The 70370-nt window shown below is 51.1% G+C and overlaps 2 protein-coding genes across 9 annotated transcripts; one reads left to right on the top strand and one right to left on the bottom strand.

Annotated features, from left to right (window-relative positions):
• Positions 1 to 950: 950 nt before the first annotated feature.
• Positions 951 to 4344, top strand: SVBP (small vasohibin binding protein). The gene is made up of 2 exons (XM_074975669.1): positions 951 to 1163; positions 3899 to 4344. The coding sequence occupies exons 1-2, from the start codon at positions 1047 to 1049 to the stop codon at positions 3983 to 3985; spliced, it is 204 nt and encodes a 67-aa protein (XP_074831770.1). The 5' UTR covers positions 951 to 1046; the 3' UTR covers positions 3986 to 4344.
• An 11050-nt stretch (positions 4345 to 15394) lies between these two features.
• Positions 15395 to 61425, bottom strand: TMEM269 (transmembrane protein 269). 8 transcript variants are annotated; one of them, XM_075017989.1, is made up of 8 exons: positions 61372 to 61413; positions 56363 to 56433; positions 36200 to 36309; positions 34625 to 34772; positions 31024 to 31121; positions 23555 to 23698; positions 20767 to 20967; positions 15395 to 19254 (listed from the first exon to the last, which is right to left on the bottom strand). In XM_075017989.1, exons 4-8 carry the CDS (start codon positions 34657 to 34659, stop codon positions 19145 to 19147), a joined length of 588 nt encoding a protein of 195 aa, XP_074874090.1. In that variant the 5' UTR covers positions 34660 to 34772; positions 36200 to 36309; positions 56363 to 56433; positions 61372 to 61413; the 3' UTR covers positions 15395 to 19144. The 8 variants fall into 8 exon arrangements, with proteins under 8 accessions (XP_074874090.1, XP_074874095.1, XP_074874092.1 ...); XM_075017994.1 differs by having other exon boundaries at positions 36245 to 36309; XM_075017991.1 differs by lacking the exon at positions 61372 to 61413 and adding an exon at positions 59861 to 59901.
• Between the last annotated feature and the right edge of the window lie 8945 nt (positions 61426 to 70370).

The following is a 70370-nucleotide window of genomic DNA, read 5'->3' as shown; positions in this document are numbered from 1 at the left end:
AGTGCAATGGGGGGAGGGAGCCCGGCTGGGTTGGGAAGGTTTAACAGCAGCAAACCCCTCCCCCTGCTGCATATTGGGAGCAGCTGAGCCATAGCTGAGTGACTGGTGCTGTGACCAGGCACACCGGGTCCAGTGCTGCTCAGATCTGCCCGTTTTGGTGGTGTCACTTCCACCCGCTAGATCTTGGCAAGTCTCCTGGTGCCCTGAGCTGTGCCTGAGCTGGGCCCCCCGGCCTCCCCACCCTAGGCACCCCCAACTGCCAGGGACAACCCCCACCACCAACCCCACCCCACCCCACCCCACGGGCACCCCCACCCAACTGCCCTGGGCACCCCCCCCCACCAACCCCACCCCATGGGCACGCCCCCAACTGCCAGGGACAACCCCCACCACCAACCCAACCCAACCCCACCCCATGGGCACCCCCACCACCCACCCAACTGCCCTGGGCACCCCCACCACCAACCCCACCCCATGGGCACCCCCCCAACTGCCAGGGACAACCCCCACCACCAACCCCACCCCACCCCATGGGCACCCCCACCACCCACTCAACTGCCCTGGGCACCCCCCAGCACCAACCCACCGGTGGGCTCCACCCCACTCTGCACTCCAATCCCGCCCCCTACGCCTCACGCCCAGGCAGCGCTTCTTTGCACTCGCCCCGCCCCGCGAGCCCAGCTCCGACGGGACTTCCCCCGCCAGGGGGCGCTGCGCAGGCGCTTCTCCGACATGCCGGGCTCTCTTGCCGTCCCGCCTCACCTCGGTCTCTATTCACGCGCCTGCGCGTTCTGCACGCCCAGCTCGAGCACTTCCTCTCGCCCCCGCCCCTATTGCTCCTGCACATTTGCCGGTAGTCACGCGACGTTGACGCGTGCGCAGCTTCGCGCCTGCGCGCTCACCCCTATTTGTCCCCGCCCTTGCGTGCGTCAGGTTGGACTAATCGAGTGTCGAGTCCTCGATGGGACTGGCTTCTCCCCCACCCCCTTTACAGGCGGGAGCCGGGGGCGGGTGACGCTGCCGTGTCCCTCGCGGGCCGGGGAGCCATGGAGGGCAGCGGCGGGCGGAAGGAGAAGGCCAAGGGCAAGGAGGCCGCCGCCCGCCAGGAGCGGGCCAAGCAGAAGTCGGCCCAGCAGGAGCTGAAGCAGAGGCAGAGAGCGGAGGTGGGGGGCGCTGGGGGGCGGGAGCCCGGGGGGGCGCTGGGAGGAGCTGGGGGGCGGGAGCCCGGGGGGGCGCTGGGGGGGCGGGAGCCCGGAGGGGAGCTGGGGGGGCGCGCTGGGATGAGCGGGGGGGCGCTGGGGGGGGTCTGCCGCCTGCCCTTGGCCCCCCCCGGGAATTGTGGGAGGCGCCTCGCGTGGGGCGGAGGGCTGGGCGCCCTGGCGCGGCGCGGGGTGGGGGTGGCGGGGCGCGGCCCGGCCCGTGCTCCCCTGCACTCCCCACCCCGGGTTGCAGCAGACCTTGTTGCGCGCCCAGGCGCGTGCGGCTGTGCGCCCCCCGTTGTGTCCCGCCGCCGCTGGCGGAGACCGGGCGCTCCGCTCGTCAGCGGGGGGCGTTGGACAGGGGCTCAGCTTACAGGAGACATTGTTCGGAGCGGGGGCGGGGGCGGGGTCCGGCGGCTCTGACCGGGGGGGTGTAGGCTCGGGGGTGCGGCTGGGGGTGAGGGGCTCAGGCTGGGACAGAGTTGGGGTGCAAAGGTGCTGGCTGGGGTTGCGGGTTCAGGGTGCAGCGATGGAGGTCTGGGGACAGGCTGCCGCTGTTGTCTTTGGGCTGGGGGGAGAGAGACCTGCTTCAGGCCCCCAGCCACTATCTAGGAAACTAGATTGGGGATGGTGTGGCCTGTCTCCCTGCCTTGCATGGGTGTTTTGAGCGGCAGTATAGCACCAACTAGATGGCCATGTGGCTGCACAGCTTACAGGGGACTTAAGTATTGATATCGGCTTGCAAGTGGTAGCCGTGTCCTTTGTGCAGACAGGGCCAGAAAAGTATGAATAGCAAAACCGAATGGGGACCATTTAAATACAACATGCTCAGGCATAGTCCTTCTCTTCTCCTTTCTTTTAAAAATTGCAAAACTAGTTTGAAGCACCATTCATGTTATAATTGAAACTAATTGGAAACTGTGAAAATTAGAGTTCATATAATAGTTTGCCTCCTGATTAAAATTTCAGTTAGCTTATTAGACTGTACAGTGTTTGCTATGCAGGACAGCTAGTTACCATCAGCAGTGTAATTCTTTCTTTCCTGACTGTTTGTTTTTTAAATTAGTTTCCTTATTCAACATAAAGACATAACTTGTGAAGAAATATGGGGTAGACAGGGTTTGGTGTGTAGTACCAGAACATGTTCTTGAAGGGTTGCTTCCCTGCCCCCACTTAATGTGTCCTCTCTTGTATACATCTCTTGCATTTACAGCTGCTCTCTAGCATCTGAGTTTGCTTTTGAAGTCCTTGGTGCCATTCTCGTGGGCCAACAGGGGCAGTGTTACGCTGTGCCTGGTTGCATGCTGCCTTTGCCAGCTAATGGAATGAGAATGGGCACATGACCCACTTCTGGCAAGTTTTTATCATGGGTGGACTTGTTTTATTATGGTGTGGGCAAATGACCACCCTATGGTGTGCACACATCATGGTTTTTAAATGTTGGCTCAAATGATTCCAGGGGAGGGAAAATGGAATGTGGGACTTGTAAGCCTGGTCTGCACCTAAAAGTTAGATGATCCACCTTGCTCCATTACCAAGGGCTGTGGTAAGGTCTAATGTTTAGCTGGATGTTTTTAGGTCCCCTTAACCTCTAGTGAGGACACAGCTAGATCAACGAAAGATTTCTTCAATAGACATAGAAAGTATCGGAGGAGTAGCCGTGTTAGTCTGTGACAGACCTAGAAAGGTGACTTTACTAGAGTGACAGAAAAAACACTTTCACCACTAGAGGAAGTGGCTACCCCAGGGTCCTAGGGTGGCACAGCTGAAGTGCAGTAGGAGAATGGCTTACCCTGCCTCTACTCTCTGTACCTTTTTTTCCTGATCTTTTCCTTCCCTCAATGTTTCTGCCTCCCCTGATCATGGCAGCAACCAAAGATGATTATTTAAAATCCGTTTCTGGCTCTGCCTGTAACCACTCCCTCCGTAGCCCTCTCCTTGTGTAAAGAGACTGCTCATTGCTGAGTGAGGGGACGTCCTGTACTTCACTTGTGTGTGAAGTGCATCTGTGGCAGGTGTCTGATTGGGAACTGTGACAAGGGCATCCGAATGATGGGTCACTGATATTAACGCTAGGAGATGGGGTGTTGGAGACGTGCTCCCTTGAAAACCTCAGGAAGGCAGCAGAGGGGAGGTATCAGTCTCCCTGAAAGTGCCTTTAAAACCCACTTTCGAGCCATTCATACTTGGAGTACTATCCCACCTCTAGCTGAGGGCAGTAGCCACAGTAGGTTTCGGATCTGTTCCTCCTTCCTAGGCTGCCAGCTTCTGAAGTGAGTTAAATGTGGTTTTGGGGGTAACCCTGCCCCAGTCTCCCAGACCCGTTGAGTTTACTTCACATTTCAACAAATGTGTCTTTCTCCTCTTGGGAATCAACAGGTGGTACTGGCTAGACAGCTGTATTGGCAGATCTGAGTAGAAGGCAGGTCAGAAGACAACAGATCACTTTTCCTCCTCTCTGTTATGTGAGCCTTTGGGTGTCACTTGTAGTAGCAGGTAAAAGCATTTGAGTGACTTTTAGACTGCGATGTTCTTTTTTCAGTTAGAAGTGAGATGCCTGCTGCTATGGATACAATTTCTTTAACACTTATAACTCCCAGCAGCAGAGTAGGGCTCCAGACTCCCAGCAATAGAACTACGGCCACTCATGGAATGTAGTGTAAGAAAGTATTCTTAAACAACTCCTCCTCTCTGTACAGATCTATGCCCTGAATAGAGTGATGACGGAGCTTGAACAGCAGCAGTTTGATGCCTTCTGCAAGCAAATGCAAGCTTCTGCAGAGTGAGACACTGCCATCCCAGGAGTGCCAGGAGCATTTCAGGCCAAGAAGGAATGTGGCTGAATGGTGTTCAGGGCTTGGTGTTCCTAGTATCTTTCTTCTGACCACGAGCAATAACAAAAGGAACTTACAGAGCTGCACACTTGCAAATATAGGGGGATGACACAACTTGTCCTACATGAGCCTTGTTCAGTCTGCCCTTCATTGTAACCATCTCTAACCCATTGTCTGGCATTTTCCCCACCAGCAGTGCAGAATTCTCTGGTTCCTCCTTTTTAAGGTGGCACATTTCATTTTTTTCATCATTGTCCTCCTTGAAGGTATTTATTACCTTGTTTTAACAAATAAACATTTTTAAAATAAAATTTATGGTTGCACTAATCTGGTTCTGACACAGCAGGGAAGTTTAAGAAGCTCTGGGGGGGGTCTCCTCTTCCCTGAGATCTTGGCTAGTGAGGAATGTGTGTTTGCATGTTGGAGCAAGCTGTTCAGACTGCTGGCTGTTACATGGGGGGGGGGGGGGCATGCGTGGCACCTGCAACACACACATTTCCAAGAAGGAATCTTCCATGGAAGGAGTCTCTTGCTGTCAAGGCAGTAGGATTGTGGTCTGTGTTTATGGGGATAGCAGAGAAGAGAGCCATGAAGCTTTAGAGGGCAGACTGCATCTCTGTGTGTTGGCATTCGTTTGTGCCATGCTGGTAGAGACAGCCAGGGTGCTCTTGCACAAGTCATGGACAATCAACATTCAAAGGAGTTTCTATTAGGTCACTTTTTCCATGTCAGAGTATAAAGTGTCAAATCAACATACACTGGGAAATGCATTTAGTGAGCTTTGTTATGGTAAAAACAGCGCTTCATTTTTGCTGGGGGGCTTGCGAGGTAGAGGCCCCAACACCTCTAGGCTTGGCAGCTTATAGTCCTGGCATTAATTATCTTCTAGCAGTGTTTGATAGTCACATCCAACATACTCTCTTTTGGAGGCTGCTGGAGTACTCAACTCTGCAGCACCCGTATCTTCCTGACAGCATACGCACTTTGGTCAGTTGAGGAATAAGTCATCTATTGATGGACCTGCTCCTGAACAAGCTTGTGTCAAAGATACGTTTGAAACGTGAGTAATAGCCAATAAAATTTAATGCCTTTCGCTACTGTGTGTGCAGTCAATACCACCCAATCACCTATCAGCTTTCAAACAACCAGTGCTGTGCCTGGAAGAAAAAGAAATGTGATTCAGTTCTGCAAGGACCAGACTGATACAAAATTAGTACAAAGTAAGTTGTTAGGCCAATGTCAAAGTCACATCAAAGCAAAGCCAAGAATACATCCCTTGTATATGTAGCTGTAAGCAATGTTTGCCAATTATGGGAATGTGGCTAAATCAATGGCTGCCAGAGCCAACACTGAGTTGGCAGTGTCCCCGTATCTGAAAATCATTAGTTGGTCATACCCTATGACTTTAGACAAGTTTCATGCTTTTACCCTGAAACCTACAATTTCTTTCTTTTAAAATCTGATTGGCTTTAAGATAGCCTCCAGCTAAGGAGGAGATGCTGTTTATAAAGTAAGCCATCACAGGATAAGAGGGAAGGTCCTCCCATGGATTGGTAACTAGCTAAAGGATAGGAATGATTGGTCAGTTCTGAGAATGGAAAGCAGTAACTAGTGATCTGTACTGGGACTAATCCTATTCACCATATCCATAAATGATCTGGAAAAAGGGATAATCAGTGAGGTGGCAAAATTTGCAGTTGACATAAAATTGCTCATGATAGTAAAGGCCACAGCAGACTGTTAGCCAGCTAAGGACTGAATAACACACTGCAAAGGCAATTTCCCCTTTCTTGGTATTTGCCGCTCCATAACAAACACTGATCAGACATGTCCAGGCTGCCTTGATTAGACTCTGAACACTGGTCCTACACTTGGCAAGTATTTCTTGGGGGGTTCTCTTGTATATACCCCCACCTTTGTCATTTCCCTTCCACCTCATCTGAAGTGGGGTTTACCCATGAAGCTTATGCTCTAATACAACTCTAAATTGCTGCACAGCTCTTCATTATTTCGGTCTACTTTATCTAGCTTCAGCTTTGCACTTGGGCTTGTGATACTTTTGTCTGCTAGACTGAGGACTGCTAGCACTTAATTCCAGTTCACATTTTTCTGCCCTCTGTGCTAGTTCCAACAAGTTCCTTCAGAGTTGGCCTATGATCCGTTCACAGGAAAGGCTGGGGGATCACCCTGGACTCTTGGCTTTATAACATACAAACAGTATGTTAATCCAGTTACTGTGCCTTGGTAACAGCAAACAATTTATTGTGGCTGGGGTCGGCTTTTCAAGACTGCCTCTTTTCTGCTGTTAGGCAGCACCAGGGCCGTACACTCAAGTAGCAGTTGTGTGTCAACTACTGACCAGGTCAAAATAAATGCATGACAAATGCTCCTCTGCTTTAACACAGGACCCCTTGCGATAACTGCTGTATAGCACTGGGGAACGCATGACAAATAAATACTGGGGTTTTAAAGCACATTAACAAAAGGAGGGATTGGGGAGCGTTGGGGTTTCTTTTTGACTGCACAGGATAAGTAGGGGTGAGCGTATTAATGTTTCCAAACTTGGAGCCATAAAGAAATAGGGCTTTAGGGGCCAAATGGTTGGCCCCTTGTGATGAAGTGGGGGATACCTGTGTGTGTGTGAGTGGCTCACAGAGGGTGTGGGGCTCCTGCTGAGGGTAACCTTGACGACCAGGTAACACCTTTGTACTGCAGACAAAGGAGGAGGTGGAGCCTGAGGGGTTTGAATTGGAACTGGGAGTTGGAAGCAGTTAGTCTGGGCTGAGGGAGAGAGAGACAAAGGAGGGGGCAAGGCCCCAGCTCTGGGGGCCCCTTGGGGCCTCCTCTCCCCAACATGGATGGAACTGGCTGTCTCTGCCTGCTGTACTGACTCCTCTGTAGGATGCTGTGTCCTGTCGGCTAATAAACCTGCTGTTTTCTTGCTGAGTAAGAGTCTCTCCTGCCTGCGGACAGGGTGCAGAGCTTGGGGGACCCCAGAACCCCATCACACTGGTGTCAGAAGTGGGATGTTCTGCACCCTGAGGATGGAGCATCCAGCAGTAAGTGACCGGGGCCCCGGAAGAAGTGGGGCCTGCGAGACCCAGGTGTGCTGAAGGGCAGTGAGGTGCAGTTCCCCAAGGCGGAGGGGCCTGCGGCCGAACCCAAGCAATTGCGGTCGTGGTCCTCGAGAGGGGGTGTCACACCCGAGGAGGGGTTACTCCTGGGAATCTGTTGGAGTCGGTCCCAGAAGGTGGAGGGGCCGAGAGCCCAACCCCCAGGAACAAGTGACCCCTGAGGAGGCTGACGCTGAATGAGTTCTTCCCAAGACAGTGTGCTCATGGTCCCTGAGAGCGGGTGTCGCACTGAAGAAGGGGTTCCGCTGGGAGTCTGTTGGAGTCGGTCCCAGAGGGCGGAGGGGCCTACAGCCTAACCCTGGGCAGCTTGTGACCCGCAAGCTGGCAGGCAGTTGGAAGCTGATTAGGTTTGAATTGAAACACCGTGTGCTGATTGGCTGAGCTGTAGGCAGAGGGAGGAGCTATCAGGGAGGCTGAGCACTTAAACCCTGCTAGTAAGCGACCAGGGAGCTTTGCGACCGGGTGCTGGCAAACAGGGTGCGTGCTAACAGGAGGGAGTTTGGAGAGGGGAGTTTAGAGGGGGAGCTTGGAGGGAGCCAGTGACTTACTTCTGTTGCCCTTAAACTAAATCCTTTATAACAACCTCTATCTGAAACATTTAATTAACCCTCGTATATAACTAGAGTAGGAAATGGAGGCAGAAGCCCAGCAGCAGAGTGGGGGCTATCCTGTTTATTGTGTCGAGTGCAGTATGTATGACTACCTACCCTGTGGGCGGGTGGCGTATGTGTGCGCTCGATGCAAGGAGCTCCTGGCCCTCAGAGACCGAGTGCGGGCTTTGGAGGCCAGGGTGGCTGAACTGGAGGAGCTAAGGAAGGCAGAGGTGTTTGTGGATGAGACTTTCCGGGACATAGTAGGGCTGTCCCACCTCCAATCTGACAGTCCTGAGGCTGTTACGGAGGATGAAAGGCTCAGGGAAGGAGAGCAGTCAAGGGGAGCAGAGGGAAACCATCCCGTAGTTGGGACCCTCCTTCCAGAGGGTGATGTTGTATCCTCTCGTGCCGAGGATACTTCTCCGGGGGAGGGAGCGCCAGCTGTTAGGAAGAAGCAGGTTTTAGTAGTGGGGGATTCCATCATTAGAAATATAGATAGTTGGGTTTGTGATGACCGGGAGAACCGTATGGTGACTTGCCTGCCTGGTGCGAAGGTTGCGGATCTCTCGAGGCATCTAGACAGACTTATGGGCAGTGCTGGGGAGGAGCCGGTCGTCGTGGTACATGTTGGTACCAATGACATAGGGAAGGGTAGAAGAGATGTTCTGGAGGCCAAATTTAGGTTACTAGGAAGGAGACTGAAATCCAGAACATCTTTGGTGGCATTCTCTGAAATGCTTCCAGTTCCACGCGCAGGGCCAGATAGACAGGCAGAACTTCAGAGTCTCAATGCGTGGATGAGACGATGGTGTAGGGAAGAGGGGTTTAGATTTATTAGGAACTGGGGACACTTTTGGGGTAGGGGGAGCCTATACAGGAAGGATGGGCTCCACCTAAATCAAGGTGGATCCAGACTGCTGGCATTAAACATTAAAAAGGACATAGAGCAGTTTTTAAACTAAGAGGTGGGGGAAAGCCGATTGGTGCGGGGGAGCACCTGGATCGGACGGAGACTTCTCTTACACGAGGCTCCATAGACAGGGATTCCCTAGAAGTTAGTCAGATAGGGAACGTGGGAAATAATATATGGGCAAGATCAGATGTGAAACAATCGTGCATAAAAAAATCCACCACGTCTGTGAAAGGCGGACATATAAATAGTGGTAGTTTTCTAACATGCTTTTACACTAATGCTAGGAGTCTGTCTAATAAGATGGGTGAACTGGAGTACCTCATATCAAAGGAGGAAGTTGACATAATAGGCATCTCAGAAACATGGTGGAATGAGGACAATCAGTGGGACACTATCATACCGGGATATAAATTATATCGGAAAGACAGAACAGGTCGTGCGGGTGGCGGAGTGGTACTATATGTGAAGGATAATATAGAATCAAATGAAGTAAAAATCCTAAAGGAATCAAAATGTTCCATAGAATCATTATGGATAACAATTCATTCCTCTAATATGAATATGGCATTAGGAATATATTACCGACCACCTAACCAGGACAGTGATAGTGATGCTGAAATGATGAGGGAGATTAGAGAGGCTATCAAAATAAAAAACACAGTAATAATAGGAGATTTCAATTATCCCCATATTGATTGGGTGCATGTCACCTCAGGACGGGATTCAGAGATTAAATTTCTTGATGCCTTAAATGACTGCTTCTTGGAGCCGCTAGTACAGGAACCCACAAGGGGAGAGTCGATTCTCGATCTAGTCTTGACTGGAACGCAGGATCTGGTCCAAGAGGTAACTGTTACTGGACCGCTTGGAAATAGTGACCACAATATAATAACTTTTAATATTCCTGTGTTGGGAAGAACACCGCAGCGGTCAAACACTCTGGCATTTAATTTCAAAAAGGGGAATTACACTAAAATGAGGAAGCTAGTTAAACAGAAACTAAAAGGTAGAGTAATTAAACTAAAATCCCTGGAAGCTGCATGGAAACTGTTTAAAGACACCATACTAGAGGCCCAACTTAAATGTATACCCCAAATAAAAAAACACAGTAAGAGACCTAACAAAGAACCACCATGGCTAAACAGCCATGTTAAAAAGGCAGTGAGAGAGAAAAGGGCAGCTTTTAAAAAGTGGAAGTCAAATCCTAGTGAGGAAAATAGAAAGGAACATAAACACTCCCAAATTAACTGTCATAATGTAGTAAGAAAAGCCAAAAAAGAGTTTGAGGAACAGCTAGCCAAAAATTCAAAAAACAATAGTAAAATGTTTTTTAAATACATTAGAAGCAGGAAGCCTGCTAAAAAAGCAGTGGGGCCCTTGGATGATAAAGATATAAAAGGAGCGATCAAGGAAGACAGTGCCATTGCGGAGCGATTAAATGATTTCTTTGCTTCAGTCTTCACGGCTGAAGATGTTACAGAGGTTCCTAAATCTGAGCCAGCCTTTTTAGGCGACAAATCTGAGGAACTCACTCAGATTGAAGTGACATTAGAGGAGGTTTTGGAATTAATTGATAAGCTGAATAGTAACAAGTCCCCAGGACCAGATGGCATTCACCCAAGGGTTCTGAAAGAACTCAAATGTGAAATTGCGGAGTTATTAACAGTGGTTTGTAACCTATCCTTTAAATCCACTTTGGTACCAAATGACTGGAAGACGGCCAATATAACACCAATATTTAAAAAAGGCTCTAGAGGAGATCCTGGCAATTATAGACCGATAAGTTTAACATCAGTACCAGGCAAATTAGTAGAAACACTAGTAAAGAGTAAAATTGCAAGGCACATAGAAGAGCACGAATTGTTGGGCAAAAGTCAGCATGGTTTCTGCAGAGGGAAGTCGTGTCTGTCTAATCTATTAGAATTCTTTGAAGGGGTTAATAAACATGCGGACAAGGGGCACCCAGTGGACATAATATACCTAGATTTCCAGAAAGCCTTTGACACGGTCCCACACCAAAGGCTTTTATGTAAATTAGGTGGTCATGGGATAGGAGGAAAGGTCCTTTCATGGATCGGGAATTGGTTAAAAGACAGAAAACAAAGGGTGGGAATAAATGGTAAATTTTCACAATGGAGGGGGGTAACTAGTGGTGTTCCCCAGGGCTCAGTCCTGGGACCGATCCTGTTCAACTTGTTCATCAATGATCTGGAAAATGAGGTAAGCAGTGAGGTGGCAAAGTTTGCAGATGACACCAAGTTGTTCAGGACAGTCAAAACCAAAAGGGATTGTGAAGAACTACAAAAAGATCTCAGCAAACTGAGTGATTGGGCAGCAAAATGGCAAATGAAATTTAATGTGGGTAAGTGTAAGGTAATGCATGTTGGAAAAAATAACCCAAATTACACGTACTACATGATGGGGTCAAATTTAGCTACGACAGATCAGGAAAGGGATCTTGGAGTTATAGTGGATAGTTCTCTGAAGACATCCACGCAGTGTGCAGCGGCAGTTAGTAAGGCAAATAGGATGTTAGGAATTATTAAAAAAGGGATCGATAATAAGACAAAAGATATCATACTTCCCCTATATAAAACTATGGTACGCCCACATCTCGAGTACTGCGTGCAGATGTGGTCTCCTCACCTCAAAAAAGATATATTGGCATTAGAAAAGGTTCAGAAAAGGGCGACTAAGATGATTAGGGGCTTGGAAAGGGTCCCATATGGGGAGAGGCTAGAGAGACTGGGACTTTTCAGTTTGGAAAAGAGGCGATTGAGGGGCGATATGATAGAGGTATATAAAATCATGAATGGTGTGGAGAAAGTGAATATAGAAAAATTATTTACCTTTTCCCATAATACAAGAACTAGGGGACACCAAATGAAATTGATGGGTAGTGGGTTCAAAACTAATAAAAGGAAATTTTTCTTCACACAGCGCACAGTCAACCTGTGGAACTCCTTGCCCGAGGCGGCTGTGAAGGCCAGGACTCTATTAGGGTTTAAAAAAGAGCTTGATAAATTTTTGCAGGTCAGGTCCATAAATGGCTATTAGCCAGGGATAAAGTATGGTGCCCTAGCCTTCATAACAAGGGCAGGAGATGGATGGCAGGAGATAAATCACTTGTCTTCTGTTCTCCTTCTCTGGGGCGCCTGGCATTGGCCACCGTCGGCAGATGGGATGCTGGGCTTGATGGACCTTTGGTCTGACCCAGTATGGCCATTCTTATGTTCTTATGTTCTTAAGAAGCCTGGCACACTGAAGGGATTCTTCCAGGAATCGTGGGGTGCAGAGGGCATCAGCCTGAGAGCCTGCAACCATGCTCAGCAACTCCGCTGTGAAGTGGCAGCACCTGGAAACCGAATCGAGATTAAAGAAGCTGGACAAGGCAGCGTGGATGTACAGTGGCGGAGCTGAGGGCTGGGGAGAATCCTGCAGAGGTGAGCCCGGATTGGGGCAGGGAACCCTGGACTGCCTGGAGCTCTGAACCGAGTGGCCTGCCGCAGCTCAAGGAGGGAAGGAGCGATTCCAACCCATTATCTACTAGTGGCCAAGACAGACCTGCGAAGAGTTTTCCAGGCCTGGGCCGAGGAAGGTGCCTGTGTGTCTGTGCAGGAAAGCAGCTGATCCACTGGGAATGGCAAGTTGTCTGTGAGAGAAGCTGCTTCACCTTCTGTGTGTGTGTGGAGACCAGCCGGGGGGCTGGGACAAAGGAGAGAGTGTCTCCCATTGTCTGTCTGTGTTGAACAGCAGCAGCAGCCTGGGGAGAGAGCAGAGCCTGCGTTTGGAAAAGATGCCAATGAGGAAACTAGCCCATTGTCTGAGGAAGATTCCCCAGCCTGGGGTGGCTGGAGAAGGAACCACCAGAAAAGAGCATTCCAGGTGTGTCTCTGAATCCAGCCATGGGGGCTGGAGCAGAGGGAATGGCTCTGGGATGGGCAGTGGTATCCCTGATAAGGACACTGGTCCTTGGTGCAAGAAAAGTGCTTCTGCTTCTGGGGAAGTGAATCCTTTGCCTGAGCCTGTGGGGGCTCAAGATGGAGCCAAGATCCCAGAGCTGGATCTGAGGGCAGCTGAAGCCCAGATGGGAAGTGGGCCTGCCTCTGTGTCTCTCAGGGGGGATGATGCTTTAACGTGGTCTAATCCAGTTAGTATCATCAGGGAATCCCAGAGACCAGACGATTCTGGTACTTGTTCTTTGCCTGATGCTGAGGTGTTACTGGGAGGGGGTGAGAGGACTCTGTCCTACCAGAGTCATCCTCTCGCCAGGACACAAGAACAGACGGGCAATGGAGTTACGCTAACTGATGAAGATAAAGGAGCTGGTAGCAGAAGGGAGGAAAGGGACCCTAACCTTCTGTCCGGTGGTACTGGCTGTCTGCCTGAAGGGGGATTACGTGGGAATCTGCCTGATGGGCCAGAAGTGATCCTGGGTTTAAGTGAAACCCAGGAGCTGGTTGTGGCTCAAGGGAGCAGTGCCCCTGTGGAGCCAGACAGGGGTAAGTTATTGTTTGGGGAAGCTCTTAAGGAAAAGAATTTCCCTGAAACTTTTCCTGACCCGTCTGTGGGGACTGCAGAAAATGGGAGTGAGGTGGAGGAGAGTGAACAGGAAAGGTGCTTGTCTGTAAGCACCAGAGCAGCCCTTTGCCTGGGGAGAAGTTTGTTTCAGCTCCTGATGGCCAGGACCTGCCTGAGTGTGAAACCACTGGCTGTGCTCTGGAAGGGTCCAAAGCAGGCAGTGTAAAAGTTTCTCAGGAATTGGAAGTTGGTGCAAGTAAAGTGAAAACTATCAGGGAATGTGAGCAGCCCTGCGAGAACCAAATAAAACAGCTGCACAGTCAGTCTCTGTAGGATGCAGGAGAGCGCCAGCAATTCCCCATCTCCAGATGGTGGAAACACTTATATTCTTATACTGGACTCCACTTCTGATTCCATGGGGAGGCAGTAGTTGGAAGTGGAAGGACAAAGGAGCTTTGGGCCTGGTGGGCCAGTAAGGGATAAACAGGGATTCCTTCATGTGAATTCTGCGTCTGGGACTCACAAAACAACTCTCAGAAAGCAGTTTGGTTTGCAAATTTCCAGACTGGTGGGGGGGGCCATCTCCCTGAGATCATCAATGGCCCAGCTCTTGTTAGAAGAGAGGGCACAGCCAGAGAGATCAAATTTCCACCCCAGGGGGCAAGAGAGAAGATTAAAACTTGATGGTGCTAAGAAAGGCCTCAGCCATTTATCCCCAAAATACCAGATTCTCAAGGAGGTTACACAAAAGTTGTGGTCTACCAAAGAGCAACGTAAATGTGCAGTTGCAATGGGTTTGTTCTGTTACTCACGCTAACTGCTGTAACCAAGGGGTGCTGCTACCAAAAGCTGTAGAATTGTACCATGCACTGAATGTTTAAAAAGAGCCATGTGACATGATGACATTGATGTAGAAGCATAAATTGTATGTTAAAGAAGTCTGTAACTCTGAAATGTCACCATTGTTCCCTGTAACTAGTCTTGCAACCTCTGACATGAGAAGGAACATTCCAAACCTATTGTGTGGCATGGAAGGGGAAACTAAGGCACACAGCCATTGTGGTGGTCTGGCTAAATGCCAAGGATGAAAGCATTTGTACCTTCCGTTACTGGACTGTAACTGAATTCCAGACATTGGCTGGAGCAGCTGTATGGACTGGTGGTCAGATGGGGCAGGACCCAGACCACAAAAGACCTGTTTAATCTGTTGGTGCTGCAACTAAAGGAACTTGCCCGGCTGCATCACATGAAAAGGGCCAATACCAAGCTCCTGACTTGGAGCCTCCCCCAGCAGGACTATGATGTGGAGGTGGTGCACATCGAGGGGAGAACAGAGGGTACAGCCAATGCCCTGTCACAAGGGGAGAGCCCCGAACTTCCCCAGGTCACCAGTTGAGTGACCCCGCTCAGTTCGGTCTGGAAGGGGGGAGAGATGTGATGAAGTGGGGGATACCTGTGTGTGTGTGAGTGGCTCACAGAGGGTGTGGGGCTCCTGCTGAGGGTAACCTTGACGACCAGGTAACACCTTTGTACTGCAGACAAAGGAGAAGGTGAAGCCTGAGGGGTTTGAATTGGAACTGGGAGTTGAAAGCAGTTAGTCTGGGCTGAGGGAGAGAGAGACAAAGGAGGGGGCAAGGCCCCAGCTCTGGGGGCCCCTTGGGGCCTCCTCTCCCCAACATGGATGAAACTGGCTGTCTCTGCCTGCTGTACTGACTCCTCTGTAGGATGCTGTGTCCTGTCGGCTAATAAACCTGCTGTTTTCTTGCTGAGTAAGAGTCTCTCCTGCCTGCGGACAGGGTGCAGAGCCTGGGGGACCCCAGAACCCCATCACACCCCTAAAGACCTTAAGAGCACAAGCTGCCAAGAGCACAATGCAAGGCAGCAGCAGCAGAGCGAGGTGGTAGTTCTTCTGCAATGCTACCCTTTGCTCCATCTCTCGCCTGGTACGTTCAGGAAAGGGTTCTCGTCCTCTCTGCTCTGGCTTTAGCAGTGGTGACAATGCTGGGAATGCCAATCCTCCATGGGAATCTGATCCCTGTTTACATGCTAATAGACGAGTGGTTCTGCTAACATCCTCCCAGGCCGGGAAAGCCCTTTAGTCAATGCCCTTTTGAGCAGCGTCGTACTCCTTGCATGCTGTCATTCTCCAACTTCTTTGCCTTTCAGTAACACACATTTACACACAAACCACAGCACTGAATTTTTTTTCCCAAAAGTTTTTATTTCCAGAGATTGAACTTCAATTTCAAGTACAATTTTCCATTCCTGTGCTCTTTCCCTAGATCAAGCAAATACAGGAGGGAAAATATATTTCTCTAGCACAATCAGTAAAAAATAAATATAAAACTTCTGGACATCAAGACTTTAGGTCCCATTTTAAAAGAGCTGGTACAGATGATTTCTTCTCCCCCAAAGATTTGATCAACAGAAGTGAAATGAGAGAGTTCTGGCCCCACAATCTTTGAGTGCGACTGGATGTAATTCTCTTTACAATGTATTCTGGACTTCAACAACAATAAAAACCCACACCACAATTACTGCCTTATAATAAATTACTATGTACATTTGTGATACCTCTGCCAATTAAGTGTTGTTCACGTTTCAATCTCCAGGCCGGGACAGCCTGGCAGCAGTCTTGCAAACCACAGCAACGACTGCGCTGCCATGTTGCTTCTTGCTTGGAGCTTTGCTCGCTCTCCAACCCATTAGCTGTGCCAACAAATGTGCAAGCAAAAGACGGCAACAAACCAGATAAGGTGCAATGCTTAAATAACCTGCGGGAAGAGCTGCTCTTGGAGTGATGGCGAAGTCTAGTTAGTGGTTTTCCAGTTTGGGATGTGTACCATACTGCTGGTTCAGAGCCACTCTTACCTGGCTCCTCTCTAGAGGGCGGGGGGCTGAGGCCGTCCTTATGGAGCCATCCTTCTGGCTGCAAAAGTTGCATCAGTGCCACTACCACTCAGATCAGCCACAGTGGCTATGCTTGGTCAGGCACCCCCTCCTCCAGGGGCTGTGAGTATCCACAGTGTAGGGGGACAAGGGCTCCAGGCTAGGGCTCCAACAAGGCACTTCTGAACACGGCTGGGAAGTCACTGTTCAGCCTGGCTCTCCATCCCCTTGCTAGACACAGGACTGAGCTTAGACACTTCTCAGGATGCTGATGCACTCAGAATTAGGGACCCAAGGGCTTGAAAACAGTCAAGTGCTCCTCTGCTTTGACAAAGGACCCCTTGTGATAACTGCTGTATACCACTGGCGAATGCAAGGCCTGCTCTACCAACCATCCTGGGCCATGCAAGTGACTCATCTGTCACTGAGCCTTGAGCACAAAGTAGCAGACTGTGAAATGCTGAGCGTCTTCAGTTCCCAGTAAAGTCAGCTGCATCTCCAGGCGGCACCCAGTGCCTTGCAGGACCAGGCCTAGAGAGTGGGCATTTCAAAGCACAAGACATGCTACAGCAGGTCTCATTAGTCTCCGCCTCAGTGGGAATGCTCTGAAGGTCAGGTTCGTTTCACAGCCCTAGAGAAGGTCGGTGGGAGAAGCTAGGTGCTTACATGACTTCTTTCTCCATTCCCAGACAGCTCAAGAGAGGAAACCTCCCTTTACAGAACACGCATTTGTCAGAAAATTAAAGGAGAAAGTTCTTCCTTTGGGGAGTTTGCCGATTTTCTTTTCAAATGCACTTTCAGACTGGTTCATTACTTAGGAGAACGCCAATGGTAAAACCTAATCTAATGGTTAATTTTTCTTGATTGGCATGATACTCTGAGCCTAATTTGTTAAGTTGAGGCCATAACTTGACTTGGAAGAGCCTAAACTTGGTTTCACACTAGTTTTACCCAGATGTTAGTCTGACTTCAGTGGCCTTACTGCAAACTGACACCAAAGCAAAGAGACTGAATCAGGTGTCAAGGGTTTCCAAAACTCGTTTTTCTGTTTTGCAGTAGTTGTTGGCTTATCACAGAGGTGCCTGGCTGAGCCAAATAGGCTTTGGAATATGCCTGAATTCACAGAGGCCCATAACTGTTGGGTCACTCCCCTGGGCACTTCATCTGGAGTGAAGTTTTGAGCCTCAGACTTGTATCCCACAGGTATGATCTAAGTTATAGTTAAGGAGAGGTTTTCACATTGGCAAGGGGACCACTGTTCGGTAAAGTCCTTTCACCAGTGAAGTTAAGATGGTGGGCCAAATTCCTGCCTCAGTTGGTACAACTCCAGTAAAGGCAATAAAGCTGCACCTGGGCCAAGATCAGTCCTGGTGCAACTCCACATACTTCAGTGCAGTTACACCCGCATCACAAATATTTCACAGGTTATTCCTGACCCCTTGGTCTGCAAGACATTTTTTCCCTCTCAAAGGCAGGTACCTTGTAGGGAAAGAGTCATAATCTTCCTTCCTTCCTTTCTTCTGCAAAGGATTCTCTGAAATGGTTACGTCTCTTGCAGTGGGATTTTGGTTTGATGGTTACATATGTTTCATGTACAAGATGACCTCCCCTAGTTTGATTATATCTATGTGAAAGTTGGACATTACTATTTACAATACCCAGATCTCAAATGTCATAATTACAGAAAATAGGAAATTCACCACTGTGCACTACTCTACATTTTTGGTGCATCTCTACTTTCTCAGCCTAACTCTAATGAGAAGCAGGCCCTTGGAGCAGGATAAGAGCCCTACCAGCTATAATATCTGAAGAAACCACAGGACCAGGTGGTTCAATGTCAGCCACGTGCTTACGTTCCGTTAGCCACTGGCTCTTCTAAGCATACATTTCCTAGCTGTGCCCTACCACAGCCAGGGCTGCCACCTCTAGAAAGGGGTGTGGTATGTTTTCATCTCTCATGCAAATGCAAACGCTGTTGCTCAAAAAGTCTGCGAGCAATTTCAAGTTGCTCTCTGTGATCCATTATGAAAAAGCCATCCCTGCTGCTCTCCTGGACCTTACAAATGCACACACTTAAATAAACCTACTCTATTTTTATGCCTTTTCATTGGGTTAGAACAGGGGAGCCCAACCTCTGGGCCACCACAGCATTTCATAATGCCCACAGCCTACTTCAACACAAGATACTAAGGGTGGATCCTTTAGCCTTTTGTTGTCATGTTTGTAAACAGCCAATACTGTGCATAGAAACGAACCTAATGAGACACACACGAAACAAGGTGAAGTTCAAATATAACTCAGTAAAGGTGCGTTGAAATTGGATTAAAAATCTGTAGACCCTATTTGCTCCCCCAGTCTCCCTGCAAGGTTGTGCTTAGGGCCGTGGGTTAAAAGTTTCAGTACCATGGGGTCAGGACGTTAAGCACTGTTTCCAAATCAGCATCTCAGTGCTTCTGACACTGATCTTAGCCTTCCTGGAACCCTTCCAGAGCCGTAGCTGAGCTTGGGGCCACGAGGTCCTTAGCGGAACCCCCATCTTGGGTGTTTCCTGCACTATGTCTCGAGGAGAAGAAAATAACTTGGTAAATTTATGATTTTAAGCATAATAAAAATCTAAAAGTGAATTTCTCATCTTAAACCCAAACAGTGTCTTTTCGAAAGGAATATGTACACTCACGTCAGCATCAAGCCTTCAGGCAGCTGGGAGAGTTTAAATGAAATTTTCCAGTTAACAGGTGTTTAACTTCCCAGGAGTTCTGACGTGGTGTCAGGTAGTAGGCACTACCTGAACACTGAAACAGGCAAGGGAACTGCAGCAGCTGCGTTAACACAGGTACTTCCTACCGCTTCAGTTTGAAAGGATCATGTGAAATGACAACACATCCTGTCGTTGTTAATTGCAAGTATGGATGATTGCAGTGGTGAAAACTTTAGTAAGGATTAGGCAACTCATGTACGTTAACACGGGATAAGTCTTCATTTAAGCCACAGACGTTGCCTTTGGCAGGTTATCACGGTGAACCATGAAGCTGTCACCCTCTCCACAGTACCAAACGTGCAGTTAAACTTTGCTGCTCCACAAGGCGACTGGGAAGAAGATGTAAGTAGCAGACCAAACGAGATAATAGAGAGACACTAATGAATAGGAAGAGAACAAAACCATCAGGATACCTGCAACAGGGAAGTAGCAAAGAAAAGAAGGTCAGCTACAACTGACAGGTGCAACACATGTACATATGAATTCACGCCCCTCCCAAATCCCTGCCTTTCTGTCACTGAAACATTTCCTAACAGGTGTGAGTCTGACAGAGCCTTCTGTTCGCTGCTGGAAAGAAATCCTTCAAAAGAATACCAAGCACAGGTTGTTTAGTCTGATCGGTTCTTCTCTTGCACCGTTCACAGCATAGAACTCTGTAGCAAAAGGGGCTATGCCAACCATGTATGGTGTGCTCCATGCTCTTAAAAGAGACCTATATAACCCAGGGACGTACAAGCTGCCAGAGTTACTCTTCTATGCTGAAGCAACACCCTATAGACGTCACAGTGGGGTGCTAAGGTTTGTGAGGCTAAACATGGGGAACACTATTGCCAGCAGCAGATGTAATGCCGTTCCCATCTCAGATTCTCTGCTGTGCTGCATACAGCTATGCCAAAAAATTTAACACTAAAACTGCCTCTGGTTATATTGCCTGTGCGCAGTTGCCAGCCCAGTGACCTAGTTCTCTGATCTCATTTACACACACACAACTGCTGTGCTGCTGCATCTCCTTGCTGTGTCTGTAAGTGACTACATAATTCTCCGGCTGCTTTTGTGGCTCCGTTTTGGGGGTCTCTAAAACAAAACAAGCCACAGTCTGTTACCTGTGGTTGGTAAAACCCCAGAATTAACACTGCAGGTGGAGATTTACAGGAGCATTGACTTGAAGTAAGAATGCAGCACAGTTCAAAGACTGAATTTGCTCTCTCATTCCCTTCTTACCGGCCTTGCTTGATGGAAAAGTACTTTAAAAAGAAAGCTAACAAAATTACAGTGCAACAAGTGTCTGCGAATGAAAACTGCAATTGTCCAGTAGGAGCTGCTCTTATTTTACACCTTCCTCCGAAACATCTGGAACTGGCCTTTCCCAAGGAAAGGAAACCAAGCAAGTTGGACCATTGATAGGAGCTTGTGTGACGCTTGATATGACTCCAAAATGTTTAGGGCAGATCGGAGGGAACAGGTCCTAAGAGCCTGATCACGGCAACAGAGTCAAGAAACTGGTTCTATTCCTAGTCTGGCCCTGGCCACTACGTGACCTAACACATGTGACATCAGTGCCTCTGCCCATTTGCCCAGCCCTAAAAAACTTCAGCAGCGTGCGTTCATGTCTCTGAGGGCAGGCACTGTGGACGTGCCGCAGGGTATTATTTTGGCTTCTCTTAAACAGGGACCCGCTGTGGTCAGATGCACGTTGAAGAACGTATACACCAGATATAGATTTTAGGTTTACAGTAAAATACCCAACTGTATATTTGCATACAGCTCCCAGGAAATGACCCTTCCCACCAGCCAGGCTGAAGGATGAAGTCAGAGAAATGAGAGCACTCAGCCTTCCTATGGTCTGCAGAGTGGCTCACCCTTTGTGTGTATTATCAGAAACAACTCAGAGCCAAGGTTTTATGCTGGTTTCTCTTAAAACTTACCCCCTGCGTAGACCATCTTTTTCCAGAGCTGGGACTCCAGTACTTTGTCATGGGGATAGAAGCCTTGGTCAACCATGAACAGGATCATTACAATGGCTACTATCCGGAGAAGCACAAGGTTGCCTCCGGTCAAGAGGTATGTGCCAGTCAGGAGGGAAGACGCATACGGACAGGGTAGGCCTCGGTACATGAAAGGGATTCCTACAAGGAAGAGGAAACAATGGGTGACTTTTTCTTTTACATTTGCCACAAAGCTAAGAGGCATAAGCCAGAGGAGTCAGGGAAATAAAAGGGACTGCTTGGTGCAGCCCCAGAAAGGGACATGGGCCTATTAGTCAAAATCTGAACAGTTCTTCAGCTGTTTAATCTGAGACAGGGAAAAATGAGCACTTAAAAACCACACACATGTCCCCATTCAAGCTGTGCATTTTTCTTTGCCTATGGGGGAAAACATCAAGGGCTAGACAGTAGACCAGGCTGTCCAGGAGTTCCGACTACATCAGTCACTGCAGTAGCTCAGTGCTGAGGCAAAGGGATCCGATCAAACATGGATTGCAACCTAAGCTGTCCCATGAAAGCTCGTCACTGAAAAAATCTTTTTGTTCGTCTTTAAAGCACTACATTCTGCTGCTTTGCTTTGTCTCACATGGCCACCTCTCGTTACAACCCACATAGGTCTTTCCTCTGTCTTCCCCTCAAACAACTGCGGCTACCTGTGTTTCCCACCAGGCTCTCTTTCTCTCTTGCTTTCCTCCAGTTATTGGAAAGGGAAATGCTGAATCTCACTGAGTCTTGGAGCACTAGGACAGCCAACGCTGGGCCAGATTGAAAAACAAACAAGTTGGCTCAGGTAGTCACAGGCCTGTCAGCCCAACCTTGACCCAGGGAGGATAACAGGGTGGCTGACATGGGACCCTACGGATAAAGAATTAAAAGGAGATATGATTGATGCAAATCAATATGGGCTTATGGAAAGTGTCTCCTGTCAGCCCAACTTGATACCGTTTTGATGGAGGTTATCTTTATCAACCAAATTTATGCTAGAGCTAACGTATTTTACTTAGGATGTCAGGAAAGCACGGGACTTGGCACTACACAGTTTAATTCAGAAACAAACAAACAAACCAAACAAACAGCACACACTACACGGGCTAAAACCAGGTGGGCCTGTTTCCAGAGGGGTCATCTAGTCTGACTTCTTGTACAGCTCAGGCCACAGAACATCCTCAAAATAATCCCCAGGGCAAGTCTTTTAGAAAAAACATCCCATCCTGATTTTAAAATCGATGGTGATGGGGAACCCAGTATAACCCTTGGGATGAAGGGAGCCTGCTAGCGGGGCGGAGGGGGGGAATGAAGCTGTTCCTGGGGTGAAGGGAGCCGGCTGCCAGCACGAATGCCTCTTGCTATTTGAAATCTTGGCCTTATTTCCAGTCTGAATTTGTCTAGCTTCAGCTTCAGACATTGAACTGTATTAATCCTTTTGCTGCCCATGTAGGTGCCTATGGACCGCAATCAACACAGCCCTCAGCATTCCTTCACTAAGCGTCTGGTTAAGGGATGACTTGACTTGACTGGGCTCTTCCATCTAGCAGCAAAAGGTCGAACGCAGTTCCATGGCTGGGAGTTAAAGTTAGACCTGTTCAGAGCAGAAAGAAGATGTACATATTTGATGCTGAGGGGAGCTAGCCACGGGGATAAGTTCCTGAGGGTAGTGGTGGCTTCTCCATCACTGACAATTGTAAAATCAAGCCTGGATGTCCTTCTAACTCTGCTCTAGGGTTATTTTGGGGCAGGTCTCCAGCCTGTGCTATGCAGGAGGTCTGAGCAGATGCTCACATCGGCCCCTTATGGCCTTTGAGCCTATGGCTCTATAACAGACTAGCTCAGAGGCGCATATGTTACACTTTGCTGCAAAGGCCGCCAGACCGCGCCCCAGCTAGGAGCTTCAAAGCATTAGGCCCGTTGGCACAAAGCCCTGTTGTCTTCTCTTGAGGTTCCATCTCCTGCTACCTCAACTGCTAGATCCTCGAGGAACGTAGCCATTAATGGAGAGCTAAGCCCACTCCTCAGCAGCATTCACTGATCTCCAAAATCTCCACAGCACTGGCCAAAGCCTGGGAGCCAATATTTCCAGCCTGCAGGAAAAGGGCTAAATCCCAACCCTACTGTTTTCAACGGAGTGGGAAAGAAAAACGAATAATGAAAACATTTCTACGCCCGCGAGCAGGGTTACCTTATGAGAGAGAGGAGTGTATCAGAGCCAGTACGTACCAGCTCACGGTGCATTACAGGATTACAGTACAAATAGCACATTCATGCTAGGTGAGTTGGTGGGTACTGACACAGACACACTCTCTCTCAGAGGTGTCCTCTGCTTCGAAAGGTCACATATGGTAACCCTACCCATGAGCTATCAGGAAACCTAAAGTTAGGGCCCCAGTAGCGGACACAGGGACACCTGCTTATCCTGCATGTGCTTTCCAAGTGCTGCATGTCTGTTTCACAGCCTGGGGGGAGTGAGAGGCAAAACATAAACCAGCCCCAAGAGTGGGGAAGGTTTTTAAGGCCGGGTTTGACAGAGCAATGAATGGGATGATTTAGTTAGGGCTGGTCCTGCTCTGAGCAGGGGGCTGAACTCGACGGCCTCCTGAGGTCTCTTCCTACCTTCACGTCTTATGATCCTTGAATCAGCTCTGTCTTGGAGGGAACTGACTTTCACCACATAATGCCCCACCTGAGCTCTGTTATTGCTGGCCATGACCACGCCCTGGAAACACGCACTCACCACTTGAGAAGAAGCACAAGCGAGCAAAGACCGCGAGCACGTAGACGATAGCCAGCAAGCCGTCCAGGAGCCCGTGAGCCTGCAGCAGCAGAGCTGTGGCCAGACCGAACGAGGTGAAATCAGCAAAATCATCTAGCTTGGCACCTGCAGGGGTAAGAAACAGCTGCTCGGTGACTGTGCACCTGGACCCCAACTCCACAAATGGCAGGAAGCGGCGAACGGACTTCCTAAGCCCCAGTACTCTTGGGGCAAGTCGAGCATCAGCCCAGGGAACGTCATGGACTGGACACAGCATGGCTGCCACCAGCACAGCAGGTCCATTAGACACTAAAGAAGTTCCACCTGTCCTGGCTTTGACCCATAACTGTTCGGACGGGGAGATTTCTGACAGCAGGGGGCTTTTCGGGCGCGCAAAGGCAGAACAGGAGCCAGGAGCAGGCAGGAGAAGCAAGTAACATTCAAAGTTGAAATACAGCCCAACTGTGTAACTGGGATTATAACAAGGCAGTGGACCGAGGCGGGGGGGCAGTTACTCTCCACCTTGGGCGCCAGCGAGACAGGCGATGGCGGGAAAGTCTTCCAGCTTAGGTGGGTGGGAAAAGTCTAGTTCTGACCGTTGATTTTACCAACCATTTGGAACTTTCTGCAAGGCACATTTTAAGCGGCTCAACTTCTCAAGGCCACTCCTGCCACCTCCAGAAAGCCCAGCCTTACTGCTGCCGGACAGCCTCCCTCTGCCCTGCTGCCAAAGGTGAGAGGAGGGGGCCCAGAGAACAGAGAGAAGAAATGGAGCCTCTTGAAAAAGGTTCATTTTTGGCACTCTATATTTCTGACCCATCCCTGACCAAGTTGTCCCTGCTGCAGTAGGGGCTGAGCTAGCTCTTCAGGTCCTGGTACCTCCTGGGGCCTGGGAAGTTCAGCTTGCAAAGTGGAGATGAGTTTCTTGGCTTCAAGAGTTCTCCTGTCCCCTCGAAGGAACCATGCTATCCCTCCCTCTTTGGCTAGCCCTTCCCCCGTGACCTTTGCTCAGCTGCTGCACTTGGCTTGGTTCACATCCACAGCACAGCAAGACACAAGATTTTCGCCCCCCCAGGAGCTACGTGGGTGATAATTTCTAGCTGAAACATAGTCAAATCAGGCCCAGGACACCCCCACCCCAGTGAAGGCATGGCTCCAGAGAGGTAAGGAAAAGCTCAGGCTATGTCTACACTATGAGATAGATTTGAATTTAAGGCAGCTAGCTCAATAATAAAACGTCACTGTAAATACCATTAGCTCCAATTACACAGCACTAATATTCACATAGGATCGTTGAAAATGGCTGGGTGTAGCATCAAGTTCAAATTTAAAATTTTGAAAAAAGGGCCAGTGTGGAAGCCCCATGTCTTAAAATCAAATTTATTAGCCTCCAGAAGTGTCCTGTATGTATCCCGCAAAGCTACATGGTTACCCGCCGGGTATGGCCACTTCCATCTCCACTGCTCTCCAGGGCTGCGTCTACACGTGCACGCTACTTCGAAGTAGCGGCACCAACTTCGAAATAGCGCCCGTCACGTCTACACGCGTCGGGCGCTATTTTGAAGTTAACTTCGACGTTAGGCGGCGAGACGTCGAAGCCGCTAACCTCATGAGGAGATAGGAATAGCGCCCTACTTCGACGTTCAACGTCGAAGTAGGGACAGTGTAGACGATCCGCGTCCCGCAACGTCGAAATTGCTGGGTCCTCCATGGCGGCCATCAGCTGGGGGGTTGAGAGATGCTCTCTCTCCAGCCCCTGCGGGGCTCTATGGTCACTGTGGGCAGCAGCCCTTAGCCCAGGGCTTCTGGCTGCTTCTGCGGCAGCTGGGGATCTATGCTGCAGGCACAGGGTCTGCAACCAGTTGTCAGCTCTGTGTATCTTGTGTTGTTTAGTGCAACTGTGTCTGGGAGGGGCCCTTTAAGGGAGCGGCTTGCTGTTGAGTCCGCCCTGTGACCCTGTCTGCAGCTGTGCCTGGCATCCCTATTTCGATGTGTGCTACTTTGAAGTGTAGACGTTCCCTCGCTGTGCCTATTTCGATGTTGGGCTGAGCAACGTCGAAGCTGAACATCGACGTTGCCGGCCCTGGAGGACGTGTAGACGTTATTCATCGAAATAGCCTATTTCGATGTTGGCTGCACGTGTAGACGTAGCCCAGGCGTGCAGAAGGAGGTCACGGGACGCCTGTGAATTTGAGTTCGTCAACACCCAGGTCTGGAAATGTAAATATAAAGGGCGCCCACAATGAAAAATTTCTTTTGCCCATCGCATTGCATCAGTAGCAATAGCATCAGTAGCCATCTCCTGCAATCATGAGCACTCAGGGTAGTGACCTGCCTAGCAGTTCTCAGGCTCACAAGAGAGCTCCAGCGTGGAGCCAGCAGGAGGTTCTGGTTCTTCTTGCAGTTTGGGGAGACGAGTCAGTGGCGAGCAGACTTTGGGTGTCCAAGAGGAACACAAACATACATGATACGATCTCACAGCTGATGACCACCAGAGGTCACTTTCAGGACTCTACACAACACTGTGTGAAGGTGAAAGAGTCCAGGCCTATCAGAGAGTCCAGGAAGCCACGCGGTGGTCCGGGTCATCCCGAAAGACCTGCTGCTGTTATGAATAGCTGCGCGTGCTTCTTGGGGTGGACCCCCACACGTTGCCCACTCTTCATTTTGACACTTGTGGAGGCCCTGGTCTGGAGTCCAGAGTGAGCCAAGAGGAGCTGATGGAAGAGGCCAATGGAGAGGACAGGAGCAACCAGCAGGGGCCCCAGGAAGTTCTTCCCGACAGCCCAGAGCTCTTCACACTAGATCTGGAGCCGGTCCCCCTTCTGCAGGTCCCCTGCATGCTGGTCCCCTCTATGCCAGTCCCTGAGCCCCCAGGACCAAGCTGTTCTGGTGAGTATTTTTTTCTGAATGCTGGAAGGTGGTTGTGGGTGGGTGTAGGTAGATGGGTGGATACTAACAAGCTGTTCCAAGGGGTACAGATCTATAGAAAACCTGTATCTGTGCCCCTCAGAACAGCGTGCTACTGTTTCTGGGGATGGAGTGCTTCTCCACAAAGGCCTTGTCCAGGCACTCTTGTATTTTTGCACGAGCTTTTTGGGTAGTGCACCTTGCCATGCCAGGCAACCACATAGCAATCTGTTGTCGTGGCGCCACACAGCATTTTGGCAGATTTTCCTGGCTGGTGGTCACACAAGATGAGCAGCTCGTTTGTCGGTATCTGTTAGTTTCAGGAGGGTGATGTCTTTAACAACCTACAGAAGCACGGGAATTTGGACTGGAGTTTTTTGCAATGATTCCTGCCCTCTCACATTTCCCTGGAGTGCACGGATGCCCCACCTCTCCCCGGCTCTGTCTGGCTAGCAGCTCTCCAGCCATTCTCCCATCCCATTTCCCTTCCCACCTGCATTTCCTTTCACTTTCCACCCAGCTGTCTCTGTGGCTGGAATGGAGCCCTTCCCCACCCTTTCCCCTTGTGACGTGGCTTCCGGGCCCTGTGCCCCTGCTACCACAAGCCAGCATGTGCCGCTCAGGTGGGCTTGCCTTCCTTTACATGGCCTTTTTTCCCTGATGAGGGCTGCTTCAGTGACTGCTGAGAAACTTTTCTACCCTGATCCAGCAGACGGCTGGAAAACTCCCTCCCACCCCCCGGCCCCAACATTTCTTTCCAATTATCATGGTTCCCTCACCACCCAGCTGTCCCTGTGGCTGGAATGGAACCCTTGCCCACCATTCGCTCTCCTGACGTGGCTGCTGGGCTCTGCAGGCCTTGCTCCTTGCGGAGGATTGCTCCAGGAATGGCCAAAAAAACCCTTTTTCTCCTGCTCCTGGACGGCTTCCCCTTCTTTGCACTCCCACCTCCCCCGTAAAGCAGACAACAGCTTACCATGTCCACAGTGAAATGTTCTGGATAAATGATGGTAAATGATGGCTTGTACAATGCACATTTTGAATCCCATCCTTAACACGCCTTAAGCGGCCTTGCAAAAAGAAACTTTCCCTGATAGTGCAGACAGAGACCCATTCATTCCACGGGTAAGAACTCAGTTTTCCTGAGGAGATGCTGACAGAGTGCACTGGCCACCTGCATCACCACAGCCCCCACTGTGGATCTGCAGACCCCAAACTGATTTGCCACTGACTGGTAACTGAGTGTTGCAAACTTCTATGGATTGCCACTTGCTTCTGAACCGGTACAGCTGGCCTCGTCCTTGAATTGCTGCACTTCAGGGCGGTGGTCAGCACACCACAAGGTTCCATAAAAGTGAACTTGCACATGTGAAAGTTCTGCACCCACTGCTGGTCAGCCCAGGACTCCAAAACGACGTGGTTCCAGCAGTGTGTGCTGGTCTCACGAGTCCAAAGCCGCCGCTCCGCTGTCAGTGATACATGCTGGGCAGCCAGCCCTGGTGAGCTCTTGGACCACAGTAGAAAGATTTCCTCTTCAAAATCTTCATCATCATCCTCAACCATCATCACACTTTTTAATCACCAGAAAAACTGCACGACAGTCCTTGAAATTGCTGTAACGGTGTGTGCAAGGAATTGAAGCATTTGGGGAGCTGTGCTTGCGCTAGCACTGCGACGGGGAAAATGGCAACATCTGTTCATTTCTGCGTGGTTACTGAGTGCTCTGAATTCCGGGCTAGCGACAAACACCCACAAGCAACTGGGGCTAAGGCACTGTGGGACAGGTACGCACAATGCAATGCTCATGCAGTCGAACTCGGATAAGGCAAAGGGGACACAAACTCGACACGGAGGAATTGGAGGTGGAATTTCCAGAAGGTTTGTGGACACAAATTCAAATTCACAAGAACGAGGTTAAACAAAAAAAAAAAAAAATCAAATTTATCAAAAGTCAAATTTATCTTGTCGTGTAGACATAGCCTCAGACAAAGACCCCCGTGTTTTTTATCCACTATAATATGTAAGTGAGGATACTGCTGACTATTGGCCCTTAGTTAAAGTTGGATGAAGCAGTTTGTATCCCGTCGACGTATTCTGCCCTAGCAACCAGGCTAAGTGTTTCTAGCCAATTATTTGCTATGCCTGGGCTTGCATTCTCTTTCAGTTGCTAATCCCAAAAAAACCTTAAGTAAGAAAACTCTGGTACTTCCAGGGTCAATTCAAGTTTAACACAAACAATCCTTTGTTCTCATGATCTCTTTTGTTTTGTTTTTAGACTCATGCTTTGGGTCTATCATTCACATTAAATCTACACTCAGTTTAAAATTCTAATTTACTGGGGTCTAATATGGGCCTATTTTCTGGTCAGAGGAGGGTAATCAATGCCAATCAAGAGGAGTGACGGGAAAGCAGATCCTGGCAAACTAACATGATTTTTTTTTTAAAATGAGATTCCAAGTTTGTTTGCCAAAGATGATAATGTTGACTTAACACCTTCAGATGCCTGCAAGGCATTTGACATGGGGCTGAATGTTACACACATTAAATGCTGTTTAACTGATACATCTCAAAATGTAACTGTAAACATGGGTAACTGAAGAGTCAGGACCCCCACTCCTGACCCTCTGCCGTTTCACGTTTTATCAATGACTTGGAGAAAAGCACAACATTATAACTGATGACTCTTCATCTGCATTTTCCGTGAAGACCCTTTCTTTGAAAACTGGCACCTCCTTCTGCGCTGTCTGGGGGTACCAAAGTATTACCTACTACCTTCTCTAACGACACTAAATGCCGCTGCCTCTAGGGCCCAGGAATCGCAAAGCTACAGCAGAGAGCACAGGAGTCACTTTTGGCCTGTGTAGCATCAGCACTGTTAACCTCCTGTGCCTTCTGGCAAAACCTAGCTTGACCCCTGGTTCCCGAAGGCACCTTTCATGGCTGCCAGATAGAAAAATGCTGCTTCTAAACCAAGCACAGCCGATCTAGAGTTACTGGAGGGACAACACACCTGGAGAGCACCACAACGCCTTTCCCTACAGACACCATGAGCCAGCAAGGTTAGCAGCTGAGCTGCTCAGACAGAGGCAGTATCCCAGTTGAGCTGTAAGCAAGCTGCTCCAGTCCCAAACACAGACTTACCCTGGCTACACGCACAGAAACAATCTTACATGGGCAGAGTAAGTTCAACACAGAGAAATAAACTGGGAATGCCCAGTAGCCTGCGTACATAGTCCTTGCATTCCCAGGGCCCAAATCTGGTTTTGCTCAGGGCCTTAGCCAATCATTCACACCAGTCCAGCACAGGTGTTAAACGCCACCACTCTGACCAGGTGAGGGTTATAGTCACTTTGCACCTGTGTAAATGGCTCCACGAAGTGCGGTGCCATGTTGAATCTGGCCACTGACTGCAAAGGAGGCTTTGGATAGGCTAGAAATGCAGCACCAGACCCCGCCTCGCCCCGCCTCATGAGCTTCCCTTTCGAATGCTCTACTTAGCTCTTTGCCCTTGCAGGGCTGATTGCATATATAATGTGTCCTGAAAACTTAGAAGCACACCATATTCCCTCTCTGGCATGGCTATAGGGATGATAACTGATGAAGCCAGACTGCACTGAAAACCTAAGTCTAGTATTCAATTTCTCCTCTCTTCCTCCAAGCAAAGGCTCCAACTAGCATTCTGCATGAGCAATCCACATTCTGGCCTAAGTAGCTGAGTGGGGGAGGTGGGGGGAAAGATGGCAATAGAAAACTAAGGGAAGGTTCTGGGTTTGCCCACCAGATCACTCCTCAGCTATCCAGGGAAGTTTGAGTCCATGTAGAATTAGAAGGGTTTTAAACCCACCCTGCAGCAAGACTCAGTGGTCAGAGTTTCACATGGATCTTAGGCCAAGCCAGAGGCAAGGGCTCTTTGCAGAGAGTCTGATGGAGGTAGCTGAATGGGGAGCACCCAGCCACACATGTGGTCCCCACTGGAAGTAGTGTCAAGGGGAACAGTGCAGTAGAGGTCTCCATTCTGCAGCCTCAGGACAGGGATGCGGTGTGTCTTCTCTCCCTGTGCCAGGGTCCAGCCGTCTGCGATAGCCCCCTCCCACACAAAGCCTGCTCCTCACCCGTGTCTTACTGACAGGGCTGTCTTGGTGCTTTCTACCAGCCTGTCTGCAATGCCCTCATTCCCAAGAGCTAACGGGGAAAGGACTGAAGCTGACTGGCTATCACGAGAGGTGCCACCTTCATGGCTATGGAGTTCATTTGGCTGTTTCGATCTGCAGCAAGAAGGGCTGGAAGGGAGAAGGGCACAGTCTGAAATTCTCTGGACCATAACAGGCCTTCTGAAGAATGCTTTCACAACTCAGACTCCTGACCGCGCTCTCAGGAATTCGACAGGCAAACTGCCTTACACAGAGCAAGACACGTCCGGCAGTTACGGACCGCCGAGCGTGGCAGCAGGCAGAGGCCCTCCTGCAAGGAGAGGCCCAATGTGTGAGATGATTACAGGCCTAAGACTCTGAGCTCCTAAGGGAGGACAAGATGGAACTCACCCAGGGCTGAGCAAGCATTCAGTTGCCGAGCAACCGCTCCATCAGCAAGGTCAAGGAGGAATCCAATCAGGAGCAGCCAGCAAGCACAGTGGTATTGCCTGGAGGAAAGAGCACGGGAAGAACATTAGCGTCGCCATGGCTACCTCAGGTCCCAAGGTTATAGCAGGCACCAAGAGCATTCATCTCCAGGGTTTCTGCAAGACAGCCTGGGAAGCTGGAACGGGCACGGCCCTGTGTCGGTGCAGGGGCCCAAGATCCAGGCTTACTCCCGTGTATTCTGCTCTGCCTCTGCCTTTCCCACCCCCCCAGGAGCTAGCTCCCGTGGGAGGTGGGCCTGCAGCTCCTGCTGCCAGGCTCACGCAGGGCCTCCCGAAGGGGAAGCAGCACCTAAAGCGGAGGAGCAAACCCCACTCTGCCAGCTGGCGGAGGTGCCAAGTGTGTGGGTGCTGTGGGACAGCCCCTTGTCAGCTATCCTGATCCTGTCAGTGTCTCCCACCTGCCCCACACACCAGCCCCTCCTGCCCGCTGTAGTCAGCAGGTTCCTGGCACGCTCTTGACCAATCCAGTTGAATGTGTGTTAGAAGGTCACCAAGAGAGACCAGCAGGCAAACACATTTGGTAGGCGAGTGGTCTAACAGGTGCAGCACAAAGTCAGTCACTCCCCTGCTCTTTGCTCTCCTGTTGCTGTCCCCTCGCTATACCAATGGATCCCCTGCCCTCTTGTTCCAGGGCCCCCTCTGCTTTCATTTCAGTTGTGCCTCTGTCCTGGGTACATGTGGAGGGCAGAACTTGGTCCAACTAGGAGGATACTGACTAGCAGCACAGTGCTCTGGGAGTTATTGTAAGAGCTGGCCCAGGCATCGCTCCGTTCATAAACATGGTGTCTGTTAATCCCTGTGCCTGGGCACATTCCTGGGCCTGCTGCAGAGTGAGCTGCTATGTGGTACCCAAACTGCAGCAGAACATCTGTGCTTCAAAAAGCATCAGCTCCTCTATCATCACCAGCTGCCTAATCTGTTGCATTCCCTTTGCTGTGTGGGAGAAAGGGCAAGTGCCTCATGTCCCAAGCAGAGTTAATGAACTTTCCCCAGCAGGTGACTGCAGAGGTTCCTAGATAGGATTTATGAAAAGGGCCTTTCCAAATTCAGGGCCTGAGAAACGTATGTGAGCCATGAAATCTGGTTCCCCTGTGACGTGTGGCTATTGCAGGGGGTCGTGGCATTGCCTCCCTTAGTAACGTGTTGCCCTCAGAGCTGGGCAGCAGAGCGGCGGCGACTGGCAGGTGCCCAGCTCTGAAGGCACCAGCAGCTCTGCGGAGGGAAGGGTGCTGCCTCACCTCAGCACCTGTGTTGGCAGCGTGCTACCTTCAGAGCTGGGTGCCCAGCCAGCAGCCACCACCCTCATGACCCCCCACCACCAATCTTTTTGTTCAAGACCTCCAGTTTGAGAAACGCTGCAGTGTCTGAACATGTCTGTGAAATCTGCTATTTATGCCATGACAAGCCTGTGAAACATGTGCCACTTCTCTGTGACTTAAATAGGCCCTGATTCTGGAAAGGGGTATTTGGGTGCAGACTCCAAATTGTCTTCTCTACTACCATTTAGAAATGGCACTAACAGCTGCAGAAATATCCACACCAGTTACTGGGATGTCCCATTATGTGACCTCTTGCACGAGTTTTGTTTGCACCTTGGTCCAAAATGTTTGCACTGTAGTTTCATGGGTTTCATTGCACTGCAGACTACAAACTCCCAGCTCTTTGCAGCAGCAGCCAGCGCAGAGCTTACTGCCTCCTGTTACTAAACTGCCATCTCCTACCACTTGAGCTAAGCACTGAGGAGGAAAGAAGCCTCCTGAATGCACGGTCTACGTTGCCTGAAAACGGTAACGTGAGGTGGGACAAGAGATCTCAAGCCGCGTCACCTCAAAATTTAGATGTTGGGGTTTTTTCCAAACAAAAAACTTAAAACCAGTAGAAACATCTGCACCACAGTAGAGTCAGGGCTGCCATCTGCACCATGAGCAAATCTGCAGTGTGGCTAGGAGCTCATGATACTGTAACCAGGCCACATAATGGCAGGTGTCACGTAACTGGATTTTTACACGGCGTGTGGAAGCCATTTTACATCTCCATTGTAACTATTGGCGGGGGCCCAATGTGTGGTGACTAATGAGAGCTGAAAGCAGGGCTGGTCAGTTTCCTGGCTTCCAAGAGGGGCGGGGAACTGGGAACCAGGGGAGCAGCCTGGTTCCCATCTGCCCTGGGCTTGCAGGACGAGGGCTGGTCAGTTTCCTGTCTCCTTCCCCCTGCCTTCCTCCAGTGGCACAGCTGTTAGTGGCACCTCTAGGGGAAGGCAGGGAGAGGGCTTTTAGCTTGCCTAGCTGCCTGCAGCTAGGCATGCTAAAAGCCCCATCTCTCTGCCTTCCCCCAGCCACGATGCTGTCAGCCTGAAAGCCACACGGCTGGGGGCAGGCAGGGGAAGTGGCCACAAAATAGCTTCACCTTGCGCTTAACTTGCATTAAAGCCGCGTATTTCAAGGATTTACTGTATTAGGTGATGAGCTTTCATAGGACAGACCCACTTCTTCAGATCAACAGCATTTCCAGGACAGACTGACAGTTTTCTAGCACAGAGCTCCAGAGAGACAAAAACCAACAAATGAGATACATGGAATTGAAGGGGGTGGGGAGGGGAAGAGATCACTGCAATCAGGCAAGATACCTAACCCTAACACCTCACAGCATGGGCCAAGGCTGAGCTAGGGTGATCACACTTACAGGCAGGTCGCAGCTCTGGAGATTAACTTCTTGGGAGTCGGTTTAGTGGGTCTAGCAGGGGCGAACTAACCGACTGCTTCTCACACTCCTGTTGACCCCAGCGCCCCAGAGGGTTGCAAGGAGGAAGGGAAGTGGTTGGAGAGTTTCTCCTGTCAACCTCCTGCAGCACGAGCACACAGGCACTTGAACTACGCTATGTTGATTCCAGTTACGCTCGTCACATAGCTGCGGCTGTGTCACCTAGTTTGACTTCTCCCTCCCACGTAGTCCTGTCCTTGCAAAACACTCCCTGCTGGGCCAGATCCTTCCCTCAGCCAGTGGGACTCTGACGATTCACATTAGTGTGGAACCAGCCCATCTGCTGAGCTGTAACCAAGCCTCCACCTAGCTTCTGTAGCAGCAGACAGGCTTGAAGACGAATGGCAGACAGGCTTGAAGAGAGCACTAATGACACCTCACTAGACTGTTAGCTTGGCTTTGCTTCAGGGAAGTGTCTCCCTCCAACTGCTCCTCCTGAATGAAACGCTGCATACAAGTAACACCCCCTGGAAATAATTCCTGGGCCTTGCTGGGCTATTTATTTTATTGAGGACTATTTCAAACGTTTGCCTGGAGGGCGGAAGCCTGAGACAAGCAGGTCTTTCCTTTTGATGTTGCTTTATGAGCAGAACTGATTCCCGGCTTGACAAGCTGGATGGAGATTTCTGACCCTATGCCAACAGTCTGAGCACAGGGAAAATTTGCCACTGGTTATACATAATGAGGGCTCTCTGCCCCTGCCCGCGACGCAGCCCTTCCCATGCAATCAGAGCCAGACGTACCCGTTGAGGTTGCAGAGGATGGAGGACAGACCCATGATCAGGTTAGCCACAGAGATGGCATTGGCAACATTCTTGCGGACAAACTCCAGAGCCTGGGCTCGGCCTGCTTGCTCACTCAGGAACAGCTTCTTCACGTGGTGAAATAGACCTGGAAGCCAGCAGGGGGGACAGAGTCAGGCTGAGAAGACCTTTGCGGCTGCCTTTCCAAGAGGAAATTATTTAAGCACAGATCCTTGGAGAACAGGAGAAGGCCCAATGGATCAGCGTTGAGTCTACAGTTAACTCCCCACGTCTCTGTGAATCCATTCTAGGGTCAAGCTGAGGGACTCTTGGAGCGGGCAGATTTTATGGTGTCACCATGCAGCTAGATTCTGAATGGGGGTTGTATTGCACTGTGTCCTGGGCCACAGAACTGCTGTTAAAAGGGGACAGGAGCTTCTGGGCCTCCTCAGGTTTTTCCCATAAATAAAAGTAAAGCCAATAAAACGACAAACATCCATCACAGCCCAGTTTGGATTTTAAGGAGGAGATGGAAAAGTGGTGGGCTGGAGACTGCCCCCCACCCCACAAGCCTAAGTTTAGTCCCTTCCTTCAGAAGAGTTTGCTTTTGGGGCAGGCTTACAAAGAGAGGAGTTTTCCTGCTAGCGGTGTGTAAATTGGCACCTGGCTGTTCTCCGGGGGCAGGCCTGACACAGCCAGCAGTTCTCAGCCATTACAGGGGCCAGCACACACTTCAGCGCTCCCTTTGGCAGCAGTGAGTGCCAACCTGCCAGCCTGTCTACCACCCCTCTGCCCCGCTTCATGAGACAATTAACATGAGATTAGCTCCCAGAGGTGCTGTTCTCTACAGCCATGCATGCTGCCCAGCAGTCCCATGCACTTCCAAGCCTTTGTTTCACACTTGTCTAATTACCTGGCACTGCATGTCCCCCGTCAGCTTCACTCCCTTGCTACGATCTGGACATGTGCAGCCCTAGCACCCTTAGATACACGGCATATCTATATTCATAGAGATGGGTGCCTTTTCCTTCTGTCCCACTGGCCACCCCTTCCCTTAACAGCAAGTTGCAGAGGGGAGGACAGAGTGCAATTATAGGAAGATGTTATCTCAGGGAGTAGCCCTGTAAATGGCAGGTGACACTCAGCCCTGTGCAGCCCCCACGGAGTCAATATTGGCTAAAGTGGCACCTGGGGCTCGTGCTGGCCCAAAGTGATGGAAGTTTATGCAAGTTAGTTTTGCATGGTGTCAGGGGAGGAAATAAAGGAGACAAGTTCTAGGCCACTGTAGCCAGAGATAACATCACAAACAAAAGCGATTCACTCTGCAGCTGTTCAGCCCCATTGCCCCATTGACTTCCATTCCATTCACCCCATTCCGTAACCACAGGCCACAATTATACAATATGCATCTTTAAAAAGCTTAGCAGAAGACTCTTAAAGGCATCTCTGCTTTGCTCCCCCACACCCACAGACAACCAGGAAAACAAACATCATTTTTACTTAGGAAAAAAAGCAAAATTCAAACTTACAATAAAAAACCAACCCCACGTTTTAAGCTCTATTTATCTTATATACCTATAGGGCTACTCTTTAGAGAAAAGGTTAAGGGTCATGTCCTACTAGTGTGTTTTGCACCCTGCCCTTGACGTGTTTCCAAAGCCAGGCAAGTTCATGAGATTCTTCATCTGAAAGAAAACAGCATGTCAGAGCAAAAGCCACCACTGCGAAACGAGTCAGCCTGGAGCATACGGCTTTCCCTCCCTCCCGTCAAGCCCTCCCAAGACTCCAACTGGGACAACACAGGGGAAGCTAGTATCTCGTCAGGCACACCTTCATCCAAGTTTCACTAGCAGCACCTGCTAGCGTGAAACCAGATTCTCCCCAGGGCAGTCATTGGGCCCCCTCCGGAGGTACCCGCCGCAGGCAGCCGTATTCTCTTTAAACTTCAGGGACCTGCTCAGTTGCTCACTCTTTGTACAAAAGCATGTTCATTTTTTAAAATAACTGTTAAAAAAAATCCCATCAAACCTGCAAAGCTCTGTCCATTCTAGGCAAGGTCAGAGGAACATAGTGAACCTGTCCGCTTAAAATACTTGAGCAGATAAAACATGCACTCGGAGCACTACAAAGAAGTTTATTTGTCCCACATTATAACCAATCCTGCCTGTCACTTCGATTAACATAAAACATAGCAACAAAGGTTGCTAGAAAAGAGATCATTTACCCCAGTGTGCGCATTGGAAATGTTTCATGGACTAAATCAAACAGGATGTACAATCAATGCTCATGAAGTGAAATGAGTTACATCCTTAATAAAAAGAGCTGGACTCCCAAGTTGAAAATGCAGGAATGTTTTCTGTGCTCAGGACTTGTAGAAGGTAGTCAATTACATCCAACTTTTCAAACGAACTGGCTGAAAAATGTTCTGTAAGAAATGAAATCTAATGAACAGATTTTTTTCGCTGTCAAAAGCTGAACAGCTGACTTATTGGGTTTAGCATCAGTTCCATTTGTGTAGGTCGTACTCCTTTACCGCAAGCTAGGGGAGATGTCAAAGGTTACAGACACCCCAGAAAGAGAGGGGAATAACGTACAAGAAAACAAGGTGCTTTCCGTATGAATTAAAAGCATGCTTCTCTGTACCTTTGGGACCTAATCTGCCACCTTGCTTTGGCTGCACTGTGCTGTTTCAATAATTAAAAACATTGATAACATGTTTGCAGCCACTTTGCATCATCACAGCAGCAAAAATGAGCTGAGTGTACCGGTGACACTGGCCTATTATATTTGCAGTAATAAGGCTGTTTACAGCATTTCTAGAGTTTGGCTTAAATTCTCCTCTCAATGACAGGCACTAGTCAGTAGGTGCAAGCCAGGGAAAGGTTGTGTCTTGCTGCCTTAAGGGCTTTGTTTTTTTTAAAATTTGCTGCTGGTTGGAGACTGGCAATGACAATACACAAATAGGAGTTTTAAATATACTATAAATGCAGTTCAACTTTTCATCTCAGTAATGTAAAGACTCCAGATATGACTGTTTATCAATGGAGCAGAAGGCCACGTAGACATACACAAAAAAGGCAGGAAGGAGCAAGAACAGAAGGAAAAACAGCCTGACTCTAACTTGTCCCTCTTTATGCAAGCATATGAGCTAAAGCAGCAGCCAGTGGTAGGAAGCTAGTTTCAATCATTTTGCTCAATTGCTCATTTTAGTCTCAGGGGCAAAATTAATCTGCATAACATTGATTTTAACGGTTTGAACCAGGCACAACTCTAGGGTTGTACACAAGTGACCTGGCATCAGATTCTGTATTTCGTGGACACTCCTCTGAGAGCAACGGGGGTTTCTGGGTCTCCACCAGGTGAAACCCAGCATGGGGCAGGAGGCTAATGTGCAAAGGCCTACTTGCCATTTAAATACCGACAAAGTGGACACAGGACTTTGAGTACACCCCTGTGTCTTGCACATAGTCCTCTGCATGCCGTGCTAGGCTGAGTCGTCTGAGACCATTTACTGCCGCCTGTGGGGTGTTTTCCTTGGTTACACCCATTTCACTTTGTACCCACTGGCTTGGTTTTATGTTAATTCAGTGCAATCTACCTCTTCCAGCAGGAACCTTTAGCACTGGGACTTGGTTTCCTCTGTCAGTTAGAAGGGCACTAACTTGTTCTCTCCCTCTGTTGCAAGGACAGTGTGGCCATGTTGGAGGAAGAGTTGCAAAAACCCCAAGCTTACCCTGGCTGAGCTGAATGTCTAACCCAGATGAGAATTTTGGCTTCCAAGGTAAATTTGCAGAAGAACCTCAGGTGATCCTAGGAGGAGTCCTACCCAGGTACTGACTCAGCCAGATCCTATTTAGCAACATATTCTGGAGGAGGAACTGCAAGATGGGCATAATGTGGTGCATGTTTTATGTGCTAAAATGGTATTTTAAGTGAACAGCTCAGATCCCAAAACACAAGTGAACGGCTCCTTAGTCTCGTGCAATAAGTGGACATCATAATCCGTACTATACCTCTCCAATGGAACATGTCTGTGATGTTTAGAGTCAAGAAAGACTTCATTGCCTTTACATTATTCCATCATCAGATACTACTGCCTCTGCTTTTGAATTCCAAGATAGTGTATTGAACACTGAACCATCACCCCCTTTTCCCCACTCACTAATCGTGCCCCCCAGCCCGCCCCTCAGATTATATTTGTTGCTGGTGTTGGAATTCAGCAGCTAACATGCAGCCAAATGCAACATTTGAACAAGAGACTCTCACAGAGTCTTAAATGAAAAGATCTAACCAGTGGGCTCCAGTTTCACTCCTTTACCTTTTTCAGCTGAATTAAACAGAAGACTTGAGAAATATATAGGACACCTGTGGTTCCCCAGGACCAAATGGACCTTCCCCCACCTCATTGATTTTCTGTCACAGTTGAGAGGCAGGCCAAAACGTATTGCAAACGTCATGGAAGTGTTTTGTATTCACACACGTAGGTGGATCTCAAACTCCTGGAATGAGCCTGGCTTAGATGCCAACACCATGACACATCCAAAATTGAAAACCATCCAAGATCTCTGCTGGGACTATTTTCATTCTAAGGGGTGATGTACAACAGTTGTTCTCCCACATCATGAGCTTCTTCAGAAGAAACAGAGCCTCTGACCTCAATCTGCGCAGCAGCTGCTTGCTGCGTGTTTTATTCAACTGGTGAGGCTGGCTGAAGTTTTATTTATTATGAAACAGTTATTTTTATAAAGGAGTGTACAATGGGGTCTTGCCTCACACTGAAAGCCTATCAAAGACACATGGGCCTGATTTTCCCCTCACTCCCTCTGGTGTAAGTGCACTAATGCCCGTGGCAGTCCTTCACACCTGCGCAAAGACGGTGTGAATAAAATTTACCAAGGCAGGTGTCTCTGGGCACTCGCACTCATTTAGAGCCTGGTCTGGCATTTCCAGCTCAGGCAAGGCTCCAGCTGACTCCAATGAAGCTTTGCATCAGCAAGTCCAGAAAGATTCAGCCTCTGTACACTAAACCTGGCTAACTCTTGGGATTAATTTCACCGCAGTCCCAAGGGGACCATATAAACTCTGGTACGCTACTAGACCCATAGCAAGGGCCTCATTTGGGCACCCTGCACTGGGGTGACTTTCTTCATCACTTCATTGCTACAAGATAAACTTGAGCAAACTGATTATCCTTAACCAAAATTCAACAGACACATCTGAACAAACAGGGCTGAGCAGGTTAAGTATTTGCGTCACTCTACAGCTGGAGGGGAACTAAATTAAGACAGGCCATTAAATAAAGAACTCTAAACCTACTATAAGCCTGTACTGTGACATCAACGAAAATCCCGCTTTATGAAAGCGCCGAGGGCCTCAGAACTGTCACCACTGGCTTTCCGTCAGTCCATAGCATCTGGAAAGACGTGTCAGTTAAAACTAGCATGACTTATTCCCCCACTCAGCCATCACAGCCAGCTTGATGGTCTTCAGTCCTATCACAAGTGACTAGCCTTGAGGGCTACCTGGAGAACTAAAAGATGCTTAGACAGATGTACCTGGCAGCTGCTATCCAGCAAAGCAGCCATCAGAACTAATAACTCGCTAGACATATGAGACAGACCTTGAGCACACATATTGTGCGCTCTGATACCACCCTACACTAGGCCAGAGACAACACTCCACCGCTCCCTCTGGAGATCAGCACAACTTCTGTCACTGGCTTGAAGTGAATTGGAAAGGGTCCGCAAGTTTATAGGACATGATTCTCATCTCACGCCAGGTGCACACAAGTCTCCTTTCCACCAACTTCAGTGGCCTCACTCAATTATTTTGGGACAAGTAAGAGCAAATACCAACAGTAACACCACAGAAGGCAGGTTCTACTGCTGTCAAATGGACGAGAGTGAGAGGAGAACGAGGCTCATACACTTATGTTAACTCATTAAGTATCTTCTTCCCCTGTCACAATAGGGATAGACGTTTAGTTTAAATCAGATCAATCTTCACCCCAGATTCCCCTTGGGCCAGATTCAATCTCAGTTTTGCTGGTATAGATCCAGAGTAAGTCTGAGAGTATTACTTATTCTTTTGAATTTACATCAGGCTAAATGAGATCCTAATCCACTCCGATAACAGCCCTTATTGGAATATGGGCTGATCAATGTGGCCCTCAGATATGTATTTTTAAAAATAGCATTTTATTCCTTTCCCCATGATTTTCTTTCAAGTTAAATATCAACACATCCCTTGAGAGTTAAAGCTCAGTTCTTCTGAAGAGCCCTGTTGACTCAATGCAAAGTCCAAACCCGCTATGAATGGCGGGGTTACTAACCACCTCAGCGCTGGTGCAGACAGGAATCCTCCCCAGCAGACATCTTGGATTTTAACCGTCAGTGAAAACAGAGAAAGGCAGCAACAAAAAGATTAGAATCTTGATGCCCAGCAATGCTTCTGGCATCACAATGGCTGGCTGCTGGCATCAGCAGTAACAGAACATGAGGAGAGGGTGCACAGAGGGTTTTTTAAAATCAAGTATGAAATTGGCATTGCTTTACCTTTCTGATGTAAAAAAGGGATTATCCACTGGCCGTCAGTAAGCCAAGTTTGTTCCACTTTTGAGCAGTGTCTTTCACAATAACCTGTGCACACTTGCAACAGCTGTGATTACTCAGGGGAAGGAGGTTAAAACATTCAACCATTGAGTGTTAACTATCAACACCCCACTCCCCATCCATGGGGCCTGATGCTCCTATCGCATCGACAAGATTCCACTGACTTCAGCGGAGTTACTCCCGGGCTTTGCCCATGCGACAGAAGGGTCAGGCCCACTGTGTCCAGCTTCCTGTGAGGCAGCCTAGCGCCCCCACCGTTAGGGCACAACCCACCCCTCATTGAAGTCAATGAGTCGTTCCAATGGGGGCCAGATCAGGTTCTCATGCCACACTGGCCACATTCTGCCTTTGGGTCCACATGGGTCTCTCCCCTGGAGGTCATCAGTTCTCAGCAGAAGCCAAAGGCAGGATGGGCGCCGGTCGTTCTGGCTACAGAACACCATTGCTTAAAGTGTGATAAAGCCACTGGGTCTTGGGGCATTTCCAGTGTGAGCCATCCAAGCCAAGGGGTTCATTACACAGGAACTGTCCCAAGGCAGACCGAGAAGGCAAATCCTCACTAAGTCATTCAGGTTGCAAGCAAGACATTGCCTAACCTCTGCCTTTTGACAGAGCACATCTTCTGATAGAAATTTCTTTTCTCTGAGTTTTAATCTTGAATTGAAAAACAGAATGCTAGGTCAGCCAAATTATACTGCAGGGAACTTGGCTGAGTCTGAAGAAAAGTTCTCTCTCTCTTTCCACCCAGCTAATACTTGCTGGTGCCAAGAAAGTGTCTGACAAAGGGAAGAGGGGTCCCTTTTTGCACAGTACACACAGTGCTTCACAAGTGGGCTTCTTGCATGGCTGTCTTATTTTAATTGGACATGTGTTAACAGGGCTTTAAAAATAGTTGGTGTGTATGCCCTCCTGCAGGGACAGCTAGACAGAGAGCATACATGTCTTTTTGGATAAACTGAAAACAAGATGGCCAACTTCAGATGATCTATTGAAGGACGTTTAAAACAACAGAATAGTTCTAGGATAGGTGTACACAACATTCAGACTCAACATAAAGCTACCAGGAGGGACTCTTCTGGCTGAAATGAATACAGTTATTTCTCATCATTTATACACTGGCAGACTGAAAAGGAAGTGGTAAGTGATAATGCAGGGTTTCCCCCAAGATTTTAGGTACAGCAGGGAACAAGTTCCCAGACCTCTGAATATGCAACCCCAAATGCCCAAGAAAGGGGAAGTGGTTCCCTGTGGAGTTAGTTTAGCACTGCTTACATGGGGACTACAGGTTTTAAGGTATCAGGATGAGTGAGAGGAGATGCTGGAGAACATGACATCACCATCTCTTCCTTAGAGCTTGGGGGAAACCCTGGGAAGGAAGAGGAGAGCAGTGAAGGCTCTAGAAGGCTTTCCCGCGTCCCTGCTGGGCATGCCAACAGGGTGCCATTGAGCAGAGGAGAAATTCACAGTGAATGCTAAGAGCATGCAGTTCCGCCTGCCTGTGAAGCCATTCTGGGCCAGGTTCTCAGCTGGTATAAATGGGAGCAGAGCCAATGACTTTGCACCAGGTTGCACGGAGGCCCTACCCTGCAGGTGGTGGTTTATAGCTCAGTGAATGACTGGTGATCTCCAGCCCTTACAGATTCAGACCCAAAGTATGCCTGGTAGGGTGACACACACATCCCTTATTGCTCAGTTTTATACCAACAATGACACATCTCCACTAGGTAAGAGGAATCTGAGTGACTTGCAAAGGAGCAGGGAAAACATGTCTCATAGGTAAGTGGCAGCACCTGAGAGTTTGCTTCTGGGAACAGTGTTGCTGCAGTAGTCTTCACTGAAGTGGTGAACTGCTGTTTTTGTCTCCAACAAATTAACTGTGCTGCCAACCCAGAAAGGCTTTTGTGCCAAGGACTGTGTAATAGAGACCTACCACCCTCTCAACGTTCACCTCGTACCTGAAGAGAGTCATCTGGGTTTCAAAACAAGAGCTTTCTTGTGGCAGCGCCAGAGCTGTGACAGTTGTCATGGATCGATGCAAAGGCTGAGTATAAGAAGGCCTAGAAACTGTGGTCAGACTAAATTAAAGTAACACCTCCCTCCCTCACTCACAAATTTGGAGAGCTTAACTCAGAAAAGCCAGCATGCTTAGATGCTATGATCAATACATTCCCCTTCAGTTAATCCATCAAAAAGAACATCAGTAGGGCTGGTAGATCCTAACTTGTATTTGAAAAAACTACACAATTCCTTAACAGCTCCTTACTTCAATGCTATTTTCTCAAATAAGAAAAAAAAAAACAAAAAAAAAAACATGCAAGTTCCCCAGCAACCACGCATGCAAGTTTCAAAGAACCTAATTCTAATAGGGGAAATTCAACATCAAGCTCCCAAAGGAATAAGTAGCAAGAAAAAAAAAGAGACAGAAGTTTGAAAAACCTGAGTGTCCTTCCAAAGGACAGATTTGCCATAAAATTCCCCTTACTCTCACCATGGCTAGTTTTGCATTACTTCAGTTAACTCAGTCTACCAAGCAAAAGCCTTTCAGCAACGTTACCTTTCAAATACGAACGTGCTTCCCCCTATTTCCCCTGTTCAGGAAAGCATGAAAGGTGCTGCTTGCAATGCAAGCTATCAATCTTCAGCCACAATTAAATGAGACATGTCACACCTCCGCTCTCCAATAATACCAGGAGCTGAGTACCAAGGAGACAACAGCCTGGTCTTCATTCCCTCTCTGTGTTACCCTCCCCAAGGACCCCCCCGCTCTCCACTGTCTTATTTTTGTGCAGTCATTTACATCTATGCTAATGGGTGTAGAACACTAAACTTCTTACTCATATAAACTAGTGTAAATCAAAAGCAACACAAATGAAGTCAATGGCACTATACTTGTTTTTCAGTTTTAAGTACAATCAGACTCAGCCCCACAGGATTGAAACACAATCAAGCACAGAGTCCAACAGGCCATTCCTGGGGCCAGTTTTATTCACCAATTCAATTAATGATCTGGATGATGGGTTAATTTTTGCCCTCAGCAAGTTCAAGGGTGACAGGAAGCTAGAGGGAGAAGGAGATACACTGAAGGGTAAGGATAGACTCCAGAGTGACTTAGATAAATTGCAAGATTGGACCGAAAGAAATCTGATGAGGTTCAACAAGGACAAGTGCAGAGTCCTACACTTAGCACAGAAGAATCCCAAGCACTGCTACAGGCTGGGGACCGACTGGCAAAGCAGCACTTCTGCAGAAAAGGCCCTGGGGATTACAGTGGATGAGAGGCTGGATATAAATCAACAGTGTGCCCTTGTTGTCAGAAGGCTAATGGCGTATTGGGGTGCATTCGTAGAAGCACTTTGACAGCAAATCGAGAGAAGTGATTATTTTATCTCTCTATTTGGCACCGGTGAGGCCACACCTGGAATATTATGTCCAACTCTGTGCCCCCCCCATTACATAAAGGATGTGGAAAAATTGGTGAGAGTCTAGTGGAGGGCAACAAAAATTATTGGAGGCCTGGAGCACATGACCTATGAGGAGAGGCTGAGGGATTTGGTCTTATTTAGTTTACGGAAGAGAAGAGTGATGGGGGGATTTCATAGCAGCCTTCATTACCTGATGGGAGGTTCTAAAGAGGACAGCGAGAGGCTGTTCTCCGTGGTGGCAGATGGCAGAACGAGGAGTGATGGTCTCAAGTTGTGTTGGGGGAGGTCTCGGTTGGATATTCAGAAAAATCAATTTCACTAGGAGGGTGGTGAAGCACTGGAATGCATTATCTAGGGAGGTGGTGGGATGATTTAGTTGGGCTTGATCCTGCTTTGGGCTGTGGGTTGGCATAGTTAAGAGACCGCATACTCCTCTACATTTTACAGCCAGCTCCCCTGATAACTATGGAACAGCAGAGCCAAAAAGTAGAAATTCTGCAACAGCTTCAGGAAAATGTTGTGGTTTCTTTCAGAAGGCTTTTTGTGTATGAAAATGTGTCACACAATCGCTACAGCAGCTCTCAAGTAAGTCATGTCTACAGCAAAAGGATTTTGTTTTCTACTCCCCCACCATACATAGTGCACTGCGCAGTGCCTGACAGCTCAACAGCACAGAAGGTGTCATGGAGAAGCGGAGGTTTTGGCAGCTAGGCAGGCACCAGCTGAACATCATATCTGAATGCACTTGCTAGAGTGAGAGTTCACAACAACAAGAGCGTTTGAATTTTCATTAGCAGCCATCAGCAGCGTTGTGATGGGGTTCAGGGGTCCCCCTGCACTGCACCCCGTCTGCTGGCAGGAGTGACTCTCACTCAGCAGGTACAACAGAAGGTTTATTAGGCGACAGATGCCCAGTTTCTCACAGAAGCGACAGCACAGCAGCCAGAGACAGTCCTTCCAACCTGTCCTGGGGAGAAGACCCCGAGGGGTGCCCCTCTGGGGTGTAGCTTCCCCTTCCTCAGGCTGGCTGCCTTCCAGCTCTCCCTTTTCCTAGCCTCTAACTGCCGCCCCCGATTCAAAACCCAGCTCAGCTCCTCCCTCCTCTTTGTTCAGGCAGAGGTGTTACCTGCCAGTTGTAGCCCCAGGGTCATCCTTAGCCACTGGGAGCTGCTGCTAGCCTCAGACATCCAGCCTGTCTCACACAGGCGCTCCCCCCACTCCATCACATCTCTCCCCCCTTCCAGACCAAACTGAGCGGGGTCACTTAGCCAGTGACCTGGGGAAGTTCGGGGCCCTCCCTGCGTGACAGGGCATCAGCTATGGTGTTGTTGTTCCCCTTCACATGGACCACCTCCATGTCGTAGTCCTGCAGGAGCAGACTCCACCGCAGGAGCTTGGCGTTGGCCCCTTTCATGTGATGCAGCCAGGTCAGGGGTGAGTGATCGGTGTACACGGTGAAACGCCGTCCAAAGAGGTACGGCTGCAGCTTCCCCAGTGCCCACACCATGGCCAGACATTCCTTCTCTATGGCTGCGGAGTTCTGCTCCCGGGGCAGCAGCTTCTTACTCAGGTACACGATGGGGTGTTTCTCCCCTTTGTCATTCACTTGCATTAGCACCGCCCCCAGCCCCACATCTGAGGCATCGGTGAACACCAGGAAGGGCTTGTTGAAGTCTGAATTTGCCAGCACTGGGGCCCTGACCAGAGCCTCCTTCAGCGCGCAGAGGGCCTCTTGGCACTGCTCTGTCCAGACCACCTTGTCAGGCTTTCCCTTTTTACACAGCTCCGTGAGGGGGGCTGCGATGGAGCTAAAGTGGGGCACAAACCTCCGGTAGTACCCCGCCATCCCAATGAAGGCCTGGACCTGTTTCTTAGTCTGGGGTGTTGGCCAATCTCTGACAGCCTCCACTTTAGCTGGCTCTGGCTTTAAGCAGCCGCTGCCCACCTTGTGGCCCAGGTAGGTCACCTCAGCCATTCCCACCTTGCACTTCCCTGCCTTGATAGTCAGACCGGCCTTCTGGAGTCGGTCCAGCACCTGCTTGACTTGGGACACATGGTCCTCCCACGTCTGGCTGAAGATGCAAATGTCGTCCATGTAAGCCAGGGCAAAGCTCTCCATCCCTTTCAGTAGCTGGTCCACTAGACACTGGAAGGTAGCGGGTGCCCCCTTGAGACCAAAGGACAGGACCAGGAACTCGTAGAGCCCCACAGGAGTGATGAAAGCCGACTTCAGCCGGGCATCTTGGTCTAATGGCACTTGCCAGTACCCCTTGGTGAGGTCTATGGTGGTGAGGTAACGGGCTCCCCCCAGCTTGTCTAAAAGGTCATCAGGCCTGGGCATGGGGTAGGCGTCCGAGACAGTGATGGCGTTAAGCTTGCGATAGTCCACACAAAACCGAACAGACCCATCTTTTTTAGGGACTAACACCACGGGAGAGGCCCAGGGGCTGGACGAGGGTTGGATCACCCCCAGAGCCAGCATGTCTTCAACCTCCCGCTCTATGTCCTGAGCCGTCCTCCCTGTGGCTCTGAATGGCACACACTTGATAGGGGCGTGGGTGCCTGTCTCTATTCGGTGGACAGCCAGCTCAGTGCGTCCGGGTCTGTCCGAGAACAGCTGTTGATGCGAATGCAGCACCTCCTTGATCTCCGTCTGCTGGGCAGGGGTCAGCTGGTCTGAGAGGGGAATGGACTCCAGCAAGGAGCCGGCTCCAGTCCTTGTGAGTAAATCCACCAAGGGATCATCCCCCTGCCCCTCCCAGTGTCTGCACACGGCCAGCACCAAGTTCTCTCTGTCCCAGTAAGGTTTCATCATGTTCACATGATAGACTCGGTGGCTGTGGGCCCGGTTCGACAGTTCCACCATATAATTCACGTCATTTAGCTGTTTGACAACCTTGAAGGGCCCATCCCAGGCCGCTTGCAGCTTGTTCCGCCGCACAGGTACAAGGACCATCACTTGATCCCCGGTGGCATAGGCTCGGGCCCTGGCGTTACGGTCATACCAGACCTTTTGCTTCCTTTGGGCCATGGAGAGGTTCTCCCTGGCCAGGCCCATGAGCTCGGTGAGTTTTTCCCGGAAGGTCAGTACATACTGTACCACTGACTCCCCTTCAGGAGAGGCCGTCCCCTCCCACTCTTCTCTGAGCAAGTCCAAGGGTCCCCGTACCCTCCTTCCGTACAGCAGCTCAAACGGGGAGAACCCCGTGGATTCCTGGGGCACCTCCCTGTATGCAAACAGCAGGTGGGGTAAGTACTTGTCCCAGTCATGGGGGTATTGATTCATGAAGGTTCTCAGCATCTGCTTCAGAGTCCCATTGAACCTCTCCGCCAGCCCATTGGTCTGCGGGTGGTAGGCTGTGGCCCAGGTGTGCCGGACCCCACACTTGTCCCACAAGCTTTGCAGTAGGGCTGACATGAAGTTGGACCCCTGATCTGTGAGGACCTCCTTGGGGAACCCCACTCTGCTGAAAATGGACAGCAGTGCATCTGCCACGGTGTCAGCGTCGATAGAGGTCAAGGCCACTGCTTCTGGGTATCGCGTGGCAAAATCTACCACTACCAAAATATATTTCTTCCCCGAACGCGTTGCCTTGCTGAAGGGGCCCCCTATGTCTATAGCCACTTTCTGGAAAGGCTCCTCTATGATGGGCAGTGGCCTCAGGGCAGCTTTCCCCTTGTCCCGGCTCTTCCCCACCCTCTGGCAGGGATCGCAGGACAGGCAATACAGACGGACAGCTGCAAAGATCCCTGGCCAGAAAAAGTTCTGTAACAACCTTCTCCTGGTGCGGTGGATCCCCTGGTGTCCGGCGAGCGGGACATCATGGGCTAGGTACAGCAGCCTGCGCCGGTACTTTTGGGGAACCACCAGTTGCCTCTGGACCTTCCATGGCTCCGCTTTGCGTCTGGGAGCCCATTCCCGGTACAGGAATCCCTTTTCCCACAGGAATCTCTCCCTGCAGCCCTCCCCCAGCTGTGGAGCTGGGCTGAGACTGGCCAGTTCCCTCAGCTTCTGCAAGGAGGGGTCTCTCTGCTGCTCTGCCTGGAATTCTTCCGCTCGGGCAGGAGCGGATGCTACTTCCCCATCCCTGCCTGGCTCCAGCACCCCTGGCCTGTGAGATCTGGTTTTTGGGGGCCCCCTTTCTCTCAGGGTTGGCCCCTGTGGCTCCTGTGACTGGCTGGGCCTGTACCCCTGAATCTGGGGAGCGCACCCCTCGTTTTCTTTGGCTACGGGTCAGGACCAGGGCACGAGGGCGTTCACCTTGCCAGTTCTCCAGGTCAGCCCCCATCAGTACATCCGCCGGCAAATGGCTGTGCACGCCCACTTCCTTGGGGCCTTCCTTCTTCCCCCATTTCAGGTGCACCCTCGCCATGGGCACCTTGAAAGGGGTCCCATCAATTCCTGTTATCGTCAGGTGGGAATCGGGTATCATGCAGCCCGGTGCCACCACCCCGGGTCGGGCCAGCGTCACGTCAGCGCCTGTGTCCCAGAACCCCGTGACCTTTTTCCCATCTACTTCGAGGTGTTTGAGACACTTGCTCCACCAAGGTAGTGCCGCCCCCACTCTGTAAACTGACCTCTGAGCATTTGGTCCCCCTGAGGAGCTGGTCTGTGGGGCAGACTCAGCCCAATCCGAGTGCCCATTGTCAGCACCACCCACCTTGGCCGCCAGCCCCTCTGGCTTCTCGGACCCCACTCAGTTGACTCCATGACCCCCCGGCCTGCTCAACCTGTCTGGGAGCCTGGGGCACTGGGCTGCTCTATGCCCCTTTCGCCCACAGCGATAACAGCCTGGGTCTTGTTGTGTCCCTCGGGCCGGCTGCTCTGTCCGGGCTCTGTTTGGCTCTCTGGGGGGTGGGTGGCTGGCCCCTCTTTCCTGGGCTTGCCCAAGAGGTGGTCCCCTCTGTCGTACAGTTAGGGACCGGTCTCTCTGAGATTCTCGGTTTCTCCAGGACTCCCTTCCCTCCGGGGCTCCCTCTCTCTCCGAGACTCCCTCTCTTTGTGGGGCTCACTTTCAAACCTGGCCCGGCTGTTTGTGAAGTCATCTGCCAGTTTCCCTGCATCAGGTGAGTCCCCTGGCTTCCGGTCCATGAGCCACACCCTCAGGTCAGGTGCGCACATCTCGTAGAATGGCTCCACGACCGCCAGCTCGATCAGGTCCTCTACGGACTGGACTCCCATTCCAAACGCCCACTTCTGGTAGTATTGCTTCAGGCGGGCGGTTGTATCTACATGGGTTTCCTCTGGCCTCTTCTGCGCCTCCTGGAACTTCTTCTTGTACATCTCCGGAGTCAGCCCGAACTTATGCAGCAGGGCCTGTTTGAACCGTTCATAGTCCCCAGGCTGCAGCCCCACCAGCTGGCTGAGCACCGCTGCGGCCTTCTGGCCCAGCAAGGGGGTGAGGTGCCGGAGCCACTCATCTGGGGGAACCTCATGCAACTCACAGGCTCGCTCAAAGGCGGTAAGGAACTCGTCCATGTCCCCTGGGTCCTGACACTGGGCCAGCACACGCGTCTCCAAGTGACTGGCCACCCCGAGCCGTCTGGCCCTCTCCCCGCTTACCGCAGCTGGGGCCTCTTGGCGTCTCACCTCTGCCATGGTTCGCTCATGCTCCCGCTCTCTCTCCTCACGCTCTCGCTCTCTCTCCTCCCGCTGTGTCTCTTGTAGCTGGCGCTCGTGCTCACACTCTTTCTCGTTCCTGGCGCTCGTGCTCACGCTCTCTTTCCCGTTCCTGGTGCTCCAGTTCCTTTAATTTCACCTCGAGTTCCAGCCGTCGCAGCTCTGCGGCGGGGGACTCTGCCCGCAATGGACCACCGCTAGCTGAGCGTGACCTGGCGGGCACCGCGTCTGTCTGACGGCGTCGAGCCCCTGCTCCTGTCGGAGAATCCGAAACGCTTCCCGAGGCTGACCAGCCACTTTCTGCCGGGACAGGCTCTGCCCCCCCGGATCGGTCATTCTCTTCCAGCTGGGCAATCAGCTGGGCCTTGGTCGCCTTCCCCACGGTCAGGCCCCTCTCTCCGCACAGCCCCGCTAGCTCTGCCTTCAGGAGTCGGGTATAATCCATCTCCCCGCTATCTCCCGGGGTATCCACTCACCAGCAGCAGCTGCAGGAATGGCTCTGTTCCCCCTCTGGCTCTTGTGAGACTCCTTCCTTCTCTGGTGCTCAGTCAGCCACTGCTGGGAGCTCATCCGTGGGTGCAGTGCATCCCACTTCTGACACCAGTGTGATGGGGTTCAGGGGTCCCCCTGCACTGCACCCCGTCCGCTGGCAGGAGTGACTCTCACTCAGCAGGTACAACAGAAGGTTTATTAGGCGACAGATGCCCAGTTTCTCACAGAAGCGACAGCACAGCAGCCAGAGACAGTCCTTCCAACCTGTCCTGGGGAGAAGACCCCGAGGGGTGCCCCTCTGGGGTGTAGCTTCCCCCTCCTCAGGCTGGCTGCCTTCCAGCTCTGCCTTTTCCTAGCCTCTAACTGCCGCCCCCCGATTCAAAACCCAGCTCAGCTCCTCCCTCCTCTTTGTTCAGGCAGAGGTGTTACCTGCCAGTTGTAGCCCCAGGGTCATCCTTAGCCAGTGGGAGCTGCTGCTAGCCTCAGACATCCAGCCTGACTCACACAGGCACTCCCCCCACTCCATCACAAGCGTACAGGCCACTAGATGCAAATGGGGCTGGGGCTTGTCTACACTGTCATGTTACTGCACTGCAACTTTCTTGCTCAGAGTGTGAAAAAACACCCCTGTGAGCACAGCACATTAGGGCACTGGAAAGCACTGGTGGAAAGAGGATCCCAAAGCTGAGAGCCAGGCTCCTGGGGTTGCTTCATCTACAGAGCTAGGAGAGTTGCTGCCCATGGCCCCACTGCCACTATGACTGCACTTTTTACAAATGTGACCGTCCCAGGCTGGCTGCATAACCTGCCAGGCAATTCTGCACTGACACAAGCTCAGTTCACACCTAGGACATTATCTGGCAAACATGGGGACTAGCACTTATTAAAAAACAACATGCACTTGCGGCACAAGACGGATTCTGTAACACTGTCAATTATAGGGTAAAACTAGCAGATTTACCTGGCATTGCTAGGGTTTTTAACTCAGTTAAGTTTTTGTTTGTTTTTTTAATAAAAGGAAAATGCATGTTCTTTATTTAGACGATTATATTTTTCAGATATAGCGTTATTTTTATTGTTAAATTTTATTTTGGATTTCTTAAGGAATTGTTAAAGTTTGTTCAATGTTTTTAGTACTTTTTAAAATGGGAATTCTATTAAGTGTATCTTTCCCTTATCTCTATAAACTCTTATTATTTGCTATGTTTTCATAAAAGAGGGCTATAATCAATTTGATTTCCACTAACATTTTCTTACAGTTTGTGACCCTTAAGCATTGATTTAACTGTGCCAAACCAGGGCACTACTAAAAATGTATCCCTTTTGTCTCTTTTCTGCAGCCTTTATTGAGAAGCAATCCATGTCCAGGTTCTTTCTATTTTTCTGGCTCATCTTGGTTCACTTTCTTCCAACATTCGCTCGGTTAGATCAGTTTTGAGGACTAAACTTGAACTGGTGAATCTGCCTCTTTTATGTTTGGTTTTACAAGAAGCAATCCCATTCCAGGTCCATCCTGTTTTCCTGGCACAATCAACCCCTTATCTTGCTTTAAGTTACACTAAGAGGAAGCTGTGTGCTGAATTTGATGGCTCCAGCTATTACTGTTTAGGAGGAATTCTTGGTCAAGGTCTCTAAAGCATATAGTAGATTAGACCTATTGAAATGGGGAGAAACCCAAGGCCTGATTCTGATCTCTTGTATACTGGTTTTACACCAGCATAATGCCACTGACTTCAAGAAGACTTTGCCCTGACTGACAGCACCACTTAGAAAGAACCCAGTCTGGACTCGAGGTCACAAGAGGTATATAAGAAAAGTTTCAAAGTTACATGCCCAGAACAAGGCCAGGACAGCTGTGTTGCTCTCATGTCACCCTTCTGCACTGGGTGGGGGAATTTCACCCAGGATTACATTCAGAAGGTAAGTGCAACCCAACGCTGGCGTGGAGAGCCCCATGGAGAAACTGTGGAACTGAGAGGCCGTGAATGCTAATCTTGTGCTCCAAATTTAGTTTCAATCTTGCTGCAGTCAAGTCAAACACGAATTACACTTAAAAAAAAAAAAAAAGAGAGATTTAGCCCCCTCTCCATTGAAACCTTAAAGACAGCGTTCCTGCTTGCAGCTAAGGGATTTACATTTGATGCAGCTGAGTCATGCAGGAAGTACTGACAATAGGATCCAGTCCCTGGTCGCCACTGCAGTCCCCACTCTGGTGCCAAGCAGATGGAGCCTGGCCCGCACCAGCTGCACAGGAGTGCACCATTGCTAACTCGAGCTGACTGAAGTCTGCTTCAGCCTACCGGGGAAAAAGGATAGTGGAAGAGATGCAGTTAGTGCATGAATTCCTCAGCGGCACATGGCGACCTCTCTATTGTTATACTTTCAGCTGAGAGCATGTAAAAAAGAGGTGGGGGGGGAAGAATTGGGGACATTTAAAAACTTTCGTCATCACACAACCCTGGTGCTGCAAGGCCATTGGGGAAAGGGCTTCCGAGTATCCTCCCTTGGCACATACGACGTTAGGGAGCTGGAGAAGTGATAGTTCTGTATTTTTCTGCTGTTTCCTCATTGCGTGGAAAGGGACCTGTTGTCTTGGAAGTCACTGTTGGGGATGGGAGGTGCTTTTTGGCAATTAGCAGTTACATGATCATTCAACAAATCAGTTAATTAAAATCAGATTGTTAAGTTCAGAAGTAAAGACAGCTCATGCCCAGGAATGGCTGCATGAAAAACCTTCTAGAACACCGAGAAGAGAAAGCGGAGAAGAAAGAACACTCTAACCAATGTGAAATGAACAACAAACAAACCAACCTCCAACAACTGCAAGGAAGGAATTTCCTAGTCATCCCCAAAGCAAACACATGAATGTTAAAAATGACAGACCACACTCTGCCCTGAGCTGCGTGCGCACAACTTCCAGCAACTCACATGCGCCCCTTGCCAGATGCAGTTATGTGGCTCTTTGGCCAGTTTATCACAAAGCGAGACACAAAAGGCCTTAACCCAAGAGCCACTGAATTTCAGAAAAAGACTCTCATGGATTTCAACAGGAGCTGGACTGGGCCCCAAATATGAGAAAAGCGTCAGGCTTCACTTCCTTCTCCAGGCTTTGGTCCTGTCAAACCAACACCCATCCTGTGTCTGTGGGGGCTGTTCTAACACATACACAAACACGCATTTTACAATTAAACTGCTAGCCCATCAGGCCAGGTGGGCCCTGGTGGCAAACAATTACATTTAATGTTTTACACTCTGAGGCAGAGGCCTTGTCTTCCTATAAGTTTGCACATTAAGTGCAACAAAGTCTCCCACGCTTGGGATGGCAGAAGCCTTTGGGCATGCCATGCGAACAGAGATAAAGAGACTTGGACTCTTCATTTTGAGAGGAGGAGACGGGGCGGGGGCGGAGGGGATATATAAGAGAGGTCTATAATAGCACGACTGGTGTGGAGTAAATGCGAATAAGAGAAAGTTATTTATTTGTTGCTATAAGAACTGGGGGAATTAATGCGCAGCAGATTTTAAAACTAACAAAAGGAAGTTTTATTTCACGCAGCGCACAGTTGGCCTGCGGAACTCCCTGCCAGAGGATGTTGTGAAGACCAGGACTTCAACAGGGCAACAAAAATGATTAAGGGGCTGGAGCACAAGACCTATGAGGAGAGGCTGAGGGATTTGCACTTGTTTAGTTTAGAGAAGAGAAGACTTAGAGGTGATTTAATAGCAGCCTTCAACTTCCTGAAGGGGAGCTCTAAGGAGGATGGAGAGAGGCTGTTCTCAGTGGTGACAGATGGCAGAACAAGGAGCAATGGTCTGAAGCTACAGAGGGAGAGGTGTAAGTTAGATATTAGGAAAAACTACTTCACCTGGAAGGTGGTGAAGCACTGGAATGTGTTGCCTAGAGAGGTGGTGGATGCTCCATCCCTTGAGGTTTTTAAGTCCCAGCTGGACAAGGTCCTGGCTGGGATGATGTAGTGGGGGTTGATCCTGCTTGAAGCAGGGGGCTGGACTAGATGACCTCCTGAGGTCCCTTCCAGCCCTATGATTCTGTGAACAGGGTTCAGCAAAGAGCTAGGTAAGTCCATCCGTGCCTATTAGCCAGGATGGGCAGGGACGGTGTCCCTAGCCACTGTTTGTCAGAGGCTGGAAGTGGAGGACAAGAGCGATCACTTGATGCTCACCTATTCTGGGCATCTGGCATTGGCCACTGTCAGAAGACAGGACACTAGGCTGCACGGGCCTTTGATCTGACCCAGTGTGGCCATTCCTATGTTGGATGCTATGGCCGCTAACAAAAGATTGAGTTTTACTATTTCCAGGAAGCCCAGGAAAGGCGGGGACTGCCTTTGGCTGAATTCATCTTTCACATTTTGTCTCAGTTATACCAGAGTTAAAGATCCCGAGAAGCCAGTGGCTTGTTAACCATGACTCATTAGTAAGTCTTATGTCTCTGTGTTGTGTAACTAAGGCTGGTAGACCATGTTCTGCCCAAGGCCTGGCTGGGCCCTTATAGCTCAGCTGGGAATCAGGGAACCAGCACCACCAGGAACAGGCAGGAAATAGAGGGGCATGGAAAGCAGGTCATGGGGACTGCTCTGTGCTCCTTTCCTCTACACACAGCAGCTGGGGCTCTGTGGGGTGTGACGTGGCATGCTGGAACCAGATCACTGTCCATACTCCACTTAAGCTGGTGGACTTTGAGAAGAACTCCAGCTTCCCCTCCCTCCAGCAGAGTCTGGGTCGAAGGGTATGGGAGGGGCAGAGCCGGGGGAGAATGGCTTCTGAAGGGTTGGGTGGTTGGCAGGTGCAAAGAGTCCAACAATCCACAATCCCAGGCTCTGCAGCGTTATCGTCTGGGAGCACTGCAGGCCTGGAGGTAGGAGTGAGGGGAGACACATTGTTGAGCCCTGGGGCAAGCTGGGAGGGCAGCTCTGCACTCTGGAAGAGGTCCTTGGACTGAGGGGCAGAGCTGGGGCTAGTCTCCCCCAGGCAACCCTTCAGCACTGCCCAGAGCAGTAGCAGTGGTGGTGGTGGCCAGGAGCCCTGGGCCCTTTTGAATCCCCACTGGCAGCTGCCCCCTTTGTCTGTCCCTGTCGGTGAGCCAATCTGCAGGATTTCAGGTAGCAACTCCCTCCCTAGGCTCACAGGGTAATCAAAGCCAGAAAAGGGCCCATTATGGAGGGCAACACAGCTTGCCAACACTGACCAGAAGTGGGTGAAAAGTTTTGAAATTCTGTTCCCCAAAGCAAGAGATGAGCTGGGGGCATACAAACCATGTTCCCAAACGCACCCTGTTCTCCAGCCAGCTGCAGGGACTAGTGAGCAGCTTTTGGTTGTCTCTTTGTGACTTGTGATCAAAAATAAAATCTGTTTTTCTCACCTGGACCTAATTCATACATGGTCAGACCTCCGGCACCTAAACATCTTTGCATGATAGCTGGCACATTTGCTCCATGCTCCCCCTCTGGTTCCCACTTTGTAGGGTTGTTGGTTGGTTGGTTGGTTTGTGTTTCCAGTGAAAAAAAGACTTGGATCAGGAGATCAGAATGCAGAAAGGAGTAAGACATGCTCAAAGTGTTAATGAAGTACTCACCAGAAGGGGGTGACACCATCCACATCTCTGCTGAATTTATATGGGTTGCTGCGCTCTTCCACTATGGAAGACTAACAGAAAACATGCACAGAGAGGTTAGATCATGCTGGAAGCATCTGGTTCTCATTGCCCAAATTGCTCGTCTTTGTTCCCACAGGGGTATTACAAACGGCCAACTGACTGGGGAAGACTCTGCCTGCATCTAAACACACCCATTTTGTGTGTGACCTGTTATCAGAGCAAAGCACCCTCAAGAAGTGCCATTGTACCAAACACCTAAACTTCCCCAATGGCTGGAAGTTCAAAGCTATGCACCAGCGATGGGAGCATCCTGTAACTATACATCTAAGCATTTCTCTTCCAAGCACAGCAGACAACACCAGCACACAAAGTTTGCTTCCCCCTGCTCAACCAACAATGCCAGGCCCCAGATCAGCTGGGCAAAGCGGTCAGTCACCTATGAAAACCTCACCCCTGAGCTTCAGCCTTGGCCGGTGAGCATCTGACCCTGGAACCTCCCGAAAGCAAATTCCTGAGAGTCTCTAAGAAGGTGCATGACTCTGAGCTTTTACACGGCAATGACTGGGTATTCCAAGGAGCTTAGGCATGCTGGGGTTTCAATCCCTCTGACATTCAATGGGGGCAGGATTCCTAGCCCAGCCTGCACTAGACTCACACAGCTATTCCCCTGGACTACAGGAACTACTCTGAAAGCAGAATCCACACGCCTGAAATTTCAAGGGCAAATCTGCTTACACGGGAGAATCCCTGAGAACTGAAAGACAATTTACTAATTTTGGAAACACACTGCTAAAGAATAAAACGTCTCTTCCATCTTATCTAGAGAAAAACTTTTTGAAGGGAAACTGTTCTTTGTTATTTGAGTGGCACAGATAGCTTATGTGGAATTTGCTACAAGGTCCCGCTCAAAAAATAAACGTTTAAACTTTGAAGAAAAGTTTATCCTCTGCTGCATTATGGAACCATAGACTCCTAGGGCTGGAGGGGACCTCAGCCGGTCATCGAGTCCAGCCCTCTGCTGAAAGCAGGACCAACCCCAACTAAATCATCCCAGCCAAGGCTTTGTCAAACTGGGCCGTAAAAACCTCTAAGGACGGAGATCCCACCACCTCTCTTGGTAACACATTCCAGTGCTTCACCACCCTCCTGGTGAGGTAGTTTTTCTTATTAACCAATCTACACCTTCCCCACCACAACTTGAGACCATTCCTCCTTGTTCTGCCATCTGCCACCACTGAGAACAGCCTCTCTCCACCCTCTTTGGAACGCCCCCTTCAGGAAGTTGAAGGCTGCTATCAAATTGCCCCTCACTCTTCTCTTCTGCAGACTAAAACGAGCCCCAATCCCTCAGCCTCTCCTCACAGGTCATGTGCTCCAGCCCCCTCATCATCTCTGCTGCACTCTGGACTCCTCCCACCCCACCCAAGTTTGTTCACATCATTTCTGTAATGGGGTGCGGGTGAGGGGACTGGACACAGCACTCCAAACGTGCCTCCCTGGTGTTGAATACAGGGGAATCATCACTTCACACCCCCTGCTGGCAATGCACCCCACCATGCCGTTAGCCTTCTTGGCACAAGCGCACGTGGGTGCCTTCCCGGGTATTCATGCCCTGCCGAGCGCTGCGGGAGTCACCAGGGACAGCTCTGAGGCTCGGGAAGTGCAGAGTTTTCTAAACTCTGAAGGTGGGGAAGTTCTAAGGTGCAGGGATGTGAACTGAGGGGCAATAGCGTAGGGATCCCACCAGGGCCGGGCTCAGGCTGGGTGACTGCCCAGGGCACTGTGGTTGGGGAGCAGGGCGGGGCTGTGAGCCCACAGAAGGGAAATCAGAGCAACGTGGGGAGGCAGCAGGGACAGGGTGAAGGGGAGCCCAGGGAAGCAGCAGGGAACAGGGCAATGAGTGGGGAGGCAGCAGAGACCAGTGGTGATTGGGGGATGTGTGAGGGACAGGAGAAGGCAGTGGGAGCTGGGGCAATGGGGGGGATGGGTGGGAGGCCAGGGAAGGCAGCAGAGACCAGGGTGGTTATGGGAGGAGTGAGGGACTGGGAGAGGCAGTGGCAACCCAAAGTGCTGGTGGATCAGGGTAGGTGGTGTGGGCAGGCAGGATGGGGCCAGGGGGGTGGTGGGGCCAGGCGGGGTGGGGCCTGGGATTCTGGGAGACCAACACAGAAGTTTGTGGTGTTGTGCCAGAGGTGGGCCCTGGGCCCTCCGGCTCCAGGTCCCACAGCAGGGACGGCCTGGAGAAGTTGAGTGGGAGCCTCCCTCCTGCTCCCACAGGATGAGAAGCCAGGCTGGGCGCAAAAGAGATGGGAACTCTTCTGGGCTGCCTCAGGGCCTGCTGGTGTGGGGGCAGGAGGAGGGAAGGAGACCAGGCATTCTCCTTGCCCTGCCCCACGTCGGCTGGAAAGGGGGCACCGGCCATTTGAAAAGCTGGCGAGTGGTGGGTGGCTGCAAAGGCAGGGCAGATTGCACCTGAGGGAGCTCTCCGAAGAAGACACAGGGCAGTTGGATTGGGAGCTGCAGATAGAAGGGGGCTCAGATGATCAGCGTAGTTGTAACAAGTGGGGTGATTTTTGGCAGCCCTGCTCCTAAACCCCTGTGAGCAATAGAATCCAACACACGAGCCCCACCATCTTTGAGGCACCTGACAAATCTCGGGCCTTTCTCCCACCCCCAGGCTGTACTGCAGCAGGAGCCCGGGCCACCAAGCCGGGAGGACAAAGGCCCGGAAAACAAGGGACGGAGTTGTGTGTTTTGCAAATCACTCCATCAGCTCCTGCAATTACTGCACTTTGGTCGGGACAGCCTGAGAAATCTGCTGTCGGGGCAGGCAGAGCTGCAGGTTGAGGCTGAGCTCATCGTCTCTAAGCTGCTTGCCCAAACCTGACAACCTCCTCGACTGGCTCTGCCAGGGAGATTAAAACACACACAAGACTCTCCTGGGCAGGACCCCACCAGGGAAAACAATAAGCAAGTCCCTCAGACAGTTGTAGTGGGCCCCACAAGGAGCTGTCACGGTGATAAGCAGCTATGCTCTGGGCTATTAATATCTTCTGCAGGAAGCAGCCCAAGTGCTGCTGCACAGCTAGGGATCAGGCAGAGAGGACAGAGCATTGCGCAGCAAACCCTTTCTGGGGAGAGCAGCGACATTTCCAGAAACCATTACCGCCCCCCGGGCAGATTCTTCTCTGAACTACCCTGGGGCAAATCATGGGGACACCACCCCCGGCTATGGGAGATGGGAATCAGCCCATCTATTTGCCTGCCAACTTCCACCCTAAGAGAACTTTGCCCTTGTGTAGGGTTTTACGGCCCAAGTGCAGGTAACGCCACCCAGAGCTACTCCTGATTTACAACCGGAGCCTATTATACTCAAAGCACTGCTTATAAATAGACCCTCCTCACCCCCCACCCCACTCTCTTCTCCAACCACCACTTTTAAAGGTGGGAAACTGAGGCACAAGAGCAGCGACTTACCCCAGTCAGTGGCAGAGACAGAATAAGAACTGAGTCTGCTCCCAGCCTGATGCACTTCTTCCTCTTATACCCAACCCCCCTCTCCTGAGCAACAGAGGGTCATAGGACTGGGCAGGGCTCATTTAGCAGCCAGAGTATTTGTACCAGGGACTGGGTGGGAGGAGCACTGGTGATACCAGTGGAAAGAGGGCTGGGCCTGGGTTTACTGCCTTCCCCAAGGAGGCAGCTCCCAGCGGAGGAGGCTGTAGAAGTGGCCAGAACCTGGCAGAGTGAGGCCCTGAGCACCTTTATGCTGTAAGTGCTGCAGAGGCCCAGTCCCAGCACTGCCGCTACATGCCAGGCGTTTCCACCATGGCTGGGAACACACCGCTCTGAGGCACGGGCCAGCACAATACAAGAATTCTTCAGCGACCAGCTGCACCAACAGCAGGGGTGAGGCTCAACGCTCACGAGGCTCGGGCTGCGAAGCCGTGGCCCTGGGCGATGTGGTGAGGACAGCCTCCGGTCACAGTCCAGCCTGCCGGTGGCGTCGCTTTAGGCTATGTCTGCACCACGGACTACTCAGCAGTGCAGTTCAGCCTCCCCAGGCCCTTGGGAGTGAACGAGCCCCCGGGGTAACCACACCAGTGGGAGAGTGGCCGTCCCATTGCCGGGGTGCAGGAAATGTGCATTGTTCCAGGGGCGGCTTTTTCACAGCCCCAACTGACCACAGTTTTGCCAGCCAAAGTGCCAGGGTCGCCAAACCTGTGGGCGGGGCGAGAGGCAAACGCTGCTTCCCTGCAATGGGCCGGGCCGGGGCTGCCTCCTGCAGGTCTGTGGTGCGGCCAGTTCTGGTGGGGAGCTGGGGGAAGGGGCTCCCCAGGGGCCTGGAGCAAACCCTGCAGAGACTGGGGTGAGGGGCTAAAACAAGCCCCCGGGCAGTGACTCGGCTACTGGCACTAAGAGCTCTTGGCAGAGCCCATCCCTCCTGAGGGGGTGAGGAAGGGCCGGAGCAGTGGTCGGGGGCAGAGGGAACGGCGGGTGCTGCTGAGGTGCTGCAGGGGTGACACGCCACGGCTGAGTGGGGCCAAGGGGGATGAAGGGGCAACAGGGCACAGCCGGGGGGGGGTGTCTATGGGACAATGGCCATGACATGCAGCACCTGGAGACGGGGCTGAGTGGGGGCAGTGAGACAGGCTGTGGCCAAAGAGCGTGAGGGGGCGAAGGGCGAGGCTGGGGGAGGCAGACGTGGGGGAGCCGGGCGGGTACTGGGGTGACGTACAGAGGCCAGAGATGCAGGACTGGAGAGTTGGGATGATGGGCCAGTCAGGGACTGGGGAGTGATGGGGCCCGGCGGGGGAGCTGGGGGGTGGTGGGGTCTAGCGGGGGGGTGATGGGGCGCGGCCGGGGATGGGAGCGATGGGGCCCGGTGGGGAGTGATGGGGGCTGGAGGTGATGGGGGCCGGAGGGGGTGGGCGGGGCGGGATGCAGAACGAGGGGGCGGGGTGCACCCCCCGCCCGGCCGCACTCACCGGGGCGCGCGGCTCCGCACTCGGACGCGGCTCGGACTCGGCTGCAGCTCCCGGCGCCCGGCGCGCGCCCTTATAGCGCCCCCCCGCCCGCGGGAAAATTCCACAGGAAGTGACGGCAGGGTCTCGTGGGGGGGGGGGAGGGGAGGAGAGCGGAGGGGACAGCTCCCGGCGCGGGGGCAGCACCGCCCCTGCGTGCCCTCGCCACCTGCCTGCGCCACGCGCCGGTCCCTGCATCCCCTGAGCCAGCCCATGCATCGCCCCGCGCACCGGTCCCTGCTTCCCCTGCGCCAGCCCATGCATCGCCCACTGCACCGGTCCCTGCATCCCCTGCGCCAGCCCATGCATCGCCCACTGCACCGGTCCCTGCATCCCCTGCGCCAGCCCATGCATCGCCCACTGCACCGGTCCCTGCATCCCCTGCACCAACCCATGCATCCCCCCGTGCACCGGTCCCTGCATCCCCTGCGCCAGTCCATGCATCGTGCCGCGCACCGGTCCCTGCATCCCCTGCGCCAGCCCATGCATCGCCCACTGCACCGGTCGCTGCATCCCCTGCACCAGCCCATGCATCACTTCGCACACCGGTCCCTGCATCCCCTGCGCCAGCCTATGCATCGCTCCGCACACCAGTCATTGCATCCCCTGCACCAGCCCATGCATCGCCCCGCGCACCGGTCTCTGCATCCCCTGCGCCAGCCCATGCATCGCTCTGCGCACCGGTCCCTGCATCCCCTGCGCCAGCCCATGCATCGCCCCATGCACTGGTCCTTGCATCCCCTGCACCAGCCCATGCATCGCCCCTTGCACTGGTCCTTGCCTCCACTGCGCCAGCCCATGCATCGTCCCACGCACCGGTCCCTGCATCCCCTGCGCCAGCCCATGCATTGTCCCTTGCTCTGGTCCTTGCATCCCCCGCACCAGCCCATGCATTGCCCCGTGCACTGGTCCCTGCATCCCCTGTGCCAGCCCATGCATTGCCCCCTGCACTGGTCTTTGCATCCCCCGCACCAGTCTGCACCTGCAGCCAGCACCCCAGCATCACAGCAGGCCCCCTTCAGCTCTCACCACATCCCCTACACCGGCTCCAAAAGCCTTTCTGCACCTATACTATGCTGCCCCCGCAGCCCTTCTGCTACACCACCCCAGCAGCTCCCGTACACACATAATGACCCAGCAGCCCCCCCACAATACACACACCTACTGTACTGCCCAAGTAGCCCCCCCACAATGCTGCCCCCATAGTTCCTCTGCACCCCTACTCTAATGACCCAGCAGCACCTATGCACCCCATTTCCCTGCCCCCAGCAGCCCTCATTTGCCCCTTTCACTGTTTCCAGGACCCTCTGTGCACCTCCTATGCTGCCCTCCAAGCAGCCTCTGTACCTTCCCCACCAGCCGTTTATCTTCACTATACGACCCCCAAGAGTCCCCAGCACATCCCTTTATCCTGCCTTCAAGCATCCCCATACTGCCCCAGGCAGCCCCTGACGTGGCCCCCTGCCACCTCCCCCAGTAGCCTGCTATATATTGTCCCATACAACCGCAACAGCTCCTTATACATCCCTATTTAACCCCCAGGCTGCCCCAGCATCTCCTAGCACACCCACCAGTGCAGCCTCTGTGCTGTGCAGCCAGCAGCCTCTGGAGATAGGTAACACCCCCACCCCCATGCGCACCTGGAGCAGTCCAGCTGAGGGAACCCCCGTAACTCTCCAGAACTGCCCCCCAGACACCTCCCCTGCATCAGAGATTAGAAGGACCCAAGCTGGTTTAACCTCTGCCCTGACACTGCAGGCAGGCAGCTGTAGTTTGAGAGGCAGAAATAGAGACTGTGTGCAAAGCCTGGCCCGGAAGCCCTCTCTTCACAGGCTTGGTTCAGAAAACCTCAGAGCCCGTCTCCATCAGCACAGAACTGCTCACGAGCACTGGCCCAGCTCTTCGTTCCCCCGGGGACTTGGGCGTTGTCATGCTCAGCCTGCCAGAGCTAATGCTGGGGTCCTTGGCCACCTTGGGGAAGCCACAGCCCCAGTAAGGCACCAGCACAGGCACAGGGAGAGTAAGGGGGGCTGCCTAGACACCAAATGGGGTGGTACGTGCATAGCAATGGGATCCCCAGAAGCCAACATGCAGAGCAAGGAGTAGCCTAAACAAGCCAGCGAGGGGTGCCCACCTGTCAGCGGGGGGGGGTGTGGTCTGTGGGGGCACTCCTCTCTGCTTTGGATTCCCAGCTCTCAGCCCTTTCCTGCAAAGCTCACAGGCGCAGGCTCGGGACCGACTCTGCTTAGAACTTTTAGCCCGGGGGTCCAAGACTCCTGCTCCAATGCACATTTAGTTACAGCTGCGTCAACAGAACTGATGGGGGAGTCCTGGCCCAAGAATAAGGGTTGGGCACTGTCGGGGTGGGGGGGCGAATATCCCATAGCCCCCTGGTTCATGTCGGGGTGGTGGGCAAATACCCCATAGCCCCCTGGTTCATGTTGGGGTGGGGGGCGAATGCCCCATAGCCCCCTGGTTCATGTCAGGATGAGGGGCAAATACCCCATAGTCCCCTGGTTAGGGCACTGTTGGGGTGATGGGCGAATACCCCATAGCTCCCTGGTTCATGTCGGGGTGGGGGGTGAATACCCCATAGTCCCCTGGTTCATGTCGGGGTGGGGGGCGAATACCCCATAGCCCCCTGGTTAGGGTACTGTTGGGGTGGTGGGCAAATACCCCATAGCCCCTTGGTTCATGTCGGGGTGAGGGGCGAATACCCCATAGCCCCCTGGTTCATGTCAGGGTGAGGAGCAAATACCCCATAGCCCCCTGGTTAGGGCACTGTTGGGGTGGTGGGCGAATACCCCATAGCTCCCTGATTCATGTCGGGGTGGGGGGCGAATACCCCATAGCCCCCTGGTTAGGGCATTGTTGGGGTGGTGGGCGAATACCCCATAGCTCCCTGGTTTGTGTTGGGGTGCAGGGGAGCCCTGTTCAAATCCCTTCTCTGCAGCAGACCGAGGGCAGAAACGAGAGCCTTGAGCTAAGTTATGAAGGGGGGAGCTTCCTCTGGGGGTAGATGCCCCCACCCTGCACCTGAGATCAGTCTAGTCTGAGGCTCCTGGTGGGGTTTAGGAGGATGCCTAGACTGAGGCAGACATTCGCCTGTGGGCTGACAACTGTGGGCAGAGCTGGCCCATCCATAGGAGGTGGGCAGCTGCTCCAGGCCCTGTGCTTCTGGGTGCCCTGGGGCAGCCATCCTAGGGACAGGGGGTTACCCGGGGCCAGGCCAAGGCAGGCGGGCAGCAGGGGATCACCATGCAAGCCCCATCACGTGACGTCAGCGGCAGCCTGCTGTGCTCTGCCATTGCCTCCCTGCCACTGAGGCCCACTGAGTGGCAAGCAGCAGCCATGCCCAGCCGCCCGCGCGGAAGCAGGGCTCAGTGGGCTGGGAGGGCGAGGCTGAGCAGGCTGACGCTCACGTGCATGGTGAGTACCAGGGGCCCAGGGGAGGTGCCAGCTGCGGCTGCCGCCCACCGCCCGCACCCTGCTAGGCTGGTCAAGGAAGGATCGGGGTCGGGGTAGGGTGGGATGGCGCAGGCCATGGGATTTTAAAGGCTGACTGGGCACCCTGGAACCTAGGCCCCAGCTGAGTGGGGGTTTGAAGGGGTCTCTGCTGACGAAGGCAGAGCCGTCCTTTCCCATGCACTGTTGTGTGGGCACTGCTGGGTCTCCATGTCCACCCGCCTGCCTCCCTCATGGCTCTGCTTCCTCCGCTTTACTGGTAGCCAGAGAAAGGTCCCCTCTGGTTTTGGAAACGTTCTGCTGTTCCCTCACTCCCAGGTTGCGCTGCCCTAGGGACGTTCTGAACCCCGTCTGCTACTGACCAAGGCGACCGACCCACAGTTCCACCATCACCACTCCCCTGGAGTGGCCCTTATTGTTCTCTTCTCCCCCTTTCAGGTCTTGGTGGTGTCTCTTCATTTTGCCCACTGGTCATGCATGGTAGAGACGCATCAGTGAAAACACGCCTGTGGCTTCAGGTTTGAATTGCTTGAGCTTGTGAGAGAAGAAGAGACCATTTCTAAAGGGCTTCACTGAAGTCAAAGTCCATGAAAGTGTTGCCAGTACAGACTGGATTCCATTAAGTCCTTTAGAAGTTGTATTTCCTCTGATTGGTCAAATTGCACAGACTCTGTGTTGGTCCCACACTGGTTCTGCCAGTTTTGCCACATTCAGTACAATTCTTTGCCATCTCAAATGTCTTTTGTGAAACAAACTGGCAATCGAAAACAGCCACATCACCCTCCTCCCAGCTCCACAGGCCGGAAAATCAAATGCAAGCAACCTGCAGCATTGTCCATTAGTCCCTTAGTGACCTGACCTCCCAGGTGTAAATCACCTTCTCAGAATCAGGGCTTTTAGTGACATTACAGGCAGCTCACTCTTCAGGCCCACTAACGAGGGCAGTGGGCAAAGGTGGGCAGCCTGCCCAGTAATTCAACTGGGCCCAGGGCTCTCATCACCTACACTAAAGTCTTTCAGGTGGCAGGTGCTCTGGGCGGAGCTGGGAGCTGGCTGCCCTCAGCCCTGCCTCCTCTTCCCTTGGCCCAGCTCACAAGAGTCCCAGTACAGCAAAGCCTGTGAAGTCTGAGCTCTCCTGGGGGTGGGGTCAGGTCAGCCCCATCACTAGACATTAACTTGGTAGTCAGGGAATTGTTTCGGACATCAGCATTCCTTGCACGCCAACCAGCCAGTCAAATCTCCCCCAACGCATGCCACACCAGCGTCTCCATCCATTCACCTCCAGCTCATCTCATGCTTAAAAACATGCAGTCTTCTGTGCAGCCCCCTTTGCTAGTCCTCTAATGCCAGACTTTCTTGGAGCTGTTCAAATAATTGAATGTGTTTGTCCATTGCAAGCTGTGTCCTTTTTCACAGCAAACACAACTTTTTTCACTACTCCACCAGCTACAATTGTGTCTGCTTCACTGGTGCCATAGCAACTAGAGGAATACCTCGGTCTTTTCAACACAGACTTTGTCACTATCTTTGCTCCAGCATCCTCGAGCATTATCTCCTCTGCATCTTGCTTGGGCTGCATTCTGTGCTCTGCAACTTGGTTGTGGGCCAGCATAGTGCCTTTGTGTGAGGCAAACCATTAAACTCCCGCTCATCTCTCTTGCTGACTGGTTTTCCAAAGCCCCCGGACAAACAGGGAGACGCTACATCTGCATGTGCAGTTTGCTGTCTCATGCTGTAATAAAGCCAGATTCTCAGTGCACACACACACACACAAACACACACACACACCCCTTATAGAACTGGAAGGGACCTGGGGAGGTCATCTGGTTCAGTCCCCTGCCCTCTTGGGCACGTTACCAGGTTTGCAGCAGCATGTCAGCTAACTTGTTTCTCAGCTGCCTGCTACCTTGTGCCGTATTTTACACCTGTACAAAGTGTTCTGCAAACCCCCACTGCCTAAGGCTTCTCCACACACATCACATCAGAAGTAGCATTTTACACTCGTTTGGCACAGGCCTCAATAGCTACCTGTGTTACACAGCAGGAAAAGGTCTTGTTGTTTTAAATGAGATTACTCCTGATTCAGAGCAACATACCCAAGGGCAGAATCAGACCATGTGCAGCTCAACTGTGCCTGGGAATGGGCATTTTAGGCAAACTATGCAACGAGATCCTTCTGTCTCCATGGGTCATGAGGAGTGGGCTGAAATGAAGATTGCTAGCCTGTGGTTTCTAGCCACTTCAGAGATGGATGGAGAACTTCCCAAACCATCTCCTTTAAGCATTCTCCACAGCGTTTCTGTTCTGCACAGGTTTTTCTTTCCACCTATTACGATGGGCAAATGTCTTTGCATCCCAAAACATCAGCTAGATTGTTTAAAAATGCATCTTGATAGTCCCTGCCTATAAATCTAGGAAAATTAAAGCATTTTAGGTTACTTAGTCATGGGGAACACCTCAGCTTCAGGTCTGAAAATACATTGAGGGGTTTCTCTGTGGTAGGGCTGACTAAGCCCTTCATCCTTCTGGAGCAGAACTACAGCTCTCCAGGCAGTTTATTATATTGGCATTTGGAGATCTTGAAAAACTGGCTGCCAGCTGTCTCTGCGCTGGTTGGTTCATCTTAGCACCTGTTCATGAGATCCCAGAATTGACTCTGCTTCCCGGACATCTTTCTGCTGCGGTTTTATCAGAACAAAATGACCCTCTTCCTTGTAAAGTTCCACTGAGTAAGAGTGCTGCTAGACCCACTTGCTTTGACATCTGAACCAGCTAATAGAAATATTTGACTTCCAAAGGTACATCTGGAAAGAGATCTTGGGGTTATCGTGGATAGTTCTCTGAAAACATCCACACAGGGTGCAGCGGCAGTCAAAAAAGCAACTAGGATGTTAGGAATTATTTTAAAAGGGATAGAAAATAAGACAAAGAATATTTTACTGCCCCTTTATAAAACTATGGTACGCCCACATCTTGAATACTGCATACAGATGTGGTCTCCTTACCTCAAAGAAGATATTTTGGCATTAGAAGGGTTCTGAAAAGGGCAACCAAAATGATTAGGGGTTTGGAACAGGACCCAGGTGAGGAGAGGTTAAAGAGACCGGGACTTTTCAGTTTAGAAAAGAGAAGACTGAGGGGGATATAATGGAGGTGTATAAAATCATGAGCCGTGTGAAGAGGCTGCATAACGAAAAGTTATTTACTTGTTCCCATAATATAAGAACTAGAGGACACCAAGTGAAATTAACAGGCAGCAGGTTTAAAACTAATAAAAGAAAGTTCTTCTTCACACAGCACACAGTCAACCTATGGAACTCTTTGCCAGAGGAGGCTGTGAAGGCCAGGGCAATAACAGGGTTTAAAAAAGAGCTAGTTAAATTCATGGTGGTTCAGTCCATAAAAAGCTATTAGCTGGGGGTAGGAATGGTGTCCCTGGCCTCTGTTTGTCAAAGGATGAAGATGGATGGCAGGAGACAAGTCACTTGACCATTGTCTTTGGTCCACCTCCTCTGGGCACCTGGCACTGGTCACTGTCGGCAGATGGGATGCTGGGCTAGACGGACCTTTAGCCTGACCCACTAATGGTCATTCTTATGTTCTTGTGTTCACAGGCAATGAGTCTCACTAGGAATGTCCCCGTTTTTCAGGACTGCAACTCTTTGCTGAGCATTCACCAAAGCATTTCACCAGACAAACCCTGTAAATAAATGGACGCCTAGTGCCTGCCAGCTGGAAACATCTGCAAGGGAGAGAATGAAAATGGACGGCAAACGGGGACCATCTGTGGGCGATAGCCTTTGGCTTACTGTGATGGCCAGGGTGGGCTCTGGCAAAGGGTAGGTTGAGGCCATTGGGTGAGTTTGAGGAAGTGTGTGGATGTTAAGCTGAGCTGCTGAGGTGATGGGTCCTGGCCTCAAGAGGTCTTAAACTCATGCAGGGGCTGAGGCTCTGCCCCTTTGTGCAGGGTGTTTGTTGAGAACTTTACGAACCAGACCAAGTGGATGGGCTCCTCTCCACGCAGCTTGGGATGCTGGGGTGAGTTTCTAAACCAGAGAGGGGGTGGCCTGACTGGTACGAGCCCCTTGCTCTGGTGTGGTGCTTCTCTTAGGCCTGGGATCTTGGAGGAGCTGAACAATCCCCCCAGAAGCGACCTGCAGCTGAGCTGGCTAATGGTTGGTGACCGGCAGGGAGCTTAGACAAAGTGTGGTACTGACAGTGTTACACACAGCTAAGTTCATGTCGAATCCTCCGTTCCTTGGGGCACTAGTGGTTCTGGGTGAAGACCATACTGGTATCTGACAACTCCTGTTACCAGCTACTGTTACTGTGGGGCCAGTCTGAACAGACTCACCCATGTAAGTGTGGGACAGCTTGAAGACCTGCAATGCAAGCTAGGGCCCTGTGTTATTTTGGCCCATTTTGCAGAGCACAGGTGTGAGCGTGCAGGTGGAGGAAGCATTGCAGGTCATAAGTAGAATCCAGACCATCCAGTGCAATTGCCGGCTCTTGCTTACGGATGTCGTGGTTTCCTTGGAGTCTCTAAGCCACACTGGTGTGATCAGTTAGTCCTGCAGCAAAGCCGTGTGTAAGAAATGATGCTTGAAGCTGGAAGCAGCGTACAGAGCTAGCCATCTGCAGCCCATTTGAGCAGAGCGTGCCCGGCTTATGGCCTGAGAGGGAGCTGGTGATGCACTTTTGTCAATGGTGCCTTCCCGTGCATGATGACTTCCAAAGAAACCAGATTTTCAGGGGCCAATTTGATGTATTTTGAGATGTTTCAGTTTTTCAACTAAAGGCAAATTTTCAGACTGTGTCACTCTTACAACCCAGAAAACTGCCCAGGAAAGGGTGTCCCTTGTGTTTCCAAACCCTTCCCCTCCTTCTGGGAAACGGGAGAGGAAAGTCCAGACAGTTCTGGACAATATTTCAAGGGAAACTTGGAAAAAAAGGTTTGAAATTTCAAGCTTGCCTTGGAAACCCCCAGCCCGACTCGGGACAATGGGCCTGACCACCTGTGGGAGGTGGTGGCACCTGGAGTGGCCCACAGCTCAGCAAGCCCCCAGGGGCCTGGCTCAGCTCGCAGTGTGTTCAGAAAGCTGCCTGAGGGTTGGAGGGGAGGGTTGTGAAGCCACCCTGGGGACCATGGTGCTGATAATTGGATGCCCACAAGGGAGGCAGGATCCTGGTTCAGGGAGTCAGGAGCTGCTTCCATTACTTGGGACCCTCCTTGGCGCACTATGGGGAAAGGTTTATTCACCACACGCTAAGGGTGTATTTAAAAGGGACAGTCACAGATTCAGAAAGCACAGGGCTTCTCTGGGGAAACCTAGCAGTGCACCCTGAGGTGTGCCCCTTTGTGCTCCTGGCTTTCTGATCTGTGTCCCCAGGGCCCCCCAGAAGGGGCAGAATCTGACAGGCCAGTTGCAGACTAGCAAGAAGAGCAGCCAGCCCCCCCCCAACTATTCCGCACCCCCCCCAGCTGGCGATCAGGCTGT

The sequence above is a fragment of the Carettochelys insculpta genome, chromosome 23 (assembly GCF_033958435.1).
Source record: "Carettochelys insculpta isolate YL-2023 chromosome 23, ASM3395843v1, whole genome shotgun sequence".
Taxonomy (NCBI): Eukaryota; Metazoa; Chordata; order Testudines; family Carettochelyidae; genus Carettochelys; species Carettochelys insculpta.
The sequence above is the reverse complement of the archived record's forward strand: the minus strand, read 5'-3'. Positions and strand labels throughout refer to the sequence as shown.

Bases quoted from the DNA above. Each gene is read 5' to 3' on its own strand.
- SVBP (XM_074975669.1), top strand. From the start codon at position 1,047: ATGGAGGGCAGCGGCGGGCGGAAGGAGAAGGCCAAGGGCAAGGAGGCC. The intron at 1,164-3,898 runs GTGGGGGGCGCT...CTCTCTGTACAG, and splicing joins AGCAGAGGCAGAGAGCGGAG to ATCTATGCCCTGAATAGAGT.
- TMEM269 (XM_075017987.1), bottom strand. From the start codon at position 56,387: ATGTGGATGGTGTCACCCCCTTCTG. The intron at 20,968-23,554 runs GTGAGTGCGTGT...TCTTCCTTGTAG, and splicing joins CTTGTGCTTCTTCTCAAGTG to GAATCCCTTTCATGTACCGA. The intron at 19,255-20,766 runs GTAAGTTTTAAG...TCCCTGTTGCAG, and splicing joins AAAGATGGTCTACGCAGGGG to GTATCCTGATGGTTTTGTTC.